Source organism: Pelobates fuscus, chromosome 2 (genome assembly GCF_036172605.1).
Source record: "Pelobates fuscus isolate aPelFus1 chromosome 2, aPelFus1.pri, whole genome shotgun sequence".
NCBI lineage: Eukaryota > Metazoa > Chordata > Amphibia > Anura > Pelobatidae > Pelobates > Pelobates fuscus.
In genome coordinates this window covers 59137147-59209235 of record NC_086318.1, presented here as the reverse complement: position 1 = coordinate 59209235, position 72089 = coordinate 59137147, and the positions used below count along the sequence as shown (strand labels likewise).

Sequence of the window (72089 nt, the reverse complement as noted above, 5' to 3'; positions counted from 1 at the left end):
TGTCGTGATGCTGTTTGTATGCAAACTGCCATCTGTTTTGCTCTAAATGTAAGGTCAGGGAAAATGCGCTTTTCTCTGTAGTGGCATATATTTGTTTATTTTTGTGCATTATGTGGCTTTAACCCATGCAAAGGATATTCAGCTCCATAACTATATACCCAAAGCATTTGGACCCTCTACTGTACTTCCTTTTTCCTGAGCTAGCACACACGGGCAGACTGCATGAATCCTGTAATCTTAGAGGTCTGTATTGCTGTACTCACAGAGGCCGTTTAAAGCTTTCTATCATTCATGTTTTCTGATAATTATGATTGCTTTTGCCTTCATATTGCTGTCAATAGACCTTGAATGACATCATATATGACCCGACATAAATTGTCTGTAAATATACTTAGTATGACAGGGTCCTATAAATTTAGGGTCTCCTGAAGTCGACACGAGGTTACCGTGGCAACCCAACAACCCCACGTTGCTGTGCAGAACGAAGCTGGGAAAAGCAGTGTGGCCTCCAATAGAGCATTACTAGAGTGGCTTGGGATCCCAAACTTTGGCAACCATAGGTATGACAGTTGTATCAATATTCAGTAGACACCCCAATGTAATTTATTGGTCTATATATCTTTAATAGCTGCTCATAAGTTGGAAATCAGATGCATTACAAGGATGTTATTTACTTCACATTAATATGCAGTTTGCAACAGTGCCACCACTCTGTATATGCAGTACTTCTCCACACCTGAGCTATAGTAATATTAGTAAAGTACTCCGAGTAAAGTACTAGTATTTAGCGATAATTAGCGATACTTAGCAATATGTATGATTGATTGATTTCTAATTCCCCCTGTATCTTGGGACCATGGATCAGTTTTGGGTATTGCTTTATGGCAATTGCTTTATGGCAATTACAGTATATATGTGTTTTCCACCGTATGGCTTTATGCTTTAATTGCAAACTTGAGATGTTATGTAATATTTGTTTCTTTTTCACAGATCAGATGCAAGTGTTGTCTCCTTATAATGTAGCTTGATGTTTGCATACATTGCTATACATTGTACTTTTTACACTATGCACGGCTTGTGTACATGTTGAGATTTCCTAAAGTGATTTATTTATTTACTCATTATGCCGTTATGAGACCTGTTCTTATATGCATTCATTGATTATGCCTGCAATTGATTTTTGTTACCTATTGAGATTTTCTATAGTGATTCAGTTACATGCCTTTATAGTGTTGTTTTATGTTTAGTCAGAGCAACATGTATTGATTAGTTATGACTGTGATTGACTTTTCCTGCCTCATATGTTGAATATACGTAAGGTTTATGTTGCGCTGTTGGGAATCAGGTTTGTAAATGCCCATTCCTCATAGAGTTTCTTGCATATCTTCACTTGTTATGTTACGGGAAGGCATGGGGCAATGGAATTGGTATGTCTTTATACACAGGTTGCTATGATTTAGTACCAACCTCAATTTTGATCCGTCTCACTGTCACTTGGAGGTGGTTCCTGGGTTATTTAAACCATGCTCTTTCATTCCTTTGTTTGTCCTGATGAAAGATAGTTTGAGGGCTGAAATGTTAACAAAACGTATGACATGCAATTGAAAGTTATTTTGAACCATTGAACACAATTCCACTAAGGGTACGTTATCTGCTATACAGTTGCAGTCAAAATTAATTAACACTGATTTAAAAAATCTGGTTTATTGTACAAATTTACAGACTTTCAGCTATTTACAATGAACAAATCAAACAAAAGCAATTGAAATAGCTCAACACAATGAATGCTTCAAGTGGTTTCCCCAAATTCACCTGAAAATTTAACTTATAATGACTTCTCCAGTCTCAAAAGTAATCGACCCCCTGAATAGAATCACTTACAACAGCACAGATATGCAAAACAGGTGTTGTCTCAAGCTGGAACACTTGAAATACCTGGACTGGCTAGAGGTATTTGAGTATCGCATTTGACTGCATCATAGAAATATGGCTAAGTCGGGGACGGAGCCTAACTGCTAAACTGATCAGATGCGTACAGCTTGAGCTCCTGCATTAATCATAGAAAATAACCTTATTGACACTGATTTGGGCGCTTATTTGCTCACACTTTGCTAACTCACAAGCAGGGGAGCCTGGGCAAGCGTTATCATACCTTTCTTTAACATTTCCACTAACGAATGCCCGAGGATCCTGTTACGGCCTACTGGGGCCTGGACGAAGGCCTCCTCATGATCTAACCCTCTGCGTGGACCAGCTACACTCATACACCTCCCCGGACCGGCGGGGGACATCTCGGTCCACTCAGTGCTGACAGACCTGGCTTGCAAACACTTACCACACCATGCAAGCAGAGGACAACTGTGAACACAGCCTTATCATGGCAGGAAATCCACTCAAGGATTCATGTGGCATGAGTCCTCTCCAGAATTCTCCCAGTGATGCCGTTGCGGAGTCCCAACTGTGGCTTGACCGCCATTTCCGACACTTCTGGCACAAGTTCCTGCACCGTATGGCAACTACCACAGCCGGAAAAGGAAGCAGAACCTGGGAAGACAAGGAGCCGGCGACAAAGGGGCCTACTCAAAGCTTCAAACTACACCAGTGCATTCAGTTCTTCACTCTCCTAGGCTGAGGGCCACAGGGGGCCTGAAAGCCCAGCATCATCCACCAATGCGGAGGATTGTCCGTGCTAAGCAGCGTCTGTCACCCAGATCCTCAGACCACCCTCAACAGGAGATAGCCTTGGACTGTCTCAGAAACCGAGCCTGTGGCACACAGATGCTGCTCCTCCTCGAGGCCTGGGGCTGGAGAGGCACCTGATCCTTGTACCAAATACCTCCGAGAGGTACCATCACCCTATTACCTGCGGGAATCGGCTGAGCCTGGCTGTTGATTGATGGACATCCCCCATCTGTTCAGCAACACCTTACATAGCACGCACAACACAGCACCGCTGTACATTTATTTCTGTTGACTCGTTTTGTTACATACCTGCATAAGCACGAACAAGTGTAGTGTCCAAGGGTTATACTGTCAGCCTGAGGTTTCCTTTATTGAAACCAACTTGTTATATCCTGATTCTCCACAGGTCTGTCTAACATGATTGCTGCTGCTTTATAAGCATATAATGAGCATAGCAGACCTTGTACATTCTTCGTAGTTAACTGCATGTGTCCAGATATTACTCACGTTATTATTCTTCAGCACGCTTATGCCATGCCACGCTATACAATCTCACTCTCAACGTTTTATATGCATGTTATACTTTAATCAATTTACTATTGCACAGTACACTTGTCTCCATAATCTTGGTTACCTAGCTACTCACTTCTGAGACACGTTGGATATGTTAAGCCTGTTTATAAACACAAAAATGTGTGTGATTTTCCATGCCACTGTTTAAGTCAGTATATAAACGTGTACGCTGTTGTGGCGCTTGTCGTTGTTTTGTTTTTTTTAAAAGAAATATGGCTAAGTCAAAAGAATGGTCCACAAAGTTAAGAGAAGAGATCTTCGCCCTTCACAAACAAGGAACAGAATACAAAAAGATAGTTAAGGCACTAATGTTCCTAGAAACACCGTTGGATGGTCTGCATCCTGGAAACCTAAACAGTGTGGAAAGCAAGATGGATTCATTGAAGTCTCAGGAAATCCTAAGAGAAAATGTAATGTCACCTGTGAGGAAGCTGAAGCTTGGGCGTCATTGGACCTTCCAACAAGACATTGACCCCAAGCATACTAAAATCCCACCAAGGCTCAGTTGCAGAACAAGTCCTGGAAAATTCTACAGTGGCCATCACAGTCACCTGACTTGAACCACATAGGAAATCTCTGGTGGTATTTGAAGAAGGTGGTGGAAGCATGCAAACCTAAGAATATTACTGAACTGGAGGCCATTGCTCATGAGGGAATGCTGCAAGAAGCTGGTGTCTGGTTACGCACCTTATTTGCAGAAGGTCATAACAGTAAAAGTGTGCCCTACTAAGTACTAAAGATTGAATGGGGTTGAATAATTTTGATACTGGAGAAGTGATTGTAAGTTGCATTTTCATTTGAATTTGGGGAAACCACTTCAAGCATTTGTTGCGTTGAGCTATATCAAATGCTTTTAGTTGATTTGTTCATTGCAAACAGCTAAACGTCTGTCAATTTTGACAATAAACCTACTTTTCAATGGGGGTTGAATAATTTTGAATGCAACTGTATATATATATATATAAAATGAAAACTTAGTTTAATAAAATACAATTCAGGTAATTTGTATGCTGCATTTAGTAAAATGCAAAAACTATGATAGCACATTAAGGGTTGAGACTTTGTGACTTTTGAATATGCACCTATTTATTTCTAATGTAAAAGATTTTCAAACACCAATGTGAGAATGCCGTATTACACTTTTAAGTATGAATGTTCCATTTTTGCAGGTGTTATAAACCTTTGTCTACAGATGGCAGCAACTTTGAAGTCCTTTCATGTAATTCCAAATAGCTCATGCAGGTTCTGCGTCTTGATACATTTACGTCGTTCTTATTTCTGTCTAATGCCTGTGGAAAGATAATGTAATGCTAGAAAATTTAGGTCTCAGTTTAATATGTTTGGATAATGTTTTCACATGAGTTAATATTTTTGGATACACTTTTACAATTATTTTTTTCAAAATATTAAAACATTAAAAAAAATATATCATATATAAAAAAACAAACAATATATTAAAAAAATTTAAAATGTTTTTTAAAATATTAAATCATTTTAAAAGTTTGTCCACAACTATTAAATCAATTGAAAAGCTTATCCAACAATAGGCTTTGGGCATCAATTTAGTAATCTCTTTAAATTATTTAATACTGTTAGAAACATATTCCATATGATTCAGCTACTAAAGTAACCATTAAAGTATATCAATCATACCAATCATATAATCACGTATACTTTGCAAATAACCTTTAAACTCCAAATGCCTGTACCGTGAACAACCCTTTTTCCCTGACCCCAAATTTAAACCCTCCCAAAACAAACTATTTCCTTAGTCCCAAATTTAAGCACTCAAAGCCTAAACCTGAAAAAAAACCTTTACCATAAATGGACCCTATAGTCACCATAACAACCTTAGCTTAATGAAGCAGTGTTGATGTATAGATCATGGCCCTGCAGTCTCACTGCTCAATTTTCTGCAATTTAGGAGTTAAATCCCTTTGTTTATAAAGCTGTAGGCACACCTCTCTGCACGTGATTTACACACTTCCTGTAAAGAGTAATCTAATGTTTACACTTCCTTTATTGCAAATTCTTTTTAATTGTAATATTCTTATCTCTTGCTATGTTTGTAGCCTGCTAGACACTGTAGTAGCCCCCTGTGTGTGATTAAAGTTCAATTTAAGAATCAGGAGATAAAAACTATTAAAGTAAGTTACATCTAAATGAAAATGAAACCATTTTTGTTTTCATGCAGGCTGTGTCAGTCACAGTTAGGGAAAATGTGGCTAGGGCTGCTTAAATAGAAACAAAAGTGATTAAACAGCAGTAAATTGAGCAGTGGAACTTCAGAGGCATGATACATACACAAAAACTGATTCATTAAGCTAAAGCAGTTTGGGGTCTATAGTGTCCCTTTAATGATGGGTTCTCTTAACTTCTTAACTGTAAATTATACACTCTGCTTTCCCCAGTACTAACTTTAATCCCACTCTAACCCTAAACCCAATAATTCTAAGCACACTTTAAACCACAACTATATAATCTTTCTCAAGTGTTTAATTCTCTTAACACTAAACACCCCATGCAATATAACTCTGGACACTTACCTCTCTATCACCTTAAACCTCGTTTACACTATCCACTTCTAACATTAGTTTAAACCCTGCATATACTCACTGTACTCACATATTCAAACACAATATATTACAATCAAAAATGAGCACATACATACATATATACATATGCAGCTGTCAAATATAAATGCATATTTTGTATGCCAGCAATTAATTCATTATACTTTCTTTATTTGCCTTTTTTTTTTTTTTTTTTTTTTGTGGAGTGGCACCTTAGAATTCTGTGCCTACAGATACCTGGCACTCAAATCCTGCCCTGGACATTAGCAATATTTATTGTGTTCAAACAAATCTGCAGTAATAAAATCCAGTATATTAAGGTTGTAAATGTTATGATATTTTACACAATGTAATTTTTATTTGTGAGCACAATAGTGCAAAATACCATAAGACATGATATATGTGCATTTATTTATTTTTTCTTATTTTTATATGATATCTTCTACACCTGGAAAGTAGCTTATATGAAGCCAAAAAGATGGAAAATAGCTATTGTTCCGACAAAATCAAATTATATACCAGCATGATAGCCGTTTTAGATTAACTCATTTTGCCATACGCCAAGGCTATGTAGGAGGAAACAGGGGGAAAAAGCAATTGTCTTCAGTATGAATTGGAGCAGGTGGTGTGTTATATACATTCAAAGCTCTGGGTAGACCTCTCATTTAGAAAAAAAAATGAATCGTTCACATCAAGTCTAAAGCGGTTGAGCTATGCTTGATTGCACATATCACTAGCTTTTTCCTAAGTTTTCCTATAAATATGAGGTAGTGAAGTGTTTAGGGTGTTTTTCTGTGAATCTATAATCTTAAAATAACTCTCCTAAGGGGAACAGGTGTTCGCAAAGAACTTTATGATTTCTCTATTAAAAAGGAGCATTACTATGGCACACCAGCAGAAAAATGATAGCACAATAAAGCCCAACTAAACTGTACAGATTTTAATTACTGGGATCAATTAGTTGGCTTAAAAATAAAATGTAAAATAAAAACACTTACTTAAATGTGTGTTGTATAGTAGTCTGAGCATTGATATAACAAAGCAGAATTATGGTAATAGATCTAGAAGTTTAAGTCCCCTCTATAAACTTCTGATCACAGAAAATCATTATATAAATATTATATTTATATGTGGCAGTCTTTGTGGTTAATTTAATAAACCACGATTTGCTACAAAACGTCGGCTGAAAATATCGCACTTTTCTACTTAGTTGAGTGAGATTTTTTTCCCCAAATCCAATTTGCTGTTTAATAATTTGTCTTTAGTGGATTTTAGCAGAGAGTTCTATTCGGTTTTGAACAAATAACATTCTGTTAGTGATATAAAATAAGATTCCAGTGATATTGTATTTTGCATTTTAAAGGATCAATGATCAGCAACCTCAGAATGACAAAAGGACACTATATGCTAGACACCTTTATTGTATTTTACAGATTAGAAAAGAAAAAGACAAAATAAATAAATAGATATTTATCTTTTTTACTTTTTTCATTGAGGATTTACTTATAGGCTGAGGGCATATGTACTTTGGCAAATGTAAACATTGTCCTTTCTCAGAAACTGTATTGTTTTACATTAAAAGGGGCAGCATCTGTGCAGAAACATAGTTTTATTGAGGGAAACCGATTTTGGTGCTTGTAGTGTTGCTTTGGAAAAGGGATCCTGGTGATCTAAAGTGTTAACCCCTTAAGGACCAAACTTCTGGAATAAAAGGGAATCATGACATGTCACACATGTCATGTGTCCTTAAGGGGTTAAAGAAGCATATCTAATTTTAAAACGATATATATATTATATTGTTAAAGATTCATTGTGAACTGCAATTCATTCGAAGTTGGGCTAATCGAGTGATCGGTTGAATTCCCTGAACTCAAAGCCGTAATATAGCCGAATCATGAACCAACCAAAACACACAATAGCTGAGCTTGTTTTGTTTCTTGATTCTAAATTCCACGAAAAGGGTAAAAAAAAAAAATAGATTGATGGGAAAAAAGAGGATTGATATTTCAGGGACAGTCACTAAATGTTGATTTTATTCCCAGATACACTTAGAAGTTACCATCAAAGGGAAGAAAAGAGCAGTAAAAAAAATCTATATTGATATACAGTGGGACCTCGGTTTACAAACGCCTCGGTTAACATAATTTTCGGTTTACAACATTTTTTCGCAATACAAAGCAAGTTTCCCCTGCATGCTGGAGCCTATGGGTAGCACGTGGCGTTGAGTGCGGAGGTGTTGGAGCGGCTTTTGCATCGAGTTTTGGAACCATTCTGGAAATTGTTTTGGGACTTTTTGGTGCATTTCTCAAGCTGTGGAAAGGTAGGGAGCTGAGCTTCGTCGTTTGCATGCCTTTTATTGTGTGTTCTGCATTGTGGGTTGGTTTCCATGCCAGCTCATTTTGACTTTTTTCTGACCTCCAGAACGGATTAATTGACTTTCAATGCATTCCTATGGGAAACCGCGTTTCGCTTTACAAATTTTTCACAATAAGAAACGTCCCGGAGAACGTATTAAATTCGTAAACCGAGGTCCCACTGTATAACATTTTTAACAAATATATGATATATAAATATAGATTTTCTACTGCTCCTCCTATTTTTCCCTGTATTGATTACTTTTTGTCTCTTCACCTGTGAACCAAATGGCATGAAAATGCTTCTATAAATATACTGCAAAATATGTACATAATATTTGTCCCACTTCCACACCCTTTTGGTTTGCCTGATTCTTTTCTCAAATCTTTTGTTCTGAAATTCTGCCAAGCCAAACAGACAGGTGTCCAAAATTCACTCATCCTGAATTTTTTTTCGGTTTTGTAAAAATAGTTTGGCCAAACCAAATCCTCTCGTCGTGTAAAAGTCTATTGTTAAACTTATAATGTCCCTTTAATTTAGAAGCTTACTAACCTCTCACGATGGAAATTTGAAGAATAACATTACTGAGATTCCGCGAGTGTGTAGTGTTATAATTGCTATAATCGTAGACACTACAATGAATTTGAAGATACATAACACACATACACATTGCCCTATAAGCTCAGTTCACCTAATCCTTTCTATTATTTCTTGATGACAGTATATTTGTCTTCTCTACTCCCGCAAGACTCTATTTCATCACTATCTGTGAAGCCGAACTAATAAGTAGCTGTGTGGGGAAGCTACCTGAATGACCTTGTCTTGTCTGAACTCTAACAAATTTAATCCCAGGCTCTGCTGACAATTTCATCTAATATATGGGTCAGACTTCAAATGAATATGTTCAAAAGAATGTGCAATTTTTCCTACGCGTTTGAGAGCGTGTTACAATACGGACACACAATGCAATTTGGCATAAAAATCCATGCATTTATATAAATACTTAATCTGAATAAGTGCACTTCACATCATAACTAGCCTCCGTTTTCTAATATTCCCCATGGAAATTACATCATATAAAAGCTACAATACAAAATAAAATTCCTCTAACAATAAAGAAATAACTTATATCAATACATACATCTATTCATATTCAGGACTATTTCCATAAAGTATGTCTAGAATACAGAATGCATACTATGAGACTGACCTGGGTTCCATATAATCTGTTTTAGAATATCTAATTTAAGACGTGAAAGAGACTGCGATTCTTGCAGAAATGGATATATTTGTATGCAAACTCTTGATTGTATGCAAAGCAATTAGAATGTATAAATTATTTATGACAGCAAATTGACTTTTTTGGCATCTTTCATTTAGGATAATTGTGCATTTGGATATTGAACCTCAGGGAGTAATTTAGTGCAAATGAATCTGTTGCTAAATGTATTTCTTTTCAATTGAAAATTGTTATGGTTTTTTTTTTGTTTTACAAAATAGATATTGATTATTTTTATGAAGACATATTTTTCTGTTGCTAGAGCAAATATTGCATTCTTTGTAACTGTATTAAGGGATTGATTAATTGTTGTAAATTTTCAGCAATTTCATATTTTTTTATCTTGGCACTTATTCGAGACCAGGGCCTCTGCATGTGTAACAGAACACTAGAGCGTTAGGAATACAAACCTGTATTTCTATTAGTATAGTGACCCTGTTGCTCGTTAGATAAAGGTGCCTCCTTTCCCTTTACCATAAGAATGTAAAAAAAAAAATATGAATTTACCTTTCTCCAGCACCAAAGCATTCAGTTGCTGCTGACTTCTTTGCCTCAGGAAGACAGGAATTAGAGGCGAACGTAACCCTGCAATTTAACCCCTTAAGGACAGAGCTTCAGAAGCTTGTCTTTCACTTAATGACAACGGCATTTTTTGCATTTTTTGCTATTTGCGTTCAACTGCAATTTGCATTTTACTAATTTATTGCACCGACACATATTATATACCGTTTTTTAAAGGACAGAAAGGGCTTTAATTTGATGTAACACATATATATATAAATGCTTATTTATTATAAAAAAAATACAGAAATATGCAAAAATAATAATTTTTGTGTGTTTTTTTTACAGTTTTTGCAATAATAATGTGTACATAATTAGTGCAGGTTAAGGAAAGTAATTAAAAATAAATTCATTTAGTTGTTCTGAATTACAGAATATATAATGTGTCTGGGATTTTAAGTTTTTTTTGGTAGTTACAGGTCACAAAGCACAAGGAGTAAAATAAACTTTTTATGTGGAGCGATTTTAGAATTTGGTATGTTTGTCTTGTAAGCCTAATAGCCATAAAAGAAAACAAAATTGCCACACAAAAGTATATATTTATATAAAGTAGACACCACAGGCTATTTACCTAAGGTTGTTTTGACACTTTCTACGTAGCCATTTTACCGCCAACCTCTGCTAAATATTGGAGTAAAATTGTGTTTTTTGGTGGTTTTCGCACACAAACTTATAACAAAGAACTTCTCATGTGTATTTTGTAAAGTTGGTGTGTGCTATTCCTGTACAAAGTTTTATTATGTGTTCATTTACTTCTGCTGAGTACAACGGTACCCCCATTGTATGTCTTTGGCCCTATTTTGTGAAGCTACAGTGCCATATAGGAGACCTGTCATTTTCAGTATTCACAGTAGAATTTTGAGAGACGGATTTAATGAGCCTATGCTTCCATTTGGGGTATTATAGTAGTTTGACTGTTCAAAAAAAAACCACAAAGGCCTACCATTTGTAAAAGTAGACACTCCAGGGTATCTCATAAGGTGCATATTGTGCCTTAACATGCCCCCATTTTTTTACCATTACATGCCAAAGTATGTGGTAAAAAATAATTTTGTGCATATTTTACATACGGATTGCATTTTTGCTGGGCATTTTGTATATTTCATGTGTGCCACTAAGTTCAAACCCCCCAAATTATGCTCAGCTAAGTCTTCCGAGTAAAAGGACACCCCCATTGTATGTCTATGGCACTATTTCGTGAAGCTACAGTGCCATACAGGAGACCTGTCCTTTTCAGTATTCACAGTAGAATTTTGAGAGACGGATTTAATGAGCCTATGCTTCCATTTGGGGTATTATAACAGTTTGACTGTTCAAAACACCCCACAAAAGCCTACCATTTGTAAAAGAAGACACTCCAGGGTATCTCATAAGGTGCATATTGTGCCTTAACATGCCCCCATTTTTTTACCATTACATGCCAAAGTATGTGGTAAAAAATAATTTTGTGCATTTTTTACATACGGATTGCATTTTTGCTGGGCATTTTGTATATTTCATGTGTGCCACTAAGTTCAAACCCCCCAAATTATGCTCAGCTAAGTCTTCTGAGTAAAAGGACACCCCCATTGTATGTCTATGGCACTATTTTGTGAAGCTACAGTGCCATATAGGAGACCAAGCCATATCAGTTTTGACCGAACTTTGAATTTTGACGCCGGGCCTATGTGCAATTTCCAAGCATCTTTGCAGGTTTTAAATTCAAACTACCCCACAAAGGCCTACCATTTCTTAAAGTAGACACCCCAGGGTATTTCAAAAGGCATATTTTGAACCTTAGCGTGGGATCATTTTTCCGCTAGCGTGTACAAGGTGTAGCGGTTATAAGCGTTTTTTTCTGCCTTTTTGACACACAAAGTGAGTTTGCACAGTATATTTTGCAAACCATATGTGTACTACCACTGTATAATACTTCATATTTTGCTCAGCTATGTCTGCTGAGTACAAAAATACCCCCGTATGTACCTTTGCCAGGTATATGTGGACATCGGAGGGGCACATTTGGGACACAGCCATTCCATTTTTTTTCAAATTTTGAATTTTTACGCTGTGCCCATGTCCCATTTTAGAGTATTTTACCAGGCTATATAAACCAAATACCCCATAAAGCCATACCATTTCTTAAAGAAGACATCCCAGGGTATTTCAAAAGGCATATTTTGAACCTTAGCGTGGGATCATTTTTCCGCTAGCTTGTACCAGGTGTAGTGGTAATGAGCGTTATTAAATGTCTTTTTTTACTTTTTAAACCTTTTTTTACTTTTTAAAACTATTTTTTAAACTTTTGTTTTGATTATTCATTTTTTTAAAGTTTCCTAAACTTTCGTAAAACTTTTTTTTACAGATTTAACATTTTTCTAAGCTTTTTTTTTTACGTTAACCCCTAACTAGCAGTAAGCAGCACTAACAGTAAATTCCCCATTTTCCCATAACTCCCACCCACCCCAGCTAGCAAAATATTTAATTATACAATATTTAAATTAGTTAATTAAATACATTTAACCCCTGAGGGTTAAAAAATAAATAAAAGTTAATCGTCAGGGGTTAAAAAAAAAAAATTAGAACAGTATAATACTGTGATCTGTATTTTGATCACTGTAGGCAGTGATCGACTGGCAGGGAAGGGGTTAATTTTTATTTGGACTGGGTAAAGGGTTTATTTTTTTAAATTTTTTACTTAAATGTTATTAAAACTTTTTTTAACTTAATTTTTTAACTTATTAAAGCTTATTTTTAAACTTTTTTTAACGTTAACCCCTAGTTAGCGTAATACTAAATCCCCCAATTCCCCACTAACTTCCACCCTCCCCAGCTAGCTAAATTTATAATTTTAAAATATTTAAATTAATTAATAAAATAAATTGAACCCCTGAGGGTTAAAAAAAAAAAAGAATTAACCCTCAGGGGTTAAAAAAAAATCAGATCTTAGTAAAATGTAATCCCTGCCAATTGATCACTGTAGTGAGTGATCAATTGGCAGGGAAGGGGTTAATTTTTTATTAAAATGGGTAAAGGGGGGGTAAAGGGGGGTGGGATTTTAATTTTACTTTATTTTTTTAACACCAGGGGGCAGGATCACTGAAGATCCGTCCCCCTGCACTTCACACAGAACCAGGAAGTGCAGGGAGGCGGAGGTGAGTATAGAGAGCACATGTGCCCGCTCAGACATGCTGTCAGAGCGGGCACATGTACTCTGACAGCCCGATCCGGTGCTCCCGGTCTGCCTCTAATGCAGAGGCAGACCGGAGCACCATTAACCCCACGATCGCCGCGATTGCGGCGATCTGGGGTTAATTTTAACGGGTGACGGACGAGGTCCGTCACTCGTCATTAACGCATTCCCCTGAGTGACGGACCTCGTCCGTCACTCGTCGTTAAGGGGTTAAACATTAGTAGTTTCTAAAAAATAAAAAAATGCAAGTCTTAAGAGGACAGGACCACTACACCCAGACCACTTAATTCGAATTAAGGGATCTGGGTGACTATAGTATCCATTTAAACACTCAATACTTATATTCCCTGAACCACTAAATATAAAAAGAAAAAGCCAAAAAAAAAAAAAACACAAAATGTTTAAAACACAGTTAACACCCATGGCCATTATTTTATAGAAACATCAAAAATGAAGATAGATAATAAAATGTAAATGTATGCATTACTTCATTAAGCTGAAATGAGTAAACTCCCAAAGGACTGGAATAAAGTTGATTAATTCTAATCCTTTTAGTGGCAAAATCTCTTTTTATTGGCTTTCCATGACAGCATTAAAAAAGGTAGTGCCCCCCCATCAAGTTATAGGACACAACATTTCTTTGATTAGCCTTTGCTTTAACCTCCTGCTTGTTGGTTTTGTTTATTTCATTTTTTTTCTATTGAAAATATATAATATATCTTTTTTAAATATACAAAAAAGCATTCAATGAACAAATAACATAATGTATCATAACAAACATAATAATAAAACATTCACACAAACTAAGGTTACAATTATTTACAGCATCACAATTAAAAATATCCATATGAAATATTGCATAGATTTTGTAGTGTGTTATATCTGTAAACCCAAACTATGAATAATGTTCAATGAAATATTAAGTATAACTTAATGTAAAACAAAAAAGAACGAATAATAAAATAAATGCATAAGGGGAAATAGAAATTGGAAGGGGAGGGACAAGGTAGAAGGGTATCATCCTATATATATATATATATTTATTGATATGTTTGTTTTTATTTGAATAACTATCCCTTCATCTCTGTGCCTAGATTCATATCCCCCTCCCTCAGCTTTATTGCAAGCCTATCTGACCATCACATATCTTTATTCAACAGCCTGATTTCAGAATTATCAAGCCCCAATACTGCTGTAAGAAAGTTTGATATGAATGGAGAGCTACCGATTGGCTTAGAGTGCCAGCTGACCGCTCTAGCCAATCAGCGACACCCCTACCCAGTGGCACTCTGTGCTTCCTGACACTCAGTAAATAAAATCGAACACATTAACACTGATATTTTTTTTTTTACCTGCGGAGATGAGAAGGTTCAAAGTTTCCCTGCCAGGCCAAGGTACCAAAGCCTTATGATGTGGTGTCCAGAATAAAGTGGGGGGTTCACTTCACTTGTCTTTGACACAATCTTCTTTTTCTTCCGACACTGTCTTCTCTCCTCCTTGACTCCTTCTGCTCCTTTCCCTTTCTGCTATTTTCTGTTTATTTTGTTCCCTTCTTCTACTTTCTCTTTCTACTCCCTTTCTGCTTCTTGCAGACCCTTTCTGCTCCTTCTCCTACTTTACCTTTGTGCTCTTTGCTGTCCCTTCCTGTTCCTTTATGCTCCTTCTCCTACTTTACCTTTGCGCTCTTTCTGCCCCTTTCTGCTCCTTGCTGACCCTTCCGGCTCATTTCTGTTCCTTGCTGCTCCTTCTCCCACTTTACCTTTGTGCTCCTTCTGATTCTTTCTGCTCCTTTACCTTTGTTCTCCTTCTGTCCCTTTCTGCTCCTTGCAGACCCTTCCTTCTCCGTGCTGACCCTATCTGTTCTTTGCTGCCCATTCCTTCTCCTTACTGTCCCTTCCTGCTCCTTACTGTCCCTTCCTGCTTCTTGCAGACCCTTCCTGCTCCTTGCAGACCCTTCCTGCTTCTTGCTGCCCCTTCCTGCTTCTTGCTGCCCCTTCCTGCTCCTTGCTACCCCTTCCTGCTCATTTCTGTTCCTTTCTGTTCCTTCTCCTACTTTACCTTTGTGCTCCTTGCTGACCCTTCCTGCTCCTTTCTGCCCCTTTCTGCTCCTTGATGTCCCTTCCTGCTCATTTCTGTTCCTTCTCTTTTCTGCTCCTTTTCTTACTTTTCCTTCCTGCTCCTTGCTGACCCTTCCTGTAGGCTGTCCCTTCCATCCCTCACTTACCTAATCTATAGGCTGTCTCCCCATCCCATCCCTCACTTACCTGATCAGTAGGTGGATCCCCCATCTCTAACTTACCTGATCAGTAGGTGGATGCCCCCATCTCTCACTTACCTGATCTGTAGGCTGCACCTCCCCATCCCTCACTTACCTGATCTGTAGACTGCACCCCCTATCCCTCACTTACCTGATCTATAGGCTGCCACCCCATCTCTCACTTACCTGATCTATAGGCTGCCTCTCCCCCATCCCTCACTCACCTGATCTATAGACTGCCACCACATCGCTCACTTACCTAATCTATAGGCTGTCTCTCCCCCATCCCTCACTTACCTGATCTATACACTATCTTCACCCCTCCCCCCCATTCCTCACTTACCTGATCTATGGCTGTCTCTGCAGTATAGGAGTTGCTGGCAGCATGTGCTGCTCCCCTGCGGATTCAGTCAGGAGAGAGAAGCAAGGATAAGATGTAGCTTCCTATCCCTGCTATCTTTACACACAGTGCCAATATTGATATTGATATTTTCAATTTACATTTTCACAGTTTAGCAATGATCTGTCTTCTCCTTTATTTCCTCCTTCTCCCTTAGTATAAAAATCTCTCCTTACACGCACTTCACTCATTCCCCCATTCATATTTACATAAGCCCCTCTCTGCTACACTCCCCCCTTCTCTCATCTCATACCTTGCACTCACTTTTCTACTCACTCACTCCTATCCACAATCGATCACATCCTAGACCGCATGTATACAAAACCCATTCACACCTCGTGTCACTTTCTATCCTCCTGTTTCTAGCAGCTGGTGATGTCTCTTCCAATCCAGGGCAATTCACCTTCTCTACACACACTAAGAAAACCAGAAACCCACAAACCTCATCACAATACCCTGCCCTTTACCCTCACTTATTAACAGTCAGTGTGCACTATGGAACGCCCACTCCATCTGCAGTAATTTAAAATCAACAGCCATACACGACTTTTTCATCTCAAACTCACTCACACTACTTGCACTTACAGAGACCTGGCTGTCCCCCTCTGATAGCGCTACTCCTGCCTCTTTATGTTTTGTTGAGCTACAATTCTCTCACACTCCCAGATTCAACTGTAAAGGAGGTGGTGTAGACATCCTTCTCTCCCCTCAATGTACCTTTAAACCAATCATAACTCCCGTTGCCCTATCATTTTCTTCTTTTGAAGTTCACACTGTCCACCTATTTAAACCTTGACTCTTGACTAGTGTCTCTGATTGCCTCTCTGCTATGTCTAACTGGATGGCTGCCCACTTCCTTAAACTCAACTTGACCAAAACTGAAATTCTGGTATTTTCTCCCTCAAGCGTTGCTACTCCTGTGTCTGTCTCCCTCCAAGTCAACAGTGCTAACATTAGCTCCACCTCGCAGGCTTGCTGCCTAGGTATTCTCTTTGATTCCAACCTCTCCTTCACACCTCATGTTCAATCTATCACCAAATCCTGCCGCTCCCATCTCAAAAACATTGTGCACATCCGACCTTACTTAACGTAAGATGCGACTAAGGTGCTAGTCCATTCCACTGTCCTTTCTCGCCTTGACTACTGTAATCCACTTCTCAGTGGTCTTACGTGCTCCCAACTTGCACCATAAAAGTCCATAAAGAATGCGGCGGCGAGGCTCATCTTCCTGTCCGCCCGCACCGCCCATGCCTTACCCTTCTGTCAGTCCCTACATTGGCTTCCTATAAGATATAGGGCTCAATTTAAAATTCTGGTTCTTGCTTTCAAATCTCTACATAATGCTGCTCACACCTATCTATCCTCCCTAATACACAAGTTTGTCCCGTCTAGGCCCTTACACTCTGCTGTAGACTTAAGTCTATCTTCTGTCCGTACTCCCATCTCTGATGCTCGCCATCAAGACTTCTCGAGGGTTGCACCGTTCCTGTGGAACTCACTTCCCTCCTCCGTTAGATGTTCACCCAGTCTCCATTCCTTCAAAAAAATCATTAAAAACCCACTTCTTCATAAAAGTGTTTCAATTAAACTGTTAATAGCTCTTGACTGATTCTTCTCGTGCAACTGTCACTAGTCTAATGCTATCCTTACATTGTTGTGTCATTTTACCCCACTCCCTCTAGCATGTAAGCTCATTGAGCAGGGCCCTCAGCCCCTCTGTTCCTGTGTGTCCAACTTGTCTGGTTACAACTATATGTTTGTTCGTCCACTCACTGTAAAGTGCTGCAGAATTTGTTGGCACTATATAAATAATAACATAATAATAAAAATAATAATAGTAATAATAATAATATACCAGTCTGACAACATCTTTAATGAAGATTGAATTATTTGAATAACTTAATTTATGGCATATTGTTTTTGATGTGCATCTTAACCAGGCTTCCCCAAACTCTGGCCCTCCAGATGTTGCTGAACTACAACTCCCATGATTTTCAGCCAATCTATTTCATCCATAGAATCATGGGAGTTGTAGTTCAGCAACATCTGAAGGGCCGGAGTTTGCGAAAGCCTGATTCTAAACCTTTGGTATCAAAATGGCACTTATTAAATGCAGACATTCATTTTATTGACACTAAAATGTAGGTTGTGCTTTTTGACTAATGGTTAGGAAATACTATGTCTGGATGTAATTTAGGGTTAGAGATATTTAGACTGCAAAATCTGGACATTACTTGACCAAAATGTTTCAAAACACTGACTCCAAATGACCCGGAATTTTGTCTGGGTTCCAACCTCTTGAGAAGCGAACAGACAGCTGAAAATCCAGAACTGAACCGAACACAAAAAAAAAAAAAAAAAAAAAATAGATCTATGTGCTTGTGCAGAAAATGCGATCTCCATTGTTAAATGCATGTATCTTCTTTATCTAAGCAGTATCATGAAAAAAAAAAACATAATGCAAAAATATTGGCAGAAAAATGTGGGGGCACATTGCATGGACCTAGGGTTACAAGACAGACCACTTACCTAAATAGCTGAACACTTAAACATCTCACCTCAATGCTTTCTCAACAGCCATTTAGATATGTGGCCTGTACTGAACTCATTCCTGTTTATGTAGATGCATGGAATGTAAATAGCTGAACACTTACACGGTTGTCTGCCGACATTTTTGTGCATAAAACTGGAGTTCCCATTTTCTGAGGTGCAAGGGTCTACATTTTTTTGTTTGATAATGTACCTGAAGAGCTTAATGACAATGCACCCTGGAGATGGCTTATCTTAACTAACGTAAGTGATCAGACCATTTTTCGATTGTTTCTTTCATTTCATTTTATATTTTCTTTATTTTCCTTATCCTACATGATGAGGTAGTGGTTGATTAAATTATTTTTCTTGCTTTTCACTCAAAATAAAAGGTCCAGATTGTTGATAGGCACACCTGTACTTTAAACATCTGAAATATTTGCATATTGGCAGCATTAGCATCCAGTGGGCAAATACTTTAAAACTAAAGTTAAAAAAAAAGAAAACTCTGTTTTGAAAATGTTTGTTTGATTGGCCAGCTCTTGCTCGCTCTTAGCGATCCTGCGAACCTGTAAATGTTTCCCTACCTACCCTCTTCGCACTAATAATAATAAATGTAAAAAACATCTTTTGAATCTCTGTCCAGTATTTCAGACTTTCTTCTTGGCAGCTATAACTTCTCTGGAACACTTTGTCAAAGTCCAATTGTTTTTTTTTCTGCAGAATGCTGAGTATAGATTTACTAATTGATATCAAGAACTGATTTTCTTCATCTGCCCATTGATATTTTACCCGAGATCATGACCACCTACCATGTAACCCAGAAAGTTACTTTGTCTGCTACTTTGTATCTGTCCTCCTCCTCCTTTAGCTTTTATATAAGCCATATAAAATGCTGCCATAGGTTGAAAGGAAATGTGTATTTTATTGTTATCAGTTTCATTTCCTGGTTATAGGTCAATGCAAACTGTGTTGCCTGTCTTCCAAGGCATCATTTTAGTTTGGAAGAGGGCTCAAGTTTTTACTTTCTTATTTGCAATCTCAATGTCATCCCGTTCGTGGGTGAGTGCTTCTAATTACTCTGTTTACTTCTTTGGAGGTTATTGCACGTTTGCCCTGTTACCTACTATTTGCTCTGTTACCTACCTGCTAGCCATGGTTTAGTCTATTCTCTGCAAGCTTGAGTTTTACTTATCTTGACATTTACGTGTAGTGATTTATTTCCAGAATCCATAGTCTTTTGAAAAAAAGCATTTTAAGTACTAAAACTACTACATGCCATTATAATAGTTAAAGTGCAATTAAGTAGCTGGACCTGTACCCTAGTTCTGGTCAAACTGACACACTCTGCAAAATAATACCATGCGAATATAGCCACAACTGAAGTGGAACTTGCGCATTAGCAATAGGTGAGCTGAGGATTGTGCCTTGGTTTTGGTCATACCACTCAAAAATGGTTTGACCCAGAATCAGGTGATAGATTCTGCAGAATCAAATAAAAAGAATGAGAATGTGAGGAGAGAACACTCAATTTTATTTAGTGTGTCCCCTAAATGGAGTACAATCACATAGACTGGAATCCCGTTATAAATAATTAATGAGGAGATAATATACATTTCCTTCATCTATTGTCTCCTCAGCAATTTACTTGTAAGTGGGTTTATCAGGACCCTGTTAAGTATTGTCTAATTATGAATTTACCGTAGCTATTGCCCTTACGAGGGTTGTGAAGAATTATAGGTGACTTATCTACTTTTCGATACGTTGGATCTTCAGTATTAGGGAACATGCTAAATAGAATTGAGTGTTCCCTCCTCACATTCTGCTTTTTTATTTTGTTCTTATTTGAAATTTGAGGACTATGCCTTTAATGAGGATGTAAAGGGTAGACTGATTTTCTATTTTTACCTTTGGTTTGGTGGAGCCTGCAGCCTAACCGCACCATACAGTTATGTGTCTTAGGATGCCCTTTAACTCCTTTATTGCCGAGCACTTTTTGATTGAAAAAATATTAGCATAACATTTATTTGAAGCAAGGGATGTATAGCTAAAATATAAACATATAATAAAACAGCAATGTTGTGTATATATTGCTTTGCAGACAAACATAAACATTTTTGTAAATTTACACAATCTTTATTTTTTTACTTATTTGTTCGTCTTTTATAAAAATAATTTGGAAAAGTAAAAGCTTATATACAGTGTACTTTACCTTACAATATTTCACAAGGGTCTGAAATGTTAGTATAAAAGTAAACATGCCACTTTTCTCACATACAATAGATGTGGCAAAAATAGTTAAATAAAAAAGGACAAATACCATACTAACAAGTATTTGTAAGGGCCCTAAGGGCATTACTAGCAGTCCAGGTTACTGAAAATGCAACACAATGCAAAAATAATATCCGCATTTGAGCATAATGCCCACATACAGTAAATACATGTAAACCATATATTTTTAAAATAAAGATATTTAACACTGCTATAGCAATCTTTATCAATCTCTAGAATGCTAATGTAATGCTAACAGTGAAGTGGTATAGTCCATTCACTCCTCTCTGACTGTAATAACAATATGACCGATTGAAACTTCCAGCACTGTTTGAAAGCAGGAGTGAACTTCCATTGTCAGCATATTTACAGATATAATAATGAATACAACCTTCTGGCAAAACAGCAGACTGGTTATCATAACAAGCATATAAATGACGGTGAATAAGGCTTTGTTGACATAATTTCATACTGCAAAATACATGAAAATAATTTTGTATGAAAGGGGTTAATCAATTTGCAGTTGTATGTACACATTTTGTGTTCCTTTTTTTTTTTAAGAGTTTAACAAATGCTTCTATGATTTCTGAACTATGCTATGCGGATTTAGAAATGATGTAAACCATATATAATATAATAAGAAAGAGAGAGACAGGTGACTCGGTAACCTTTAACCCCTTAAGGACACATGACATGTGTGACATGTCATGATTCCCTTTTATTCCAGAAGTTTGGTCCTTAAGGGGTTAATCATGTTTCTATGTCCAAAGAGCAGACTTCCTGAAAATCGAATCTATTTCAATACTGAATAGATTGCATTGTATGTGGGATTAGCCATTTTCAGCAAACGAAATGCTAGACTTTAAAGCTTGAGTTTACTAAGAGGCTGTGATGAGCACACAACGTTCTGTTTGAAATAGTTCATGTAATTCTGCAACCTTTTCAACCTGTAAGAGTTGCAGGTTTGATTTTAGCGAGGACCGGCTAGGTTATTTATAGTTCTGAGAACAATGAAATAGATATAATTGACACCTGCATTTGAGAACATACTTGAGAAATGAAGGAATCCAAATGTATTTCTTAATAAATAAGTGCAAGATAATGCATCTTGGACGCAAAAACCCAAGGGCAGAGTACAGAATATTTGATAGAGTCCTAACCTCAACATCTGAGGAAAGGGATTTAGGGGTGATTATTTCAGATGATTTAAAGGTAGGCAGACAATGTAATAGAGCAGCAGGAAATGCAAGCAGAATGCTTGGTTGTTTAGGGAGAGGTATTAGCAGTAGAAAGAGGGAAGTGCTCATGCCATTGTACAGAACACTGGTGAGACCTCACTTGGAGTATTGTACGCAGTACTGGAGACCCTATCTTCAGAAGGATATTGATACTTTAGAGAGATTTCAGAGAAGGGCTACTAAACGGGTTCATGGATTGCAGGATAAAACTTACAAGGAAAGGTTAAAGGATCTTAACATGTATAGCTTGGAGGAAAGACGAGACAGGGGGGATATGATAGAAACATTTAAATACATAAAGGGAATAAACACAGTAAAGGAGGAGACCATATTTAAAAGAAGAAAAACTACCACAACAAGAGGAAGGAAGTATTACTTTACTGAGCGGGTAGTGGATGCATGGAATAGCCTTCCAGCTGAAGTGGTAGAGGTTAACACAGTAAATGAGTTTAAGCATGCGTGGGATGGGTATAAGGCTATCCTAACTATAAGATAAGGCCAGGGACTAATGAAAGTATTTAGAAAATTGGGCAGACTAGATGGGCCGAATGGTTCTTATCTGCCCTCACAGTCTATGTTTCTATGTTTCCATTATGGCATTTATCATTATTGTGGAATGTTATAGCTCCATACTCTAAGACATATAAAATACTTGCAATATACATGTCAGTTCTGAATGATTGCACTTCCAAAACACTAAGAGCATTTGATTGATTTTGCTCAATTTATTGGTGTAATGTTATTGTATATTGTAGTTTTACTTGTATAATGTCCTTCACAATGCAAGTGCACAATGTCTATATATAATAGACAACACATGCTGTAAAACAGTTTCCTTCGAAGCACTGGCATCAACTACTAAACAGCCAGGATTCTCCATTCTCATGTATGCCTCTTCAATCCTAGAAGAAAAAATGGTCAATAATTAAAATAGCAAAATAGTAAATAGTAAAATAATAAAAAATAAAAAAATTAGTGTGTTCAATTGTCATAACTTGTATCCAGATTCAAAAATGTCTAAATACATAACAGCCATGTGGCAAATCATAGATTAGATACCATGTGTAATATTCACTAAGCTACGCATTATAGCTATACGCGATGTATGAATTCAGCTCAACCTTGACTCCATAGCCAATCACTGTTCACTCATCTGCCTACTTTCACCTAAGCAAAACATTTGAAATACTACACAGATAAGAAGTGGACAAGTAGTGTAGTCAAGTTAGCATCTCAACTCACATTGATTTCCCATTGGCTAGGCCGAGGGGGTACGTGCACCAAGAGCAACCCTACAGTGCAGACCCCAGTAGCAGAACTGCAGGTATCGCTGAGGTTGCAAGTGTGACCTGGCCTTCTGTGTTCCACCTATCAGGGCCCCCCCAGGAGCTGGTTATTGTCTCCTCAAACCTTACTCTGAATTTTGTCCCACCGTGTATAAAAACTTCATGGAAAAAAACTACTTCTTTTGCATTCTGGCTGAAGACTTTTTATCATTACAAGTAGAAGAACAACCAAGTTTTACTTTCCTAGTGCCAAATATTTATCTTAAAAGCAACATAAGATATATTAAGTGACCTTACAGAAATTCACTAAGATAATAAATTTCAACATGCAAGGCAACGCCTTCATTACAAGCTGGTATTCATTATACATACTTTTGTCGAAACATTCTGTTAGACTCCAACTCCTTTTCTTCCACTGTCTCTGCCAGCCCTCTCTTGCGTATTCTTAGTAATCTCTCTTCATCACTAACAGTGAGTAAAATGACTAGGTCGGGTTTAAGGAGATCACTCGGCCATTGGTAAATCTCATGGTGATATTCTGGTAGATTTGGCACACCGCCTCCTATCTCTGTGCCAATGGAGTATGCAGCTGTGCTATGCCAATACCTAATGGGAAACAAGAGGAGAGCTTGCATCTTAAGGAATAGACGGTATATTCTGGTCTTCTAGATAAGATGACTAACCCCTTACATTACACAGCCCAATGTCTAAACATAAAGCCCTATACTTCATTAAACATTAACAGCCCTGTTTAAAACCACTCCATCACTAAACCAAAATAATATGCGTTATTAATTATTATTATTATTATTATTATTAGTAGGCAAAGAAACAGAGAGAAAAAGAGAGATTTTTTTTTTAAGGTTGGAATATTGCAATAAATGTATTCCCTTGCCAAATGTCCATGGTGTACGGAATTCCTACAGAGAATATATATGGTAGACAAGCAAGATAAAAAATATTGAATCATTGATGTTTACAGCTCACCTGTCCACAATAACAGTAGACATCTGGGCGGCTTCTGCTATTTGAGCTGCTCCAATATAATTACCCGCGGCATAGTATGCTCTTCTTAGAAGTGTTGGTTCAGTATCAAATGTTTTTCTCCATGGGCTTATGCATTCTGGTGGGGATTTAAGTAATTCAGCTCTTAGAGAATACTTCAGGGATTCAGTCAGTGTACTTTTCCCTAAACAACAGAATAATTTGTAGCAAAAATATAAAGTTTACATCTTTCCGTTGCATCTCGCACATGTTATCTTGTATAAAACATTTTTATAAAACAGTTAACTTATTATACATTGAGAACTGCCCCATAGCCTTTAAATATTCAAGCCTATTCCAGAGAAAGTAACTGCCTTCTCAATAAATATTCCAAACGCTCAATTAATCAAGATTTCCCACATAGTCCATGTCACAGTGGCACACAACATTTTTCCCTGCCTCAGTCTGATTGCTGGCTTTCAATGTGCTGAGCCAGGCCAGACTGTGACATTAAATCAATAAGAGCACGGCCAAATCCAGCCTGGCCAACTTGCCCCCATATCTTTATTTTTGCTGTCATTCTCTCCCCCTGATTCTGCTTGTTGTCCGTAATGTGTATATCATTCAAGCTGAATTGTCCAAGACCTATTTATGAAGCAGGACCTCTACAGTCAATCACATCATGGCTGTAGCAGATAGAAGAGTACCTTTCTCCAGCGCCGGGCAGGGAGCTTTCCTTCTCCTCTCCTCCTTCCTCACGGCGTCATCGGCTGAATGCGCATGCGCGGCAGGAGCCGCGCGCGCATTCAGCCGGTCGCATAGGAAAGCATTTACAATGCTTTCCTATGGACGCTGGCGTCTTCTTACTGTGATTTTCACAGTGAGAAGCACACAAGCGCCTCTAGTGGCTGTCAATGAGACAGCCACTAGAGGCTCTGGAGGCTGGATTAACCCTCAGTATAAATATAGCAGTTTCTATGAAACTGCTATGTTTATAAAAAAAAAAAAGGGTTAACCCTAGCTGGACCAGGCACCCAGACCACTTCATTAAGCTGAAGTGGTCTGAGTGCCTAGAGTGGTCCTTTAATTAACAAATGTATTTCAATGTTTCATAAAAATCCTGATACTCCCTGGGGTTTAAAGGAAAACTCTAGGCTCCAACACAACCTAATCACAATGAAGTTGTAATTTTGTGAATAGTTCCCGGACACCTTCCTACCTTAAGGGGATAAACATTTTATCCCTAAACGTTGAAAGATAACACCCAATCATTCTGTCCATCAACTTCCTTTCTTGGTCCAAGGATGTAATCAGGAAACCTCAGACCGGGCACAACTGAGCATCTGATGCTCTTAGCCAATCACTAACTTCCCATTCAGAAAACAGAGTTAAAGAGTTTATTTTTTACTTAGATTTCTAAATGGGGAGCTAGTGATATAAACATTGCTAGATAAATAATATGAATACTATAATCACAATGTAATATGGGATTGATACTATTTTTTTTCTTCATTTAATTTATTTTGCCTGACCCCACATTTTGCTAGCCCTATTAAGAACATGTTAAAAAGAAAATGTTGCAAAGTAAAGTTTTTATTTAAAAATTAGTGATAGTTTTTTTAAGCAAAAAACAATCTTTAATTCAGATTATCATACGAGCTCATGTGATAGGTAGCATGGGTACAGAACCCATCTTCCACATTATTGGCAACATTGGAAATAACCTTGTTAACTAAAATGACATCCACACTGGTAAATCGGCACTATTTGATACATTACACCTATAAGCAGAATCCATGTAATTTTCGTGCTAAATTTATGAACATTGTGTGTACAAACGTCTAAAATTTGCCCAAACGCAAAATCTATTGCTTTCTCACAGTTAAAGCATGAAAATAAATTACAATTTCATGCATATCATTTGAGTAAATTACTTGGAAAATTAAATTGTGAGCAATATCTGATACAGAGTTTAAAACCACACAAAACTTACATTATATGAACATTGATCTGTTTCTATTTGTTAAGACCACGGTAATATATCCTTTTGAAACATTGTAAATGCTGCATAAGTTTTAACTTGTTATGCCAGCAGGTGGTGCTGTTTACCTCTAAAATGTCACATTTGTCTTACCTGTGGCATCAAGTCCTTCAATAACAATAACAGGGAATTTTTTTTTACGGTTGACAGTTTTTCTTGCATCTCCCACTAATTTTAGAACCTCACCGGCTTCAGGAATAATTGTGGAACACTGCGGTAAAAGCAACAACAACATACATCAATCACTCTCAGATTTGTAAATGAACCTTTTGTTGATGTAAATTCCATTTTTTTTAAACAAAGGAGAAATTCTGGTTATGTTTTATGAACTGTTGTACTTATTATTTTTAACTAAGAGCTAAGCCAGTTTCTGTATTTCAGTAACTCCCAAAAATTAATGAGAAATAGCTGCTGCTGGTCGTTAGTGTTTCAAGTGTGTATTAAAGGGATACTATAGTGCTTGGAATACAAAGTTGTAGTCCTAGCACTTTTATTCCCTCACGCCCCACACCCTCATGCCTCCCACCGTAAATACGTCCCTGTGTGTATTTTACAACATTCAAGGAATTCAGCACATATAATAGAACTTCAGCCACATGTTGTGCATGCTAGCCCAGCAGGCATGTGTGCCAGATAGATATGTCCAGGGGTCAATCTGCCCCCATTCAAGTTGCATACCTACAATTTTGGGATTTATGTATTTGCACTGTTTGATGACTAGAATGTCTCTTTAGCAAGCAGTACTGCATTAATAGATATCACCAGTGAATATTTTAATTTAGATTTTATGCCATAAATGTGGGTAAATAGATAGTCATGGCTAGGGGCAGTCGCAGAAGTTACTAGTGGTGATGATGCCCCTTCACATGTGGAGCTATCTTGGGGTCTTTTAAAGGAACATTGCAATCACTATAACAAGTACAGTGGAGTGTACTGTAGTGATAATGGTGCAAGGAGTGCCCTGGCACGTCCTCCGTCCTCCCTCAGTATAAGTACTCGAACCATTTCAGAATGGTTTGACTTCTTACCTTTTGTCTGCCAAGCTTTCCCCCTGCCTCCTCCAAGCCTTCAGGAGAACCAGAAAATCCTGTATTGGAGTTTCCATTAGCTCTCTTACTCCTGGCACATACTCACAACAGCACATTGTAGTGGTTATGGTGCTTGGAGCGTTTCTTTAAGGCTTTTAGTTTTTTATGGTTCCATGCAAAGCCTGTGTGAGGGGTCTATATTCAGAAATTACAATTTTGTTGGTTCTTTTTGCTGTTTGTTTTTGTGGGTTGTTTTTTTTTTCATCCCAAACTTTTAACACATTTAATAGCTCTGACTTGTCTCATCCCCAGTGACCAATAAAAGGGAAGGAAACTGCACTTTTATTCAAGACAGACCACTCTACCACACACTTATATTAGTCCTTCACACACCATTAGGTTGAACTTTATTTTATTTTATAACACAAACTGCTGCAGTTCTACACTACAGGTTACTTTGGACCTACCTCCACTGGTCATGGCACTAATCTGCACGCCTGTTTCAAATCTGATTTGATTTTTGTCACAACAGACCCACCTTCATACACTTGCAGCCAGAGGACTTTTATGATCCAGTCAGTGGCATTCTCAAGTACTTTGGCATCAGTGGCAAAATGTTTCTCTTATCACAATATAATTTAATTAGGCAATTATGAATGCTAATACAGCAATGAAATATATGTTGGCATTCACATAATAATAATGCTAATGCTACTTATAATAATAATATTAAGTAATATTATTGTTTATATATATATATATATATATATATATATATATATCAAAGCAAATAGTAGATCTCTTGCACTCCAACTATAAAAATATTGTATACCTGGTGCCAAGTCACAGAAAATATAAAAATATGAAGAAATACCAGCACTCTAGGATTAGTTCATCTGTTTTAATTCTCAGTTGATCCAAAGATGTCAACGGTTCAGCTCCATGTTGGAGCTTTCATCAGGACATATAATAAAAAAAGGCCTCCTATGAAACACTTCTCAATAAAGGTATATAAATATCTATACTAACAGTGCGCCCCTAGTGGCCATGTTGTGTTATTTTTACACTGGCTGTGTCTTACCTCTTGAAGAACAGAACAAGCATCTTCCAACTTGTAGAACAGAGCGGATTTCTTGATGTTTACCACCAGGGGGCTTGGGTCTGGAACTTCTACCTTCAGTACTCGGCATCGCTCTATTTCCTTTCCTTCTCCATTGAGATCCCAGAGACACTGCCAGATGCCCCCCTCTGTGCCAGCCTGGTAGCTGCAGAAGCGGATATGCTGTTTATACTGCCCCAGCAGGTCCTGCAGCTTGGCTTGTATGGAGGGGCAGCTCACTGCATTCAGCACCAGGAACCCCCCCTGCAGGGAGCCATAGGGGTCCTGTGGTTGGTATGAGAGCAGTCTGAGCACTTTGCAGACCCCCTGCACTTCTTGGGTTAATTTCTGACCTAGTGCTTTCTGTAACCTGGCTGCAGAGATTCTCTGGGGGGTCGTTATGCACACTGAATGGGCACTACCCACCTGGGCAAGCACTGGCCATTCCTGGGCATTGAGGCTGGGGAGGTGATGGCTGCTATTAGCACATGTGAAATAGAAAGGGTCTGGAATGCCCAGGCTTGTGTTGGCATCCACTGCAAACAGGCGAGATCTCCAGTCTGCACAGCCCTGGCTCAGGGAACTCATATTTACCAAGAGGGCTTTAAATCTAGCTGTCTGTCTCTTGCAGAGTGAGTGTGAGTGCAGTCTGAATGAGCTCCACATGTTAACAGCCTTGGGAGGAAAATAAATAAATGCATCTGTGTCCCAGCCCTGTCAGTACAACGGGAAGTGAAAGTGAAACTAAGAATGTTTGGAGAATCGAATCCTCTCCTCCCAGCTGATACTATAACTGTTTCGATTCTCTGCTGCTGTCAGTTGTCTGTTACTAGAAGCAGCTGTATTCACTGACAAGACTTGTTTTGACAGCAAACCAGACATGACATGAAAAACTGTAACAGGCTGTCAGCTAGTTTGAACAAGTTATTTTCTGTCTCTTCTCAGAACAATAAAACAATAATTTTGTGAATATGGATAATATTTATTATTGTTGTTTTTGCTGATTTTATGCCTAAATTTTCTGTACATTATAAATTAATTTATTATTAATTAATTTAATTAATTATAAATTGCTTTATGACAAAGTAAAGCCTTTACAAATCCAATAATAAGTATAACTTTACAAAGATTCTTTAAAGTTAATTTCCTTCCAGTGAAGATAGTACAAAACAATGGTTTAATGATTTTCTCCAAGTACCATAACCACTTCAGCACTATGATACTTTGCGTGGTAACAGTGTGTCCTGTCTCCAATGTAATTGGGACTCAGGGAGCGGTAGGGAAATTCCAGGGCTGGAACGTAGGGAGAGGTAGGAAAGTTCTAGAGGGAGCATGCTAGCAGTTTATGGTTATTGCTTAATACTTGGAATTCTTTTACCAGTGTTGAGCCTGGGATACTTTGTTTCTATTCCCTAGAAATGAATCCAACTTTGTCTTTTGTCCTTTGTAACAGAGATGCAATTGTCATCAGGGCTAATATTATCATTTTGCTGACTTTTTTTGAGAGAGGGCACTTTTCAAACATATTATAAACAAAGGTTTGGGAAGGAATTTTAAAACACATCTTTAAATTCAAATACTTTATTTACAACACAACTATATAACTAATCATGTAAATGGCATTTAACACTCAGGAGCAAACCCCACACCTCAGCCTTTTAATAGCCAGTACAACACCATATAAAAATGTTTTACCCCCCTTCTAACATAAAGTAAATTTACATTAATGGTAGGACCGTAGGAGGGGGAGAAGCTCCAAAACTTTACATTTATACGTTTGTTTGTTTGTTTGTTTGTTTTTGTCTGTCTGTGATATTTGCCTCACAGAGCACTGCTTATAATGCCCCATTGCCCGCACAAAAATAGTCCAAGGCAAAAATTCCCTGGCTCCCGGCCAATAGGGGAGCGCTGTGACAGCTCTGCCAGGGAGCTGCACAAATTAACAAACCCAGTAAGAGACTGAGAGGTGTACTATTTACCCCTCCATTCTTTCCAAACATTATACTTCACCTCAGGGCTGTTATAAGAAAAAGTGTGGGCACCTAACACAGATCAAGGTCTGGGCCCCTTGATCCCACCCTCCATCCTCTCAGAGGGCCCATCCTAAATCTGTCCCCAAGGATGTAGTGTGTTACAGAATTATGAACAGTATTGTCTAGATTTCGAGTGGCACGCCCACTCACTCTGATTGGCTGGAATGAATATTTTCCCGCACATAAATAGCCGCACGGGTGCTTGCACCCGGTTATTGCCTTTGAGAAAGGCGCTTGAGTAGCGCCGAAACGCGTTAGGCAGGCTTTATGCCTCTTTATTGTTATTGTAATCCATGGCACGTTTTGTTTAGCATGGTGTTTATTACAGAATTCCTGCGAGATATGGGGGTATTTTAGGTCTATTTATCTAGGTGTTATGCGAGGACATTCTACTTAGGTTACATATTTCGAGGATGTACAGATTTATTACTATAGCATGGTCCTACATTTAGCTCAGAGATTTGGAAGGCAGTACTTTTTTTGCTCATTATTTGGAAGAACAAGATATATATATATATGGGGGCTTTAGTTTAACTATTACTTCAACTTACTAATATCATTTGCAGAACCTAGTGTAGGCTGCGTATTGCCCTCTTGATTTCTTCTACTCATTATATTATATGTTGTGACAGGCATTGGGGTTACATTGTAGCATCTTCTCAGGAAAGTTTCTATCTCCATTACTAAGTATCCTAGTTTGGGTACTATTATATATACTTACCAGTATATACCCTTTGCAGATAATCACATTCTGTCTTTATTCACCTTTATATGTCCTGTCACAGAGCTTAGTCCAGCTAACCCCCTTATTATATACCCCCTATTAGGTCTTTTGAGCTTGATAGCTCTCCTCAATGACTTAGATGTGGAGTGTATAGGGTATTTAGGTATTTATTTTTGTTTATTATTTTCTTTTCTTTTGTATCTTATGCATTACCAATAAATGTGTTTTTAACATTAACATTTATATTTAGGTATTCAAAATGGGGTATGGCCAGTCTTTTGTAGTAGCCATTTGGGTACAAATGCTAGCCAAAATTAGTGTTAGTTTTTTTTTTTTGCATTTTTCACATAAAAACTGTACTATTACTGATAATATTAACGTCAGTATATAGTTTACTGCCCTGAAGCACTCCTAGGTCTGTTCAGTGATGTCTCATAAGTGCCACGGTACCCCCAATGTATAGGTTTTATGGGGTTTTGGAAAGTTACAGGGTCAAATATACGCTTGTCCATTTTTGGTTTTACACATTGAAAATTGGCAAACCGATTTTCTGGACCTATCTTGCCTTTGAGAAAGCATGGCAGCCTGGGTAATAACATTTCCACTATTATGGCATACCATTTTCAAAAGTAGGCAACCCAGAGTATTTCAAATGGTGCATTTTAAGATATTTGATCTAACCACTTTATCAGAAATGAAGGGCCCACATAGCAGTAATAGTTTTATTTGTGCTTTTTTCCACACATGAACTCACATTTCACAGGACATTTCCTATTCCTGGTATGAGTTATTGCAACAAAGCCTCACTATTTTTTTTTAACATTGTCTCCTGAATATAACACTACCCCCATGTACTGGATTTTCTGTTTTTTTGGGGAAGTCACAGGGACAAATATATCAGATGTCCATTTCAAAGTTGGAAATTTAACAAAGTGATTTGCTGGGCCTGTGTGGCTATTTAGAGAGCATGGCAGCCTGGGTAATAACATTTCCACCGTTATGGCATACCATTTTCAAAAGTAGGCAACCCAGAGTGCAACAAATGGCAGACCTTGAGATGTTTGGTCTAGCCATTTTAACAGAAATGATGGGCCCATGTAGCAATTTCTACTTTTATTTTTGTCTTTTTAATCACATAAATTGCATTTTCACTAGAAATGTCATAATCCTGGTATTAGTTAGTGCACTAAAACCTCAGTATTTTTTATTTAACACTGTCTTCTGAATATAACGGTACCCGCACGTATCATTATTTCAGATTCTTTACGATAAGTACAGGGCGAAATATATTAGATGCCTTTTAGCTTGTAAGTTTGACAAAGTGATTTTCTGGGCCTATGTGGCTATTCAGAGAGCATGGCAGCCTGGGTAATAACATTTCCAACGTTATGGCATACCATTTTCAAAAGTAGGCAACCCAGAGTACAACAAATTGTAGGAAATTGGCATTCCGTGAGATCTTTGTTTTTCACACCAGTTTCTGAAGAAATCGAATCAGAGTATCTTGCAGTTAAAACCGTATATTTATTCCAATATACATTTCATCCGGAAAATAACAACAGTCTGTTTTTAAAATCATATGGACCAATAAACAATGTATATTCACTTCTAGATCTTATCCAAGCTTGATGGTAAAAGTATTGGTAAAAATTCTATCTGCAAAAGGTTTTTTATATGTTTAAATTCAGTTACATAGGGCGTATACACAAAGACATAAGGTTTGCCTTCTTTAAAATAATTGGTTATCTGAGAAAGAAAGGTGGTAACCCAAATCTCTGATTAAAGCCATACGTTATATTATTTTGGTAAATTACACACACAAAGACTTCTATATACATGATGTAATGAATAATTGCCTGTAGAAATGTGAGTCTTCAAAGGAATTCAGGCTTTCAAGGCTAGGTCAAAGGTTATTATCAACAGGGTCCACAAGTCTCCATCCATCATTCTTGACTAGAGCCATATGTGTATAAATTACAGTATGTTTGTAATATATATGCCTATGTATGACCCCTTAATGTCTGGATATGCTTAGAATAATAACTTATAATATTTCTACATTCCTAAAACACATTGAGTACATTTAAAGTTCATAAAAATATTTATCAAGATCCCCTTTGATGCTTTATGTACATATAATGCATCATAATTTACTCCAATTCCTTGTAAGACTTTAATTTTGTGGTCAGAAATTTACATCTGTATTCAACATCCATCAGTTGAGATCGCATATGATTAATTCTTTTAGACATATAACAACTAAATAAGAATAAAACCATAATGATAATTATCAATATTACCAAAGGATGAGTTATGAAGTGTGTCATACCCATAACTAATCCTGTCTTTTGTCCCCCAAACCACCGTTGCCACCAGGATGTGGTTTCTTCAATATAGTCTTGTTTAATGCTTTTAATCATACCTTGCACTGTATGTATTTGTACTAAAGTGTTATGTACTCCAGTCGCAGTTTTATCAATAACTTGTATTAACTCTTCAGTGTTCTTTAACTGCTTATAGAAATCAGCTCCGTAACCTATGCTTACATTATACAAAGTTCGTTGATCATACCTCATAATAGAATCAGTCCTTTTTAGTATGGGCGGTATTATATCATAATATTTACCCCTTATATCCTTGGTAGTTACTGACAAAGCAGGTCTCTTTGTACAGTAACTTCCCGGTGCTAAGCTTACTGTCTCAGAACAATTTTTCTCATGTATTTCTGTTTTTCCTTCTATTTGATGCCAACATACCATGCCTTTATTGTATGTCCATGCAGGCTGAATTGGTATTTTATTTAATTTCATTTGACATGTGTCATTATTTTCCCAGCACCATGATACCTCTTCTAGAACATTAACACCATAAGGGCAGACATAATCACCATCATTTAGCAAACAATTTTCTATATTAAGCATGTACTCTACAGTTTTTACTCCCACTAGGATTTTATCATTTTGCTTATTATCCATTTTTATCCATTTGGAATTCACTATTTTACCCAAATCAATATATTTAAATCTGTTGTAATTAAATCCTCTAGTAGGGAGAAAAATAGCAAAAGCACAATTTTCTATTGTGTCTTCCAGACATCCTAACCATTGTGTATGCCAAAAAGCTCTGTAGTAAAAACTTAATTTAGGCACTTCAAGTGGGACTTCATAAGGCCATTGATGGTTAAAAAGAGCTTGCAAGAATATTTTTGCATTTGTATTGATGTCCATTTGTAAAGCTATACAGCCTAAAGCTAAAGAGGTATCCGTTGCAATCTTTTCCATTCCTACACTGATATTATACTTCTTATTAATGAGATTCTTAATAATGGAAATATCTGTTCTGTAGTTGTTGACAACTGTTTGCATCTGTATCTTAGATAATAACAATGAAGCATCCTGCGATTTGCTACCTGCAGCTGCTAGTGTACTCATTCTAGCTGCTAACGATTCTATATTTACTCCATTTAACATACTTGCTCCTACACCTAAACCACCTAATACTGTGTTATACCACTCACGTTTTCTTCGTGTATTCACTGGTCTCGAGAAAGTGGTGTCTTGTTTTAACCAATAATAGAAATCTTGCTGTATTCCTACTGTATATTCCTGACATTGTGGGAATGTACGTGTAATGTCCCATTCTGACATGTTCAATGAATATGTGTATATACTAAATGAAGCTCCAAATAATACTTTGTGGTCATCATCTTTGTATATTCTAATGGGATCTTTCCCTTCCTGTTCTACAATATTACAATCATCTGTTATTTTTTTTTCTGGAGCCCAATTATCATGAAATGTCATGATCGTGAATGCATATGACAGCGAAACAGTGTGTCCATTCCTATTTATTGTATGTCTCATAACAAAAATAGGTGTCCATAACCATGCAGGTTTTCTAGATTTTGGATGCCAAGGCCACATTGTGATTTGGCCTGCACATTTAGCTGGGTTTTGATAAGTAAATGAGCTGTCTTGTGTTTGTTCGAGTACTTTTACTTTAGCGTTTGTGTAAGGATTAACAAGTGTATCTATTAAGTACATGTAGCAATTTAACCCATCATCATTAATACTTCTCACATTAAACATAGTAAGGGTAAGGGTGTTGTCTATACCAGTAGGTACCACACACCTACTCTCAGTATTATTTTGCCTTATATATGTCCGATCCTTGGTAATATTAATGATTAAATCAATTCGTCCGTCAACTGATAGATATGTCATACATGGTTCCTGGTTATCATGAAACATGAGCATACCAGATATTGCATCCTCAGATGTGTCTGCATTAATGCATCCACAATAATCAACATCAGGAGTCTTAAAATATCTCACTTTACAATCATATGGAAATGCTGTACATTTAGTAAAGGTATCTCTGCTTTCACAATCTGGAGTACCTGTATCTTGGGCATTGATTGTACCTAACATTATCATGATTAATAACAGTATTACATTTACAAGAAACCCCAATCGGTTTGATTTAGTCCATGAAGTAATGTCTTCTCCAATCGCATCAATGAGAGCAGTCTTTTTGTCCATAGTGTCTTTTAAAAGTCCACACAGTTTGTCCTTTTTAAAATTAAACAGTCTTTGTCCATGAACAAACATTATTGGTTCTGTAATGAAAAACAGATGGCAGTTTACTATTCTTATACATTTGTGAGTTTACATTGATCAATATGCACAAGAATTGCTTTATTACATTTCCTACCAACTTTTGCTCTTTGAACCTGTAACACAGTTTGTCCTAATTTCTTTAGAATAACATAAGGACCTTCCCAACCTGCTTTCCAGGGACCTGGTGTTCTAAATGATTTTACCATCACCTTGTATCCTGGTTTAAATTTATCTGCATAATTCCCCTGAGTTACATCTTTAACCCATTGTTTGCCAGAAGGGGCCATATTCAAAGCAGCAAACTTCAAAACTGACTGCAGCTGTTCTTGTAATATTTTCAACCATTCAGCATGTTCTGCAGCAACTTTGAAAGTACTTGGAACAAAAGGTTCATTGGGGAAAGTAATTGGCATGGTTCTGCCTGTCATTAACTCATGAGGTGACACTTGCGTTTTAGAGTTTGGAGTTGCACGAATAGACATTAAAACTCCTGGTAAGTGTGTTACCCAACTACTCCCTTTATCCTCAAGCATTTTTTTCAATCTAGATTTCAATGTCCTATTCATTCTTTCCACTATGCCAGCCGACTGTGGATGATATGGGACATGAAATCTTTGTTGGATCCCCAACAATCTACACGTTTCTTTAAGTACTTCTCCAATGAAGTGTGGACCATTGTCAGATTCAATGATTCTGGGAAAACCCCATACAGAAAATACATATTTCCACAGCGCTTTACTTGTTGATAACGCCGTACAATTGGTAAGTGCTATACAATCTACCCATTTGGAGAATATATCAACAATTACCAATCCGTACTTTAGACCTCCTGGAGCTATAGGTAATGGTCCAATAAAATCAATTTGTATAGAGTCCCATGGTCCTTTTGCCAAAGGCACTCTCTGCAATTTTGGTTTCTGACCTTTAGGTCTGGGATTAAATTGAGCACATATGAGACATTCCTGCACTATATTTATACACCATTTTTTCAAATTAGGATGATAAAATTTATTTTGCAGGACCTTAAACAGTTTTTCTGTACCCAAATGCCCCAGTGTACGATGATTGAATACAATCAACTCCTGCAATAAATCACTCGGTACAAATGGTACAAAAGTTTGTGTTTCCTCATGTTTAACCCCGTACAAGCCAGTTTCAGTATCTAAATCCATTGTTTCTCTACTGAAAGCTACATCTTTACTCTGATTTTCTTTCAGATCTTGTAAGGGATCTGCTATTGGTCTTTTACTCACAGTTGCAATCATTATATTTTCTGAATATTGCAACGTTCCTATTAAAGCAGCTTCCTTTGCTCCCTGATCTACAAGTCTGTTTCCTTCTGCCATTTCATCCCCATTTTTCCTGTTTTGATGTGCTTGAACTTTCAAAATAGCACAAGTTAAACCTTTTTTTTCTGCATAGTCAAACAGTTCTGCCAGAATACCTGCATGTTTTAAAGCTTTGTCTTGAGAATCTACCATCCCCCGTTTTCTCCATATTGGGAGATGAAGTGTTAAAGCTTTAACTACATAGCTGCTGTCACTGATTATATTCACTGGGTCATATACTGTTATTTCAAGAGCTTTCCTTACAGCCTCTAACTCAGCTCTCTGAGCAGACATATGGCCTGGCAATTTAAATCTTTGCATTTCTTTTGTTTGATCGTCATATATGGCATAACCTGTGTGATGTGATCCATCAGCATAAAATCTCGTACCATCCACATACAAACAAGGAGCCCCTTGTATTGCTTGTTTCTCAAAAGGAGATTTGGATTCAATTTCCAATTCCTTCTGACAATCATGTGGCGTTCCATGTATTTCTATCAATTCAGGAATAACATATCTTTTACTGCTTTCTACTCTGAGTGGTTTATCTTGTAACTTCAATATCCAATGAGCTACTCTCTGGCTATGTACTCCTAAATCTGGACAATTTTGTAACAGTTTTAAAGGCGTATGGGGGGTTTGTAAAATTATCTGTCCAAATCCTACAATGTGTTGTGTGGCTTCTAAAGCCCAAAATACAGCCATGATCTGTTTTACACAGGAAAACATTCCCCTTTCCACTGGAGACATGATTTTAGAAAAATATCCCAGTATTCGTAAGGAGCCATGTTGCCTTTGCATCAAAACTGCTATTAATGAAGAGACACCTGCGTAACATTGAACAATATATGGTACTGTTTCAATGGGAGCAGCTAGCACAGGCGCTTGTGTAAGAGCATCTTTTAACAGATTCCAACTCTTTTCAGCTTCCTCTGTCCAGAGTAGCTTATCTGTATTGGCACTATCTTTTAGCATATTGTACAAGGGTTTTGCTATCCCTGCCATATCATAGATGAATTCTCTGCTAAAATTTACCAAACCTAAAAATTTCCTTAGGTCAGACACTGTCATTGGCCTTGGCAATTGCTGTAACGCTTTAACCCTTGCTGTTCGTGGGGTTTTACCTTCTGGATCTATATTTACTCCTAGGAAAGCCACACTTTCTTTCAAGATCTGCACTTTAAATGTGTTCAGTTTTAACCCATTATCTGCCAGTGCTTGACAGATATCACACAGTATCTTCTCATGCTCTTTCCTTGTAACTGTTTGAACCAATAAATCATCAACATATTGCAAAATCTTGCTCCCATACCCCAGGGGTTCCAATACTTGAGCCAATGCTTTATGAAAATAAGCTGGCGAGGAGTGGAAGCCCTGTGGCAGCACCTGGAACAGATATTGATGATTTTTAAAGGTAAAAGCAAAACGATACTGACTATCTGGGTGTACTGGTATTGAGAAAAACCCATTGGCTATATCCAGGACAGAAAAATACTTAGCATTGCCGTCTACTTGTGCCATGATATCTGGTGAGGAGGCCACTATATGGGCTGCTGGTGGGGTATACTTATTCACCACTCGCATGTCCACAATTAAACGATAAGAGCCATCTGGCTTGATTATTGGCCAAATGGGGGAATTACATTTGGAATTACCCACTCTCAGCACTCCTTGAGATACCAATGCCTCTATCACCTGACTCACACCTTCTTCTGATTCTTTTGGAATTTTATATTGTTTTACTGCAGGGGGGTCTGGACCTTCAATGACAACTTGTAAATTCATTCTCCCACAATCTTGTTTAGACTTAGACTTAGGTATTTTTCTTTAAGATAGGTTACAAACTCATCATCTTGTTGTATAGAAGGTGGCACTTCACTCTGTTTTACAGCCATGACATGACTATACCATCCTAAATCATTAGGTTTAACAACTCCACCTGATTTGCTCTCACCTGGAGCTTGCCACAAAACCAAATTCAATAAATCCACATACAACTTTTTTTCATTGATAACATCCATTCCCATAATAGTACAGTGGGAGGAGAGGTCGACCCATAAGTCACAATTTATTTTACCTCCTTCAAATTCAATGTCATTATCAATGGATAGAATTGCGTGTGCTTGAGCTCCATTAAAGCTTAGAAGGGAAATTGTTGGTGCTTCAATTTTTAAAGGCAAGCTTTTGTTGGTTAGAGACACTGCAGCTCCTGTGTCTACTAAAAACTCTGTTATATTCCCCTCTAGTGTTCCATAAATATATGGCCGTCCATCTTCACCCAGAGTAATATCAGTAAGATAGACCAGAGAACAACTAGGGGTTACACATCCCTATTTATAGGTGTGGTAAGCAGAATTCACTTCTGGACTTGTAACTGCTTCCACCTTCTTTTCAATGGCATTTAACATCCGTCTACACTCTTCATATGGATTTGCTATATGAGGGGGTTTTGAAGATGTATTTTCGGGTTCTACAGCTGCCACTCTCAGTTGATTCTTATAGCCTGGCACAATGCCATTTTCTCTACCTTTCACTGGGTAAGATTTTTCTTCATTTTTAGGACAATATCTCCTAACATGACCTTCTTGGTTACATTTATAGCATACCATAGGATTACTCTGATTAACCCTATAGTATCTATCATGGGATGGGGCCGAATAATTTCTAGTACCTTGGTAATTTTGTGGTTTACTCATAGACCTCCCTCTAAAATTACCATTCCTATTATCATTTTCATATCTTCCTCTACCTTCTTCACGAGACACATAGTTAATAGGGGCCAGACCTGCTGAAGTATCCCTAGAGAAGAGTGTGTCTGTGAAAGCAAAAATCTTAGCTGTTTCTGTGTTTTTCTTTTGCAACAATTGCAAAGATTTCATTATTTCAGTAGCAGCAAAATCAACTGTGGGTGAATCAAAAGCTCTTAATTTTATCTCATTTGGCAACCCTGCTATTCTAGAGACAAATTCAGTAACACTCTGCTTATGTTGTTCTTTAGACATAGCAGACGGTTCTGTATCAGTAATTAAATTCCATGCCTTATTCCACAAATTAGCACAAACACGTATATCATCATTTTTCTCCATTTTAAATGAATCAAGAGTAGAAAATTGAAAATTCTCCACACCAGTTGCACACTGTACCACCATTAGCAATCTTTGTGTATTATTTGGAAACAATTCTTCCAATTCAACTCTGGGCTTTTCACTTGACTTCCCTTCCAACATATCAATGAGTTTAACTTTAACCCATTCACTTAATGAGGTTGGCAGCCAGATCAAAAGACCTCTTGTGGCTACCACATCATCAAATTGTCTTTTATTCATTTCACCTTCAAAAACACTCATATTGTAAAAAGGTCCTCTCTTCTCATCATATTTAGGCAAATCCTTAATCAATTTAGCTAATTTGAGAATATCCAACTGACCCTTTCCTTGTACATTTCCCAATTTATTTTCTATTTCACTTCTCGCCTGCCCGTTTTCACAACTTAACCTTTGAGCTATTTCATTTTCACTTTCCTCTTTCAAAGTAAAATCCAAATCTTTCTGATTTGTAGCTTTCCACAAAATATCTGTAGCATTCCCCAGATTAGTAATTTGTCTCTGCAATTTGTCAAAATTAGTAACATTTATGTCTAACTCTTTAGACATGTGAGACAGGGTTTGGTGAGTTCTATCTAACAGATCAGTCTGATTCCTAAGCATCTCTTTCATTATAGTAATATCTTCACTTACTTCATCCTCACTAAATCTTTTCAACAATCGCCGAGAATCTTCTATTTGAGTTTTTGCTTCAGTTAACGTGGAGTCTAAGTCACTATCAAAAGAAAGCCTTGGGGGCAATCTCCCTTCTGTTAACAGCTTTTGAGGAGATTTCACAGTTTTGCTGGGGGGGCTAGGGAAATAACTAGTCCTTGTGACAACACATACATTTTTATGTATGACCCCTTAATGTCTGGATATGCTTAGAATAATAACTTATAATATTTCTACATTCCTAAAACACATTGAGTACATTTAAAGTTCATAAAAATATTTATCACAAATGGCAGACCTTGAGATGTTTGGTCTACCCATTTTAACAGAAATGATGGGCCCATGTAGCAATTTCTACTTTTATTTTTGTCTTTTTAATCACATAAATTGCATTTTCACTAGAAATGTCATAATCCTGGTATTAGTTAGTGCACTAAAACCTCAGTATTTTGATTTAACACTATCTTCTGAATATAACGATACCTACATGTACAATGTTTCCAGGTTTTTAGTATATCACAGGAATAGTACAGTACCCCCACGTGCACTTTGATCTGAAGGCAGAGAGAGGCAGATAGATCTTTGACTCAGATACTGTAGCATTAACCATGTGATTAGTTTTTTGCTTTTTTTGTGAAGGCACATTTCAAGTACTACAAATGTAGTATTTTGAGTTGTTTGGTGTAGTTACTTTAGAATGGCTAGCATGAACAGGGACAGTCCAAGGTCAGGGAAATCCAGAAGTCAGAGTAGTCGGTAAAACAAGCCAATGGATCGGTACAGGCAGCTAACGAAGCATAGTCAGGACAAGCCGAGGTCAGGGAATCCAGGAAAATCAAGCAAACAAACGGCTAAAGTACCATAAGACTGATTTAGTAGTTCAGCTATGTATGGTAGACTTTGAAACAGTCTGTTATGCAGAGGGCGGGTAGGGATGGACAGGAAGGGCAAGATTAACTGGAGTCCTTTCGGACTCCTCTTTTCCAGCAAACACTGTATTTTCATTGGGGTGACCTTTTACAGGGTGTGGGGGGATTTGGGAGGGAAATGTTTGCTGAAAAGTCGTTGGACATCTTCTGATTCCAAAGGAGGGTTAGGATTTGGGGTCTTGGCAAATATAATTTGAGACAAAATTTGGACCATAAACTCTAGAAATGGGCATGGTCTACCTATGGCCTCCTTTTTATAAATCACATAGGCATTGAAAATTGCAATCTGGGTTATGTAGATTGCAATTTTCTTGTACCAGGTCCTACTCTTCTGGTTCATTAGATAGGGCTGTATGCACTGATCAGCCAAGTCTACTCCCCCCATAAACTTGCCCAAGTCTACAATGCACTTCGGCTTCTCCAGCTGCTCAGTTCCACCTCTCACAGAAACTGGCACTGAAGTTTCATTGTGCATTGTAGACAACATGCACACATCTTTCTTACCGGTGAAGCGAAGGGCAAGCAACTCATCCTGGCGGAGTGCTGAAAGGGAGCCTCTACTGCGTCTACCTCTTGCCAGGGTTTGTGGGAAACCTCTATGATTCGTATGCACTGTGCCACAAGCTACAGTCTAAAAAAAAATAGGGTTTTAAATAACTCTATGCTTGTGTAATAGTTGTCAACCCATAGCCTGTATCCCTTATTTAACAAGGGAAGGATTAGGTCCCATACTATCTTGCCACATGTACCCACAGAATCAGGGCATCCTGGTGGGTCAAGATGGCTATCCTTCCCCTGATAAATACGAAACGCCCATGTATATTCAGATTTGGATTCACGCAATTTGTAAAATTTTACAACGTATCGGGACTGTTTAGAAGGGATATACTGCTTAAAAAGTAATCTACCCTTAAACTTCATTAAGGACTCATCTATACAAATATTTTCTTCAGGGACATCATTTTGGGAGAATTTGTCTGACAGGAGTTCAATTAGGGGCCGAATTTTGTAATTTCTTCGCAGTCAGATATTGGTTGGCAAATAAATTGGTTTGCTCAACCAATAACTGAAATACTTCCTCTAACATGAACAAATCAAAATATTTTAGGGGCTCCCAAGCATCCACCATAAAAGTAATGCCAGGGGTCGCGTAAATGGGGGAATATCTGGGGCCGTCAGGTTTGGGGGCACCCAGTCTCCATCTGGCATTGGGCTTGCTGAGCGTCCTCTTGTTGGTGGTGGTGGTGGGGCACCATCACTAGAGGCGTCAGTCACAGCCTCAATGTCAGAGTCAGTGATAGTGTCATTGTCTTGCAGAGTGTCACTATCACTGCCTGCCAGAATGGCGTACGCCTCCTCGGCCGAGTAGCGATGTGCCATTCTAGGGGGGACTACTCAAAATTAATCAAAAAAATTTAAGGGGGAAATTACAAAATTCCTACCTGCCTAACACCCTACTACCCACCCTCAAAAACCCACAAAAAAAAAATGTACTGATCGCAGTTTAGGCTGCTGCGACCAGTACTGAAAGGGTTAATTTTTATTTTATTTTTTGTTTTTTTAATAAAAATAACCCCCCCAAAAAGTCAGCCTGATCAGAGAGCCCTCTGATCACAGTGATCACTGGTACAATACTGTACAGTAGCGATACTGTACAGTACAGTGATCACGGCAGCGGGGAAAGGGTTAAGGGAGATTTGGTTTGCTGCGGCTGACAAAGGGTAAAAAAATGAAAAAATATTTTTTGACCCTAAAAAAAATAAAATAATAATAGTAAAAATGTACTAAAATCCCTAAACAGGCTGATCACAGTGTTAAATGCTGTGACCAGCACTGGAAGGGTTAAACTACTTTTTTTTTTTTTTTTTTTTTTTTACTTTTTCTTTATTTTTAACAATTCTTTATCCTACAGGGCTCTCTAGCAACAATCTCTCTGCCTCTCTCTCTCAGATCGAAGTGAGGTGAGGAAAGTGCCAGAGACAATGTGTCAGCCAGTGAATTAAAATCATTGGCTGACACATTGTAACAGTGATCGCAGTGACTGGTTGTCACTGCGATCACAAACTGCAGATCACGACGGATTGGCCACAGGGGACCTGCCTGGGTTGCCAGGCAGGTCCCCCCACCGTGATCTGCAGTTTGGGAGGGATCGGGGAAACGTGGGTCGGCTTAAACGCTGCGGCGTGCTATGCCGCCGTAAAGGCGTTTAAACCCATTAACGCCGGGACGGCATAGCACGTCGTAACGGCGTTAACGGGTTAAAACACATCTTTAAATTCAAATACTTTATTTACAACACAACTGTATAACTAATCATGTAACTTGTAACTCATCACTGGCATTGAACACTCAGGAGAAAACCCCACATCTCAGCCTTTTAATAGCCAGTACAACACCATATAAAAATGTTTTACCCCCCTTCTAACATAAAGTAAATTTACATTAATGGTAGGACCGTAGGAGGGGGAGAAGCTGCATAAACTTTACATTTATCCGTTTGTTTTTGTCGGTCTGTGATATTTACCTCACAGAGCACTGCTTATAATGCCCCATTGCCCGCACAAAAACAGTGCAAGGCAAAAATTCCCTGGCTCCCGGCCAATAGGGGAGCGCTGTGACAGCCGTGCCAGGGAGCTGCACAAAAGAACAAACCCAGTAAGAGACTGAGAGGTGTACTATTTACCCCTTTATTCTTTCCAAACATTATACTTCACCTCCGGGCTGCTATAAGAAAAAGTGTGGGCACCTAACACAGATCAAGGTCTGGGCCCCTTGATCCCACCCTCCATCCTCTCAGAGGGCCCATCCTCAATCTGTCCCCAAGGATGTAGTGTGTTACAGAATTATGAACAGTATTGTCTAGATTTCGAGTGGCACGCCCACTCACTCTGATTGGCTGAAATGAATATTTTCCCGCACCCGGTTATTGCCTTTGAGAAAGGCGCCTGAGTAGCGCCGAAACGCATTAGGCAGGCTTTACGCCTTTTTATTTTTATTTTGATCCAAGGCACGTTTTGTTTGGCATGGTGTTTATTATGGGGATAGACCTTACAGAATTCCTGCGAGATATGGGGGTATTTTAGAGCTATTTATCTAGGTGTTATGCGAGGACATTCTACTAAAGTTACATATTTCGAGGACGTACAGATTTATTACTATAGCATGGTCCTACATTTAGCTCAGAGATTTGGAAGGCAGTAATGTTTCTGCTCATTATTTGGAAGAACAAGATATATATATATATATATATATATATATATATATATATATATATATATATATATGGGGGCTTTAGTTTAACTATTACTTCAACTTACTAATATCATTTGCAGAACCTAGTGTAGGCTGCGTATTGCCCTCTTGATTTCTTCTACTCATTATATTATATGTTGTGACAGGCATTGGGGTTACATTGTAGCATCTTCTCAGGAAAGTTTCTATCTCCATTACTAAGTATCCTAGTTTGGGTACTATTATATATACTTACCAGTATATACCCTTTGCAGATAATCTCATTCTGTCTTTATTTACCTTTATATGTCCTGTCACAGAACTTTGTCCAGCTAACCCCCTTATTATATACCCTCTATTAGGACTTTTGAGCTTGATAGGTCTCCTCAATGACTTAGATGTGGAGTGTATAGGGTATTTAGGTATTTATTTTTGTTTATTATTTTCTTTTCTTTTGTATCTTATGCATTACCAATAAATGTGTTTTTAACATTAACATTTATATTTACCCTGTATTTTGAGGGTCTCTCCAAAGTGCCCCTGGGACCTCCTGTCCCGAGTACACACCTACTTTTGTTCGCCAATTTGTGCAAGGGTTACCTCCTGTGAGACACCCCAAGGACACACCTTAAGCTCCTACACAAATGAGCTTTTTTGTTCTTTTTTTCTAAACATATTTATAGACAGAAGTTACAGCAAAAGTAACATGACAAGATCACATCAGCTAAACACGATATTGCTTATACAGCAACCAAGAACATGTATTTCTGGTAGCGAGGTCAAAAGGTTATTTCTTTGATGGTCTGTGACAGGTTTCCCTTTAAGCTGACATTTAACAATTGCTAATTCTAAGAATTTAGTCTTGTCCATGTTGTCAGGATCGGGACAGGGATCCAACACGCAGAGTACAGACAGTAGAAAGGTACGTATACCGGACCTTAGAATGGCCGGACTAACGTACGGAGATAGAGAGAATGGTCAAAGGCAAGCCGAGGTCGAGGGAACGAGAAGACAGGTAAGCGAGGAACAAGCCGAGTCAAAGGGTAACAGAGATAAGCAGAGTAATACAAACAAGCCGGGTCGGAACCAAAAGGATAACTGGAATACAAGAGCGCTGGGTGACTAGACAGGCTAGAACCACGACAGGGCAATGAGCAAATGGAAGAAGCACTGTTAAATACCCTGGCTCAGGAGAGTAGACATGCCTCCGACGAGTCCTGATTAGTTTCCAGACAATTGAGTGACAGGTCGGTCCGGGTTGGCGTCATGACGTCGACTGCTGGGCGTCGTGTTACAAAAGGAAGTGGATCCCTCGCGGCCGGCGTGTAAATGACCGGAAGGACCGCGAGGGACGGAGGAAACAGCCCTTCTGGACGGATAAACTTCTAAGTCTCTACCTCTCTCAGAGGTAGAGACTTCAGGTACCCTGACACATGTACAGTAGTCACGCACTTCATTTTTAACCCTTTCAGTTCCATTCTTTTATTCTGTAAGAATAACTCATTATGCATATGAAATGGTAGAGTGTTGGGTGTCATATAAGGCCAACAAAAATGGCTTATTCCAGTCATTACAGGTGCCTTGTGTGGCTTCTTCCCATTAGTCACCTCTCAACTAATGATAGAACGTAATGAGGGAGCTCGGTGCTGGAATAAGACAAGCAGCTGAAGGGGTTTTAACCCCTTCAGTGCCATGGGAGGGGGACCCTGAGGGTTGGGAAATCCTCAGGGCACTATAGTGTCAGGAAAACAGCTTTTTTTTTCCTAACACTATAGATATCCTTTAAAATGCTACATTTAGTTTCATGAGATAAACTGGGGAAGCATCAATTAAACTGCCTTTCCTGTTTCAACCTCATATTTTACAAATAACCCACTACTGCATCACCCTTTGAGAGATGGTGGACACAATTTTCAGTTTAAGACTTGCTTCTCATATAGCATGTACACCAAACAAAATTCTTCTTAAAGGATGTGACAGTTAGCCAAACCATAAACCATATACACATTGTTTATCAGGACACAGAGAACTAGCTTTTCCCTGTACCATTCTGCACCTTTTTAGACACTCAAAATTTTTAAACTATTGCCAAGTGATAATGGGCTGGCTTACCCTTCAAACGACTGGTCAGTTTTGAGTGTCCAAAGGGCCAGGCAGGTACAGGTAATTAATTAAACCGTGCCATTCTCCTGTCCATGGTCACAAAAACTTATACTACTACAAAATATGAAAAGGAAACTTAACACTGTAAAAAACTGCAAAAATGAAGCTTTTTACTTATACCTTAAATATATCTAATGTCCTCCAGTGGGTGCATGGACTCTTATACAGGGCAAGGATTTTACAATTTATCTTATGCCACTTAAGAGTCATTTAACTCTTACTGACACCTCTAAAAGGGACTGTAAACCCTGTTCTTGACAGTTTGGAACTTAAACCCATATTGACGTATCTGAGAGTGGTTTTACCTCTCTCCTTGGTAGTTGAGGGACTTTAACCCACACTGACCACCAGTGTGAACTTAATCACACCCTAAAATCCCAATATGCTATTTACCTAAATCCTCAGAGAGGGTAAGATTATAAAAATATCTACTCACCCTTTGCGTAGAGCCCACCTGCTGACACCAAATTGTTGGGATCATAATAAACTGCTTGGCAAAGCGTTCCATGCACCTCACTTTTGGACCGAACGTTCGTGGAGAGCCTATCAGTGCTACACAAACAACGCGTTTCAATTTGGGCTACTACCAATGTATTAAGGCTCATCAAACATATTTATAGACAGAAGTTACAGCAAAAGTAACATGACAAGATCACATCAGCTAAACACGATATTGCTTATTCAGCAACCAAGAACATGTATTTCAGGTAGCGAGGTCAAAAGCTTTTATCTTTGATGGTCTGTGGCAGTTTTCCCTTAAAGCTGACATTTAACAATTGCTAATTCTAAGAATGTAGTCTTGTTCATGTACAGTAGTCACGCACTTCATTTTTAACCCTTTCAGTTCCATTCTTTTATTCTGTAAGAATAACTCATTATGCATATGATATGGTAGAGGGCATGGTGTTGGGTGTCATATAAGGCCAACAAAAATGGCTTATTCCAGTCATTACAGGTGCCTTGTGTGGCTTCTTCCCATTAGTCACCTCTCAACTAATGATTTACATTTAATGTAATCTAAAATAAGGGAAAGTGGAAAAGGTAAGCCTTATTATTCCTACAAGCTTTGAAAATTAATGGAATCTAGACTCAAGATACCCCACTTATATCAAAATCACACATACTTTACTCAATCCTACACCTGTCCCTGGATCTGCTAACACTTCCTCTCTCTCCGGCTAACTCTACAAAAAGGTAACAAAAAAATGTTGTTAAAAAATAATTTAACATACTCCAGAAAAAAATAGATATTAGTCTTTTAACCAGCAGATGTAAACACAGTCTGTACTTCGTAGGTTAGACTCCATAAAATTGATGACAGTAGCAAGATGGCTGACAGCAATTCAATATCAGGTTCCACATGTTATCAGTGTAGCGGAGAGCTGATTTTTCACAGCTTAACTCCACCAATATATCCAGAGGATGCAGGAACAAGTAGTACATCCAAGATAATATACAGCACAATCAACAGTAAAATCCAATAGTATCCCATCACCTTTCCCAATCACTGGACGACACACAGTATCAGGAGTAGAACTGATGTTTAATGGCAACATTCCTGCTTTTATGAGATTCTCCCATGCAAGGGAGGGATTCACATTAATTACACTTTGCACCAATCATACAGACGTTACCTCCCACACATCTCCTCCCCTTAGCTTAACAGATAATACGATTATACTGTACATACTTTTCCCCACTTTCCAGATGTACCCCAAATATGTGTACCCCCTGGTAGCCCTGATCTGAGTGAGCAACATATCCAAAAATCACCCAGATCAGACCAGGGGTTCGGGAGTTATAGGAAGGTAAAGTTTTGACCGACCGCATGGGTAAAGATGCCGAAATTAGTTCCATGAAATCTGGCCCTGCGGTCGGTCTCTATTCGTGCCCCAAAACTCCCGAAAGGCTATGCCACACATAAATGAGTCGGTAACCGGATGAATCCCTTAGTTTGTGGGATTCATCCTACCGAATGCCGGGCCGTTCGTGAGTTAGTTTCGGTACTTTCTGCCGTCCTGGAGGTCTTAGCGGTGTTCGGCTAGTCGAGTGTCCATTTTCAGTTCCAGACACTCGACGACCAAAAACCTCTGTTCGTGGGGTTAAGATGGCCACCTCACGTGTTCGGCTGCCGAAATGGCGGACACTTAGGGGATACAGCAGTGAATTCGTATAAACCAAGGTAATGAGACAAACGAACAGGGAGGTAAATTGCATGATTAATGTACATCAGGGTGGTCCGTTTGTTCGGTACTTTGTTCGTATACCGAACAAAGTATGCCCATAGCTGGTGCAATGTCAATCTGTATAATCCAGGCATGTAAAACCTCAGCAGTGCCAACAAATAAAACGAAAGATGGAACAGCCAAAAAGGGGTTCCACTACAATCAGCACTCCATTTTGTTGCTGGACTTTCACCACAAGGCTCCGTACATTACTTACAGATTCCGAGAAGGTTATTCCGAGAGCTCGTGGCATTATACAAAACTTTCAGGATTCTCCAAGTACTTGGTTGCACAGTTTATGTCCTCATAAATAGCTGTGCATCCTTGGCCGGCATGGGGTGTGGCCAAACAAGTGCAACTTCAACTTCATTTAGAGTTAGCCGGAAGAGATTGGTGATAATCAGCTCCCGAGGATCAGGCGGCACAAACATTCCAGGACGCTCACTGCAACACACAAACAGAAGTCTCAGTACCATGAAAAATAATTTCTACAATGATATGTTTTTTTGTTAACCCCTTAACGACGAGTGACGGACGAGGTCCGTCACTTAGGGGAATGCGTTAATGACGAGTGACGGACCTCGTTAAAATTAACCCCAGATCGCCGCAATCGCGGCGATCGCAGGGTTAATGGTGCTCCGGTCTGCCTCTGCATTAGAAGCAGACCGGGAGCACCGGATCCGGCTGCCCCAGTACATGTGCCCGCTCTGACAGCGTGCCAGAGCGGGCACATGTGCTGTGTATACTCACCTCCGCCTCCCTGCACTTCCGGGTTCAGTGTGAAGTGCAGGGAGACGGATCAGTGTTGATCCTGCCCCCTGGTGACAAAAAAATAAAGTTTATTTAAAATCCCACCCCTCTTTACCCCCCCTTTACCCATTTTAATAAAAAATTAAAGTGAATAAATTCTGTGATATAGGGCGCTTCAAATTAATAAATACAATGTACAATATCGTGGTAGATGTACAGTATAGTGATAGCAGCTAACACACCAAAAGTAGGAACTCTACAACCTACTAACAATCAATTGTGGAAAAAACGCTATTGTGCAATTCTATGCAGAAATAGTGTAGAGGTGGAGCGCTTTAAGGAATAAATCACTTACTCCTGCAAATTTCAGGAGACAATATGGATGATTTAAAGGTCCATATGGATGTTGTTAAGAGTTGGAAAACCTCAAATAGGAGACAAAAAATGGGAGAAAAACAGGGAAGCAGTGCTGGCCCTGGTGTAGAAATCCTTGGTAAGGTATGCAGTAAGATGTAAATCACAAATCACTTCTCACCTTGCTGGGAGCCTATAACTGGGCTCCAAGTATATAGGTATACTGACAATTATAGGGTGACAGTTCCCTTCTTGTAGCAGCATAAGTCACTAGTCCACTTGGTAGGAGAAATTAACATTTATTGTAAATAAACAAAAAAACAATAAAATAAATTCAATTCAATGTACTCAAGTGCCAGTGCTGTTGTCCGAGACGCGTTTCGCCGATGTGTTTCGGCTTTCTCAGTCGGTATGCATAATGCTGCTAAGTGGGAATTTAAATATCCCTAACTGAAAGCCCATTGGAGGATGACGCCCGTGATACATCCAATCACGGCGTTCTTCCTGATGGGAGTCAACAGACCCGGCTGTTGGTGATTTCTTCCGATAGCGTGACGTCATTACGCACGACGTACCGTGCGGATGACGTCATACACGGAAGTAAAATATGTCCGTGTATTCGTCCCACATTGATTGTGATAAGGGGATGCTGAATTATTTCCAAGTGTCCCTTTCGGCTTCCTGTAGTCTATCGTGCGTTCCATTTCGGCCATCTTGCCTACTGGCAAAGTGTGCCCTCTTCTCCACACGCATTTCTCGTTCGTAGAGAGTCCGCAGTAAACATCCGATATCATAAAATGTTCATTGAATCAAAAAAACGATTTGGATGGAAGGGAAGATATGCAATGGAAAATAGAAAATGCAGTATCAGATGGGATTTTACTCAAAACTCTAAATTCAAAAAATTGTACTTGTGACCCTGAATACAATATGTATGGAAGGTGCAAACCACATGGTTGTCATGGTGACTGTATATAGGGAATATAAATAAATAAATACACAAAAGGGCAATATATAAAATTATACAAAATTGTAATGTCTATTGTATAAAAAATATAATATATAATATAAAAAATATATATATAAAATATATATTTACATTAAAATCTATAATATAAATATATACATTAAAAAACTTGTAAAATATTGGATGATATTATAAAAAGTGACAGATTTCGAAATCATCATTTAGTCCATGTGGTTGCATTGTGTTCAAGTTAAAAATCCACTTCATTTCGGATTGACCTATACTCTTCATTAAATCCCCCCCCCCTCCAATTAACGGAGATTCTCTGGATCCCCATAAAATCCATTAGATGGGGGTCACAATTATGTTTTTCTTTAAAATGTAGGGAGACGCTGTGCTTGTCGGAACCCTTTCTTATATTTCTTATATGTTCCTGGATGCGTGTGTTCAGAGTCCTGATTGTTCTTCCTATATATACTAGTTTGCATGGGCATGTAATTTTGTAGATAACCCTTGTGGAGTGGCAAGTTATTAATTCTTTAATTTTGAATCTTTTGCCGTCTTCTGTGGGATGGGGAAACTCTTTAATTGTCCGTTTGGAGCTTTTTGTATTTTTACAGGCTCCACAGGACCCACACCCATAGAATCCATTGGCCTCATTAAAAAAGGATGATTTCTCAGTGGTGTTTTTAGATGGCAGGTGGTTGCGTACTAAACTACTGCTTAGGTTATTAGCCCCCCTATAGGTGATCATGGGCCTATCGGGCAGCAGAGAGTGAAGAACAGGGTCATTCCTCAATATCGGCCAGTATTTGTTAATGATCTTTTTGAGTTGTGCGTTATTGCAATTGTAGTCGCAAATAAAGTTAAAGTTTTGGTGTTGCGTGTCAGTCTTATTTTTATATATGAGTAAATCGTCTCTATCCCTCAGTGTCACCTCCTCGTAGGCCCGTGATAGCAGTTTCTCATCATAGCCCTTTTCTTTAAAGTCATTAATGATTTTAACAGATTGTTCCTGAAACTTGATATCCTCAGTACAATTACGTTTTATCCGTAATAGTTGCGCCTTGGGGGCGTTCAACAGCCAAGGGGAGAAGTGACAACTCTTCTCCCCTATATAGCTGTTGACGTCTACCTTTTTGAAGAAAGTGCAGGATTTTAAAGTGCCCTCTTCCATGTATATATTCAAGTCTAAAAATTCAACTGACGTCTTACTGTAGTGGCTAGTTAATACAATGCCTCGATCGTTATTATTAAGATGGGTTAAAAATGTATTAAGAGATAATTCATCACCCTTCCAAATAAAAAATATATCGTCTATGTAACGGCGATAGGTAACGAGGTTTGCGTCCCAACTATGGTTGTCATAAATAAACTCTTGTTCCCAATGGGACATAAACAAGTTGGCATAGCTGGGCGCAAACCTCGTACCCATCGCCGTTCCACATATTTGGAGATAAAACTGACTGCTGAACCAAAAATAATTATTCGTGAGGATCCACTTAATCCCATCAATGATAAAATTAACCTGGTTGTTGGAAAATTTATTAGAGTGTTCCAAAAAATGCTTAGTAGCTCTGCATCCTTGTGAGTGGGAAATAATAGTGTATAATGAACTTACATCAGATGTCACAAGATAATAATCTGTCTGCCAGGTAATTTGTTTAATAATTTGTAAAATATTGATGGTATCCTTTAGGTAGCTGGGGCAGGTATTTACTATGGGCTGTAAGCATTTGTCGATATATTGTGATAACCTGCTTGAAATGGATCCTATCCCCGAGACTATGGGTCTACCCGGTGGTTGATCCCTGTTCTTATGGATCTTGGGGAGATAGTAGAAGACCGGAATTATGGGATGTTGTACATCCAAAAATTTAAATTCCCTTGAATTCAGGACTTCATTAGTTTTACCCTTCTCTATCAATTCACCATAAGTCCTTTTAATCTCATTAGTGGGATCTTTCGCTAGTGTTTGATAGGTCCGTTCATCATTCAACAATCTCAAAATTTCCTTATTGTAGTCTTCTATATCCAGGATGACTATACCCCCCCCCTTGTCCGCTGGCTTAATGACAATTGTTTGATCCTCTTTTAATTGTTTAAGAGCTTGTCTCTCCTTTGGGTTCAAATTATATTCACTAGGCCTTGGTCTCTTTATTTTATTTACATCATTCATTACCATTTTCTCAAAGGTTGCCATCTCACTTGAGATGCAACCCCTTGGGAAGAAGGTAGACTTGTCTTTTAGATCTGTGTGTATGGTTGTGGTGACCGATGGAATGTTTTGATTGCCATCAATGGGATTCTTTAGAAAAAATTTCTTTAGGCAGAGTTTCCTCTTAAACCTATTTAAATCTAGATATACACTAAATTTATCGAGTGTCTTCGTGGGGGCAAATTTAAGGCCTTTTGTCAATAATCCTATTTCTGGTTCTGTTAATTCTCGTTTAGAGAGGTTGAAGATTCCATTCTTCTTTTGGGTGTTTCCCTCCTTCCCTTTTTGTACCCGTATGCCTCCTCTACTTCCCCTTCCTCTAGGCTTCGTCTCCGTTTCCCTGGTGAGGCTTGGTATATGGGGGTTTCTTTGTAACGACCCCTTGTGTGTCTGTGCCAAAAATCCTCATCATTTTGAGGGATACTTAGAGGTTGGAATCTATTATAATTGGAATGGATAGTCTCCTTACTCATATTGTTATGTGGTCTTATATCTTTGGGCTTTCTAGGTAGTATATTCGTTTTGGATGTTGTGTCCCTGTGTTTATTTGGAGATGGGATTCTCTTTCTCCTTGTTACAGTTTCCCAGTTACCATTAGTCCTTTCTGGTGATCTGGATCTATGTGTGGTTCTGTATGGTAGTTTGGTTCTAGATTGATTTCTATGTCTCATATTGTGTGAGGAGTCATGATTTGGTTGTTGGGTAGTTGCCATATGTGCATACCTTCTAATGGGGTCTTGTGTACTTCCCCGAGTGTTATTTATGGGTCTCTCTTGCCTTTTGGCATACGTTCTCACTTGATCCCTTGCGTAGTCCTCTTTATCCCTTAGATATTTCCTTTTTTTTATTTCTATGGTGTTTCTCTCTAACTTCTCTAGACTTTTCTGTATCTCATTCAATGTCTCAGAGTATTGTTCAGATGTCATGTTTTCCACTAAAAATTCAGCATCCCCTTATCACAATCAATGTGGGACGAATACACGGACATATTTTACTTCCGTGTATGACGTCATCCGCACGGTACGTCGTGCGTAATGACGTCACGCTATCGGAAGAAATCACCAACAGCCGGGTCTGTTGACTCCCATCAGGAAGAACGCCGTGATTGGATGTATCACGGGCGTCATCCTCCAATGGGCTTTCAGTTAGGGATATTTAAATTCCCACTTAGCAGCATTATGCATACCGACTGAGAAAGCCGAAACACATCGGCGAAACGCGTCTCGGACAACAGCACTGGCACTTGAGTACATTGAATTGAATTTATTTTATTGTTTTTTTGTTTATTTACAATAAATGTTAATTTCTCCTACCAAGTGGACTAGTGACTTATGCTGCTACAAGAAGGGAACTGTCACCCTATAATTGTCAGTATACCTATATACTTGGAGCCCAGTTATAGGCTCCCAGCAAGGTGAGAAGTGATTTGTGATTTACATCTTACTGCATACCTTACCAAGGATTTCTACACCAGGGCCAGCACTGCTTCCCTGTTTTTCTCCCATTTTTTGTCTCCTATTTGAGGTTTTCCAACTCTTAACAACATCCATATGGACCTTTAAATCATCCATATTGTCTCCTGAAATTTGCAGGAGTAAGTGATTTATTCCTTAAAGCGCTCCACCTCTACACTATTTCTGCATAGAATTGCACAATAGCGTTTTTTCCACAATTGATTGTTAGTAGGTTGTAGAGTTCCTACTTTTGGTGTGTTAGCTGCTATCACTATACTGTACATCTACCACGATATTGTACATTGTATTTATTAATTTGAAGCGCCCTATATCACAGAATTTATTCACTTATATTCTACTATCCTATATAACTCTTCTATTCTGTGTGTGCTGCTATTTTTATTATGTCAGTATTTGATAAGAGATCAAGATATGGGCATGATATCGATTCTTTATTTAGCAACCCTACGATTGTAAGGGAAAGCAATGATTATGATTTGAAAATCAAAGTACGAAATTCTCGTTACAAATTAGAGAAACTTTTGGGTAAAGAAATAAAGATTCGGTGGGAAATTGCCACCTTGAGCAAATATGATAGAGAAAAAATAACACCAAGGGGTCTAAGATTCTCTAAAAGTCCCTCCTTTGACCAAGAGGAGGAGGACTTTTTACAAGAATGGACCGACCTCTTGGAAAGTTTTTCGTTTGGAATGATGAATTTAATCATTAAGAGGCGAACCAACTTCCTCAAAAAACTAGACGGTGAAACTAATGAAATTAAGGATTTTTTAGTGGAAAACATGACATCTGAACAATACTCTGAGACATTGAATGAGATACAGAAAAGTCTAGAGAAGTTAGAGAGAAACACCATAGAAATAAAAAAAAGGAAATATCTAAGGGATAAAGAGGACTACGCAAGGGATCAAGTGAGAACGTATGCCAAAAGGCAAGAGAGACCCATAAATAACACTCGGGGAAGTACACAAGACCCCATTAGAAGGTATGCACATATGGCAACTACCCAACAACCAAATCATGACTCCTCACACAATATGAGACATAGAAATCAATCTAGAACCAAACTACCATACAGAACCACACATAGATCCAGATCACCAGAAAGGACTAATGGTAACTGGGAAACTGTAACAAGGAGAAAGAGAATCCCATCTCCAAATAAACACAGGGACACAACATCCAAAACGAATATACTACCTAGAAAGCCCAAAGATATAAGACCACATAACAATATGAGTAAGGAGACTATCCATTCCAATTATAATAGATTCCAACCTCTAAGTATCCCTCAAAATGATGAGGATTTTTGGCACAGACACACAAGGGGTCGTTACAAAGAAACCCCCATATACCAAGCCTCACCAGGGAAACGGAGACGAAGCCTAGAGGAAGGGGAAGTAGAGGAGGCATACGGGTACAAAAAGGGAAGGAGGGAAACACCCAAAAGAAGAATGGAATCTTCAACCTCTCTAAACGAGAATTAACAGAACCAGAAATAGGATTATTGACAAAAGGCCTTAAATTTGCCCCCACGAAGACACTCGATAAATTTAGTGTATATCTAGATTTAAATAGGTTTAAGAGGAAACTCTGCCTAAAGAAATTTTTTCTAAAGAATCCCATTGATGGCAATCAAAACATTCCATCGGTCACCACAACCATACACACAGATCTAAAAGACAAGTCTACCTTCTTCCCAAGGGGTTGCATCTCAAGTGAGATGGCAACCTTTGAGAAAATGGTAATGAATGATGTAAATAAAATAAAGAGACCAAGGCCTAGTGAATATAATTTGAACCCAAAGGAGAGACAAGCTCTTAAACAATTAAAAGAGGATCAAACAATTGTCATTAAGCCAGCGGACAAGGGGGGGGGTATAGTCATCCTGGATATAGAAGACTACAATAAGGAAATTTTGAGATTGTTGAATGATGAACGGACCTATCAAACACTAGCGAAAGATCCCACTAATGAGATTAAAAGGACTTATGGTGAATTGATAGAGAAGGGTAAAACTAATGAAGTCCTGAATTCAAGGGAATTTAAATTTTTGGATGTACAACATCCCATAATTCCGGTCTTCTACTATCTCCCCAAGATCCATAAGAACAGGGATCAACCACCGGGTAGACCCATAGTCTCGGGGATAGGATCCATTTCAAGCAGGTTATCACAATATATCGACAAATGCTTACAGCCCATAGTAAATACCTGCCCCAGCTACCTAAAGGATACCATCAATATTTTACAAATTATTAAACAAATTACCTGGCAGACAGATTATTATCTTGTGACATCTGATGTAAGTTCATTATACACTATTATTTCCCACTCACAAGGATGCAGAGCTACTAAGCATTTTTTGGAACACTCTAATAAATTTTCCAACAACCAGGTTAATTTTATCATTGATGGGATTAAGTGGATCCTCACGAATAATTATTTTTGGTTCAGCAGTCAGTTTTATCTCCAAATATGTGGAACGGCGATGGGTACGAGGTTTGCGCCCAGCTATGCCAACTTGTTTATGTCCCATTGGGAACAAGAGTTTATTTATGACAACCATAGTTGGGACGCAAACCTCGTTACCTATCGCCGTTACATAGACGATATATTTTTTATTTGGAAGGGTGATGAATTATCTCTTAATACATTTTTAACCCATCTTAATAATAACGATCGAGGCATTGTATTAACTAGCCACTACAGTAAGACGTCAGTTGAATTTTTAGACTTGAATATATACGTGGAAGAGGGCACTTTAAAATCCTGCACTTTCTTCAAAAAGGTAGACGTCAACAGCTATATAGGGGAGAAGAGTTGTCACTTCTCCCCTTGGCTGTTGAACGCCCCCAAGGCGCAACTATTACGGATAAAACGTAATTGTACTGAGGATATCAAGTTTCAGGAACAATCTGTTAAAATCATTAATGACTTTAAAGAAAAGGGCTATGATGAGAAACTGCTATCACGGGCCTACGAGGAGGTGACACTGAGGGATAGAGACGATTTACTCATATATAAAAATAAGACTGACACGCAACACCAAAACTTTAACTTTATTTGCGACTACAATTGCAATAACGCACAACTCAAAAAGATCATTAACAAATACTGGCCGATATTGAGGAATGACCCTGTTCTTCACTCTCTGCTGCCCGATAGGCCCATGATCACCTATAGGGGGGCTAATAACCTAAGCAGTAGTTTAGTACGCAACCACCTGCCATCTAAAAACACCACTGAGAAATCATCCTTTTTTAATGAGGCCAATGGATTCTATGGGTGTGGGTCCTGTGGAGCCTGTAAAAATACAAAAAGCTCCAAACGGACAATTAAAGAGTTTCCCCATCCCACAGAAGACGGCAAAAGATTCAAAATTAAAGAATTAATAACTTGCCACTCCACAAGGGTTATCTACAAAATTACATGCCCATGCAAACTAGTATATATAGGAAGAACAATCAGGACTCTGAACACACGCATCCAGGAACATATAAGAAATATAAGAAAGGGTTCCGACAAGCACAGCGTCTCCCTACATTTTAAAGAAAAACATAATTGTGACCCCCATCTAATGGATTTTATGGGGATCCAGAGAATCTCCGTTAATTGGAGGGGGGGGGATTTAATGAAGAGTATAGGTCAATCCGAAATGAAGTGGATTTTTAACTTGAACACAATGCAACCACATGGACTAAATGATGATTTCGAAATCTGTCACTTTTTATAATATCATCCAATATTTTACAAGTTTTTTAATGTATATATTTATATTATAGATTTTAATGTAAATATATATTTTATATATATATTTTTTATATTATATATTATATTTTTTATACAATAGACATTACAATTTTGTATAATTTTATATATTGCCCTTTTGTGTATTTATTTATTTATATTCCCTATATACAGTCACCATGACAACCATGTGGTTTGCACCTTCCATACATATTGTATTCAGGGTCACAAGTACAATTTTTTGAATTTAGAGTTTTGAGTAAAATCCCATCTGATACTGCATTTTCTATTTTCCATTGCATATCTTCCCTTCCATCCAAATCGTTTTTTTGATTCAATGAACATTTTATGATATCGGATGTTTACTGCGGACTCTCTACGAACGAGAAATGCGTGTGGAGAAGAGGGCACACTTTGCCAGTAGGCAAGATGGCCGAAATGGAACGCACGATAGACTACAGGAAGCCGAAAGGGACACTTGGAAATAATTCAGCATCCCCTTATCACAATCAATGTGGGACGAATACACGGACATATTTTACTTCCGTGTATGACGTCATCCGCACGGTACGTCGTGCGTAATGACGTCACGCTATCGGAAGAAATCACCAACAGCCGGGTCTGTTGACTCCCATCAGGAAGAACGCCGTGATTGGATGTATCACGGGCGTCATCCTCCAATGGGCTTTCAGTTAGGGATATTTAAATTCCCACTTAGCAGCATTATGCATACCGACTGAGAAAGCCGAAACACATCGGCGAAACGCGTCTCGGACAACAGCACTGGCACTTGAGTACATTGAATTGAATTTATTTTATTGTTTTTTTGTTTATTTACAATAAATGTTAATTTCTCCTACCAAGTGGACTAGTGACTTATGCTGCTACAAGAAGGGAACTGTCACCCTATAATTGTCAGTATACCTATATACTTGGAGCCCAGTTATAGGCTCCCAGCAAGGTGAGAAGTGATTTGTGATTTACATCTTACTGCATACCTTACCAAGGATTTCTACACCAGGGCCAGCACTGCTTCCCTGTTTTTCTCCCATTTTTTGTCTCCTATTTGAGGTTTTCCAACTCTTAACAACATCCATATGGACCTTTAAATCATCCATATTGTCTCCTGAAATTTGCAGGAGTAAGTGATTTATTCCTTAAAGCGCTCCACCTCTACACTATTTCTGCATAGAATTGCACAATAGCGTTTTTTCCACAATTAATAAAAAATTAACCCCTTCCCTGCCAATGGATCACTGACTACAGTGATCAATTGGCAGGGATTACATTTTACTATGATATGATTTTTTCTTAACCCCTGAGGGTTAATTTTTTTTTAACCCTCAGCAGTTCAATTTATTTTATTAATTAATTTAAATATTTCAAAATTATAAATTTAGCTAGCTGGGGAGGGTGGAAGTTAGTGGGGAATTGGGGGATTTAGTATTAGGCTAACTAGGGGTTAACGTTAAAAAAAAGTTTAAAAATAAGCTTTAAAAAGTTAAAAAAAAGTTTTAATAACGTTTAAGTAAAAAATTTAAAAAAATAAACCCTTTACCCAGTCCAAATAAAAATTAACCCCTTCCCTGCCAGTCGATCACTGCCTACAGTGATCAAAATACAGATCACCGTATTATACTGTGATCTAATTTTTTTTTTAACCCCTGACGATTAACTTTTATTTATTTTTTAACCCTCAGGGGTTAAATGTATTTAATTAACTAATTTAAATATTGTATAATTAAATATTTTGCTAGCTGGGGTGGGTGGGAGTTATGGGAAAATGGGGAATTTACTGTTAGTGCTGCTTACTGCTAGTTAGGGGTTAACGTAAAAAAAAAAGCTTAGAAAAATTTTAAATCTGTAAAAAAAGTTTTACGAAAGTTTAGGAAACTTTAAAGAAATTAATAAGCAAAACAAAAGTTGAAAAAATAGTTTTAAAAAGTAAAAAAAGTTTTAAAAAGTAAAAAAATACATTTAATAACACTCATTACCACTACACCTGGTACAAGCTAGCGGAAAAATGATCCCACGCTAAGGTTCAAAATATGCCTTTTGAAATACCCTGGGATGTCTTCTTTAAGAAATGGTATGGCTTTATGGGGTATTTGGTTTATATAGCCTGGTAAAATACTCTAAAATGGGACATGGGCACAGCGTAAAAATTTAAAGTTTGAAAAAAAATGGAATGGCTGTGTCCCAAATGTGCCCCTCCGATGTCCACATATACCTGGCAAAGGTACATACGGGGGTATTTTTGTACTCAGTAGACATAGCTGAGCAACATATGAAGTATTATACAGTGGTAGTATACAGATGGTTTGCAAAATATACTGTGCAAACTCACTTTGTGTGTCAAAAAGGCAGAAAAAAACGCGTATAACCACTACACCTGGTACACGCTAGCGGAAAAATGATCCCACGCTAAGGTTCAAAATATGCCTTTTGAAATACCCTGGGGTGTCTACTTTAAGAAATGGTAGGCCTTTGTGGGGTAGTTTGAATTTAAAACCTGCAAAGATGCTTGGAAATTGCACATAGGCCCGGCGTCAAAATTCAAAGTTCGGTCAAAACTGATATGGCTTGGTCTCCTATATGGCACTGTAGCTTCACAAAATAGTGCCATAGACATACAATGGGGGTGTCCTTTTACTCAGAAGACTTAGCTGAGCATAATTTGGGGAGTTTGAACTTAGTGGCACACATGAAATATACAAAATGCCCAGCAAAAATGCAATCCGTATGTAAAAATGCACAAAATTATTTTTTACCACATACTTTGGCATGTAATGGTAAAAAAATGGGGGCATGTTAAGGCACAATATGCACCTTATGAGATACCCTGGAGTGTCTACTTTTACAAATGGTAGGCCTTTGTGGGGTGTTTTTGAACAGTCAAACTGTTATAATACCCCAAATGGAAGCATAGGCTCATTAAATCTGTCTCTCAAAATTCTACTGTGAATACTGAAAAGGACAGGTCTCCTGTATGGCACTGTAGCTTCACGAAATAGTGCCATAGACATACAATGGGGGTGTCCTTTTACTCAGAAGACTTAGCTGAGCATAATTTGGGGGGTTTGAACTTAGTGGCACACATGAAATATACAAAATGCCCAGCAAAAATGCAATCCGTATGTAAAAATGCACAAAATTATTTTTTACCACATACTTTGGCATGTAATGGTAAAAAAATGGGGGCATGTTAAGGCACAATATGCACCTTATGAGATACCCTGGAGTGTCTACTTTTACAAATGGTAGGCCTTTGTGGGGTTTTTTTGAACAGTCAAACTGTTATAATACCCCAAATGGAAGCATAGGCTCATTAAATCCGTCTCTCAAAATTCTACTGTGAATACTGAAAAGGACAGGTCTCCTGTATGGCACTGTAGCTTCACGAAATAGTGCCATAGACATACAATGGGGGTGTCCTTTTACTCAGAAGACTTAGCTGAGCATAATTTGGGGGGTTTGAACTTAGTGGCACATATGAAATATACAAAATGCCCAGCAAAAATGCAATCCGTATGTAAAAAATGCACAAAATTATTTTTTACCACATACTTTGGCATGTAATGGTAAAAAAATGGGGGCATGTTAAGGCACAATATGCACCTTATGAGATACCCTGGAGTGTCTACTTTTACAAATGGTAGGCCTTTGTGGGTTTTTTTGAACAGTCAAACTGTTATAATACCCCAAATGGAAGCATAGGCTCATTAAATCCGTCTCTCAAAATTCTACTGTGAATACTGAAAAGGACAGGTCTCCTATATGGCACTGTAGCTTCACAAAATAGTGCCAAAGACATACAATGGGGGTACCGTTGTACTCAGCAGAAGTAACTGAACACATAATAAAACTTTGTACAGGAATAGCACACACCAACTTTACAAAATACACATGAGAAGTTCTTTGTTATAAGTTTGTGTGTGAAAACCGCCAAAAAACACAATTTTACTCCAATATTTAGCAGAGGTTGGCGGTAAAATGGCTACGTAGAAAGTGTCAAAACAACCTTAGGTAAATAGCCTGTGGTGTCTACTTTATATAAATATATACTTTTGTGTGGCAATTTTGTTTTCTTTTATGGCTATTAGGCTTACAAGACAAACATACCAAATTCTAAAATCGCTCCACATAAAAAGTTTATTTTACTCCTTGTGCTTTGTGACCTGTAACTACCAAAAAAGACTTAAAATCCCAGACACATTATATATTCTGTAATTCAGAACAACTAAATGAATTTATTTTTAATTACTTTCCTTAACCTGCACTAATTATGTACACATTATTATTGCAAAAACTGTAAAAAAACACACAAAAATTTATTTTTTTTGCATATTTCTGTATTTTTTTTATAATAAATAAGCATTTATATATATATATATATATATATATATATATATATATATATATATATATATATATATGTGTGTGTTACATCAAATTAAAGCCCTTTCTGTCCTTTAAAAAAACGGTATATAATATGTGTCGGTGCAATAAATTAGTAAAATGCAAATTGCAGTTGAACGCAAATAGCAAAAAATTCAAAAAATGCCGTTGTCATTAAGTGAAAGACAAGCTTCTGAAGCTCTGTTCTTAAGGGGTTAATTAACCAATTACCTAGACTAAAAGTCCAGTCAAAACCCAATTTAGACCTCTAGATAGTGTATCATGGACGTATTTCAGCTTGGTTTGTACTGCATGCAATATGTCTATTACAAAATTTTACATCTCTTCCCCTTAGAGTGCTTTCTTACAGATGAGTGACGCTTTTAATCTTCATAAATGTTTGAATAGACAAGATCAAGCAGGTGGTAATATAATGCATTATATAATGGAAATAAGTTGTTACAGAAAAAGTTGGAAGCTTGTTGTATCAAAGGGAGGTCGTAAGGGCAGTGAAGGGGTTTACACTAATTTAGAAATAAAAACAAAAGCGTTAATACTTAAAAATCAAAAAACTATCTTATAGCTTAATGTTAAAGTTGCATACGGAATGGGGAATTTACTTTCTTTAAAAAAATTTAAATCCGACAAGGGCTTTGCACCTCCCTTCGATGCTTACTTTTAATTTAGTAATTTAAAACTATACCATTATTAAAGCAATCTTTATAAATTACTCCTGCTCATCAGAGACGTGCATAAAGTTATTCATTATGTAATTGTGTTATTCTGTTATTCATTCTTCATTTGTTTAACAATGCCTCCTTAAGAAAGTGAACTAACAGACTAAATCTTTAAATAATTTAACACATTGATATAGGGATTATTCCCAGAATAAGACCTTGATTTAATAATCCCAAATAATGCAATACTATTGGAATAAACTTCCAAAATGATTTTCTCTAAAAACATTCATAAAAATCACCTTAAACGTTCATCCAAAAATACCACATTAGGCCTGGTCAGTGCTGGGTTCTTCAACGATTAACAATTTCCTACTACAAAAGCCTACCATGTAGCACTTGCTCATTAATGGACATTGCTAGGGTGATATTGCCTAAGTAAGTCACTCCATCCATGGTAATTGAGTGTATTTTTTATTTAATTTTTGGGTAATTTTCCTGAAATATCTTCTAATAAGGTCTTCCAGAAAAATGCTTTTAATTTACCTGTACAAATATAAGGATGCTTTTTTTTGCCTCACTTATAAACTGATATGATATTTATGTAGAAAATAACATTGCCCCGTGATCAAGGGGTACGCTAAATAAACCTTAGTTGGCTCTGCATGCCCTGGCATTATATTGTGGATAACACTACTCATCACACCCACCCCACCCTTTTTTTTTTTTTTTTAATTCCAATAATTATGGCACTTCCAGAAAGAGTATCAATCATTCACGGAATTTGGAACATAACCACATCCCATCTGTGATTACTCTTATTAGACAGTTTATACAAGTCTGTGGCTGATTAATAAAATCATTATCTATATCCCAAAAGATAAAGGTGTAAAGTAATCTGTTCTTTGTTCCATGGATTATAGACAATTAGATAAAGAAAAATCACAAATTTTGCAAAAACTATTGGGATAATTAATAAGATTATCATGATAATCAGCACTGAGAATTATATACAATAGACAGTCTTGTGAGAAACTAATACTGATACCGGAGAAACTGACGGAAGCGAAGCACAGAGAGATGGACACAGGTTTCTTCAGGAAGGAAGAGATTCTTTATTGGATCACCGATCGGGACTCAGAGGGACTAGCGTCACCAAAATACAGCAAGTTCTGAGCCCCGGACAATAGTGCAGGCTCCTTATATAGGCACATAACTCCTCCCATATTAAGCTCCACCCGCACATTCTCTTGACCAATCAATACAAATAAGAATTAACTTCCTGTTTGACCGCATGGCTTGTCCAGCACAATGGAGGAGGGGGAATACTACATCCTGTATTCTTGCACATGCTCCGTACACTACTGATCGTATCTTGCCTCGTGCAACCAACTGATCGATACGTCAGCATATGCACGTACACATGCCACGTGGTAATCTCGGCCTACTAAATTTATTTTTACCGAGATTCCACCACATTCCCCCCTTTGATGCCTCTTGATATTTCACAATTACTTGAGGCATCACTTAACCTTAGTTTGCTTACACCGCAAGTTACCTTGAACCAGACCAGACTTATCTTATGATGTGAATCTTTTAACACTCATCTTCCTGCATTGGTTCTCCCTGATCTAGAGCCTTATACTTATAAATCGCCATTATCTGTGCAGCAGCCTTCCTCTCTGCTATATTTTCTATCAGGCTTTGCACAGACCTAACTACTAAGGGTATAAGACACGGCAGGAGTAGACACAACATTAAAATTAGTAGGACTCCACCTACCACTGCCTTAAGCCCTCCAAACCACTCATACCAGCTACCAAACCAACTACTTGGATTATACCCTTTCCATACCTGAGTAGGCACATGCGCTAGTTTAACCATATGGCTAGTAAGCTCAGCTATTGCTTGCCCTTCGTCATCTATTTGAAGACAGCAATTGCTCAGGTTAAACTTCCCACATACACCTCCCTCTACTGCCAAAAGGTAATCCAAGGCTAATCTATTTTGGTAGACTGCTGTCCTCATCCTGGTGTTATGCTTCGCTAGAAGATTGAGCGCTTGTGATGTTTCGTTAGTAATAATCTCAACCACCGCCTGTAATCTTATAATTCAGTTGAGCATATAAATAGGGGTTCTGTAACCAAAGGTACCATCTTCTGCCCACGTGGCTGGCCCATTATAATCTATGATACGCTGGGGAGGCCATTCATCATCTTCCCAGGCGCCTATCTCTATGGGTCCCCTTTTCTTCCTATGATTCACATCATACACTTTAACACCTAAAGTCTCACCTGTTTCAATCGGTAACAAGAAGAAGGATGGTTTGAGCATACCCAACACACATGCCCCTTCCCAGTCCTGTGGCAACTCTGAATAGGCTTTCTTACCACAGATCCAGTACAAATTTGCTGGGGCTCTCCAGGTAGATGTGATGGATAAATCAAACCACACATCCTTTAAATTGGCGTATCTAGCAAACGGGTTAGATGGTTCTGAGACATTTGAAGCCGACCACCAAGTTGTATTCTTTGTATCATCATCATAAGCTTTTTGCCCTAGACAAGTTAATTCTCCTACAGAAGTATTATACATTATTCCTTTCCTTGCTATGCAAACATAACCTATGATGGAGGTCTTTAATCTCCACTCAGATTTACCTCTAACACTCATATGATAATCGGCTTGTGTAGATATTAGTTGGTCAACTGCCTCAGAACCGGACATTACCTCCTTTTCTTCCCAAGGCCATTGGTCTCCCATGTTAGTACCTCCACACACATAGCAGTTGGTAACATTAAGACTACCGGCAATACTTTCAGCTAAATCAATAAACAGGTTTTTAGCATTATGGGGGATCTTATTATCTATACTCATCTCTTCATAAAAGGAATGGTATACTTGATGAGTTTGGGAGGATACCGTATCAGTCTCTATCCCTATAAACAATACTGTCCCAGGATCTAAACCCGTCCCGTATATCTGAAACCCAAATAAATTGCCATATTTGTCTAAGAACTTATCGGGGTTATTTATAAGTATATGGATGGGATTACATTCCATAGACTTACAATATGGGCTAGTCGGCAACTTAGTCACTATCATGTCTTTGTCTACTGTCTGTCCCCAAGTCGCCCACCCCACACAAGACCAATATGGGCAAAAGTTATAGTCTTTATTTGGGCATCTAGGACTCACATATTTATTTTTACTACTGGGACAAATATATTTATCATTAGACCCATACGTCCTCTCCCATCTAAGATCCCCACATACATTCCACGGCTTTCTACCACTCGATATCGCTTTACACGCATCAAATAGCAGAACACCCGAAGAATGTACGGATTCTAACACCGTCTTATTAATTAGGGTCCCCTGAGGATCTCCATTCCTGAGAGTCAACCAAATTGTACGAGGTTGATACTCCGGACTGAAGCACTTAGGTTCTCCTACTCCTAAATGGCACACACTATAGTCTATATTTAAGTATCTACATCTCGATACATCTCCTTTACACTCGTATTGTGAATGCCAAATTAGGGTTTGGGAAATATGGTTACCTGTTCTCGTAGTCTTAATGCATACCTCACAGCTAGGAGTGTCGGTACCTCTACCTTCCTGAATATAAAAACACACATAAATAAACACTATCAAAAACACATCTTTCGCCGTCATCCTCAGTCTTCGTCCGTGCGAAGGCACCTCAGCTTCCAGGATGTAAGGGCTGCAGGGAATGGAGTTCTGCTCGTCTTCACAGGAGTCCCTTCGAGACTTTCCCTGGCTTATAAACTATACGTCGGTGGGCGGACAGGCTTTATTATGGCCTTCTCACTCACGCACCAAATCCCAAAAATAATAAAATTTGTAATCCACAATAGTTCCTCGTTACTCCGACTGAGTAGTGCGTTTTAACCGGATCTTGCAGGGATTCTCTGGATCTGCTGTAACTTGCCAAGAATCGACTGCTGCTGGTTTAACCCTGGAGTGATGTATCCACGGAGTCACTTCGGCTACTTTTATCGCTGTGGGGGTAGACAAAAGAACAACATAAGGACCTCTCCACTTGGGCCCTAACGGTACATTATTCCACTCTTTAATCCACACTTGATCTCCTGGATGATAACTATGAACAGGGGGATAAATATTCACAGGTAATCTATCTTGTACCCATTTCTGTACCTCCTCCATAGTCTTACCCAACTCTACAACCTGCTGCCGGGTAATTCCTTCTCCCAACTGACTCAAATCCCCCCTTAAGTTACCAAGTACGGGAGGTGGTCGCCCATACATAATTTCAAAAGGAGAGAGGCCTATCCTTCTGGTAGGGGTACTGCGGATTCGCAATAGAGCTATGGGTAAGAGAACGTTCCACTTAAGTTGGGTTTCCTGACACATTTTAGCCAACTGGTTCTTAATAGTTCTATTAATTCTCTCTACCTTACCAGAACTCTGGGGTCTATATGCTGTATGAAGCCTCCACTTTATACCAAGCATATGAGTCAGTTGTTGTAGGCACTGATGAACAAAAGCTGGACCATTGTCCGATCCTATAGAACAGGGTAGTCCATATCGGGGTATTATTTCTCGTAGCAGGAATCTCACAACTTCTCCTGCTTTCTCTGTACGAGTAGGACATGCTTCTACCCAGCCTGAATAGGTGCACACAATTACCAGCAGGTAACGATGTCCACCCGATTTAGGCATCACTGTAAAGTCAATTTGTAAATCGGACATGGGGAGTCCCCCCATAAACTGGACTCCTGGTGGCTTTACTGGTCCTTGTCTTGCATTATTTTTAGCACACGTTACACATCTTCGTACAATGGCCTGAGTCAAGTTGGACAATCTTGGTATGTAGAAATGTTTTCTGAGAGATTCTTCAGTACTGTCTCTCCCAGAATGTGTCCCGTTATGATAATTTTGGACAATTTCTACCGCTAGTGATGCTGGTATGACTATTCTTCCATCTTCTAGCTGATACCACTTGTTCTCCAAATACTTTCCTGGTTCAGTCTTTAACCACTCCTCTTCTTGAGCTGTATAAACTGGAGTCCATTGGGACAGTGGAGTTGGTATAAGAGCAGCTATATGCCCCACATACTCCTGTCTTCCTGATTCAGCAGCACGCTTAGCTGCACTATCTGCCATCCGATTTCCCTTGGTTACATCACCATCTCCTCTCAGATGCGCTCGACAATGTATAATACCGACTTCTTTCGGCTCCCACACTGCTTCCAATAATTGTAGGATTTCAGCTGCGTATTTGATTTCTTTGCCTTCTGAATTCAGTAGTCCTCTTTCTTTATACAAAGCTCCGTGGGCATGAGTGGTTAAAAACGCATATTTGGAGTCCGTGTAGATGTTCACTCTTAAACCTTCAGCCAATTGTAACGCTCGTGTCAGTGCTATCAATTCTGCCTTTTGTGCTGATGTTCCTTTCGCCAGTGGCCGAGCTTCTATCACCTTGTCTATTGTTGTTACTGCATATCCTGCATAGCGGATCCCTTCTTTCACATAACTACTGCCGTCGGTATAATATTGAACATCGGGGTTCTGGATGGGAAAATCACGAAGATCTGGTCTACTTGAGAATACTTCATCCATTACTTCCAAACAATCATGTTGACTTTCAGTAGGTTGTGGCAAAAGGGTAGCTGGATTTAAGGTGTTTACAGTCTCTAAATGCACTCTGGGGTTTTCACACAACATTGCTTGATACTTGGTCATACGGCTGTTACTAAACCAATGATTTCCTTTGTAATCCAACAACGTCTGTACTGCATGTGGGACTCGTACATAAAGTTCTTGACCCAGAGTGAGTTTATCGGCTTCAGCTACTAGCAGGGCGGCTGCAGCTACGGCTCTTAGACAAGGTGGAAGTCCGCTGGCCACTGCATCCAATTGCTTAGACATGTAGGCAACAGGTCTTTGCCATGATCCCAAGTACTGTGTCAATACTCCCACAGCCATTCTTCTTTGCTCATGTACATATAAGTAGAATGGTCGTGTGTGATCAGGTAGACCTAATGCTGGGGCACTCATCAAAGCCTTCTTCACATCTTCAAATGCCGTTTGCTGTTCTTGGGTCCATAAGAAGGGGTCGTGCTCTGTACCTTTGACAGCTGCATACAGAGGTTTTGCCAGTATCGCATAGCTGGGAATCCATATCCTACAGAAGCCTGCTGCCCCCAAGAATTCTCGCACTTGTCTTCTATTCTTGGGTATTGGTATTTGGCAGACAGCTTCTTTTCTCTCTGGCCCCATAATTCTTTGACCTTCAGAGATATGGAATCCCAGATATTTGACAGTTGGCAAACACAACTGAGCCTTCTTTCTAGACACCTTGTATCCTGCCTTCCAGAGAATGTGTAGTAGATCGTGCGTTGCTTGCTGACAGATTTCTTTTGTAACTGCTGCTATCAACAAGTCATCTACATATTGTAACAATACACACTCTCCTGGGATGGACTCGAAATCCAATAGATCTTGACTTAAGGCTGAACCAAATAGGGTAGGTGAATTTTTAAACCCTTGGGGCAGTCTTGTCCAAGTCATTTGGCGTTTTGAGCCCGTTACAGCGTTCTCCCATTGGAAAGCGAAAATACATTGACTTTCTGCGGCAATTCGGAGGCAAAAGAAGGCATCTTTGAGGTCTAAGACTGTAAAGTAGGTAGCCCCGCCCGGAATTAAAGCAAGCAGGTTATATGGATTGGGTACAACTGGATGTATACTAACAACCGCATCATTGACTGCTCTCAAGTCCTGCACAGGTCGATACTCATCTGTACCGGGCTTTTGAACAGGCAGCAATGGGGTGTTCCAGGGGGAAGTACAGAATTTTAGGATACCATACCGTATGAACTTATCCAGATAGGATTGGATGTTCTTCTTAGCCTTCTGCGGGATGTGGTATTGTCTTAGGCTCACTGGATAAACCCCAAGTTTTAGTTCAATTTTTATAGGTGGAATATTGCGGGCCAGTCCTGGTGGGTTGTTCTCTGCCCAAACTCCTGGTATGTTAAATAATGTCTCATCACTCCTAGGGTTTTGGCTAGTCAACGCTGTATAAAGTCGCCACTCTTCTTCCTTTGGTACGGATAATGTCATGATACCTGAAGGTCCATTAAACTTTAAAGATGTTGTTCCATTTGGTAGGAACGTAATCTGCGCTTGTAACTTAGATAGCATATCACGTCCCAGCAATTGGACTGGACATTCAGGCATATAAAGGAATTGATGTTTTATTACGTGGCCTCCCAATGTACAGAGTCGACTTTTAAGAACCGGTTTTTCAGCACTTCTTCCAGTTGCTCCTATCACAGTAATAGTCCTTCCAGATGGAGGAGCAACTAGATTAGTCACCACTGAATGTTCAGCACCAGTGTCGATCATGAACGCACTCCTTTTTCCCCCTATTGATACATCGACCATAGGCTCCGCTCGACCAAGGGGGATGGAGCCCGGTCGGTATCAATAGTCCTCCATGACCGTGTCAGCCAATCCTACAAAGTCCCTACCTTCTCTATCGCGGGACCTTTGCGCTGCTGGGATATATCTATCTTCCCTAACACTTCCTCTGTTCCCATTACTCCCTCTATTACCATTACTCCCTCCGGGGCCTCCTCTACCTCTCGCTCTGCCTCTAAAGTTTCCGTAGCCTGCCCTGGGTTGGTCTCTCTCGTACTGCTCTCTTTGTGGACATTCGTTCCTCCAATGCCCTTCTTCCTTGCAATACACGCACTGATTCCTACTCAAAGGCTCCCTACTCCATCTACTATCGCCTCTATCTGGGCCCCGTCTATCTACGCCTGCGATTGCTACCACTAGCATATCAGCCTTTCTACGCATCTTGCGCTCTTCCTCTTTCTTACTTTCTGTTTCCCTATTCATATAAACCTTATTCGCTACCTCCATTAGTTGGGTGATTGACATACCTGCAAACCCTTCTAACTTTTGTAGCTTGCGCTTAATATCTCCGTAAGCTTGGCTGACAAAGGCGGAGTTCACCATTCGGGAATTGTCTGCGTCTTCCGGATTAAAGGGGGTATACAAGCGGTATGCCTCCAATAATCGGTCATAAAAGACACTGGGCGCTTCATCGCTTTTCTGAATCACCTCAACTGTCTTCGACATGTTAATGGCTTTCTTTCCTCCGGCTTTCA

At 38.5% G+C, this 72089-nt stretch overlaps 1 protein-coding gene across 2 annotated transcripts; it reads right to left on the bottom strand.

The window, feature by feature from the left end:
• Nucleotides 1-22398: 22398 nt before the first annotated feature.
• CMPK2 (cytidine/uridine monophosphate kinase 2) lies at nucleotides 22399-28995 on the bottom strand. 2 transcript variants are annotated; one of them, XM_063440882.1, is made up of 5 exons: nucleotides 28311-28995; nucleotides 26295-26412; nucleotides 24164-24365; nucleotides 23549-23782; nucleotides 22399-22792 (listed from the first exon to the last, which is right to left on the bottom strand). In XM_063440882.1, the coding sequence occupies exons 1-5, from the start codon at nucleotides 28992-28994 to the stop codon at nucleotides 22666-22668; spliced, it is 1365 nt and encodes a 454-aa protein (XP_063296952.1). In that variant the 5' UTR covers nucleotide 28995; the 3' UTR covers nucleotides 22399-22665. The 2 variants fall into 2 exon arrangements, with proteins under 2 accessions (XP_063296952.1, XP_063296953.1); XM_063440883.1 differs by having other exon boundaries at nucleotides 24164-24299.
• Nucleotides 28996-72089: the final 43094 nt, after the last annotated feature.

Excerpts from the sequence above, each read along its gene's own strand:
- CMPK2 (XM_063440882.1), bottom strand. The coding sequence starts at position 28,994 with ATGTGGAGCTCATTCAGACTGCACTCACACTCACTCTGCAAGAGACAG. Across the intron at positions 26,413-28,310 it reads CTTGTTCTGTTCTTCAAGAG|TGTTCCACAATTATTCCTGA; the intron begins GTAAGACACAGC and ends CTTTTACCGCAG. Across the intron at positions 22,793-23,548 it reads AACAGAATGTTTCGACAAAA|GATTGAAGAGGCATACATGA; the intron begins GTATGTATAATG and ends TTTTTCTTCTAG.